At 34.9% G+C, this 72,089-nt stretch overlaps 1 protein-coding gene and 1 long non-coding RNA gene across 2 annotated transcripts; one reads left to right on the forward strand and one right to left on the reverse strand.

Moving 5' to 3' along the window:
- Nucleotides 1–2,100: 2,100 nt before the first annotated feature.
- Nucleotides 2,101–26,250, reverse strand: ZSWIM2 (zinc finger SWIM-type containing 2). The gene is made up of 9 exons (XM_082466845.1): nt 26,070–26,250; nt 24,858–24,934; nt 23,243–23,283; nt 17,062–17,272; nt 15,746–15,997; nt 12,756–12,840; nt 11,916–12,025; nt 9,687–9,840; nt 2,101–8,758 (listed from the first exon to the last, which is right to left on the reverse strand). Exons 1-9 carry the CDS (start codon nt 26,232–26,234, stop codon nt 7,946–7,948), a joined length of 1,908 nt encoding a protein of 635 aa, XP_082322971.1. The 5' UTR covers nt 26,235–26,250; the 3' UTR covers nt 2,101–7,945.
- Nucleotides 26,251–28,260: 2,010 nt separating this feature from the next.
- Nucleotides 28,261–33,206, forward strand: LOC309663232. Its single transcript, XR_014265162.1, has 3 exons — nt 28,261–28,350; nt 28,670–28,779; nt 28,815–33,206. It is a non-coding gene; the product is annotated as an uncharacterized lncRNA (long non-coding RNA).
- Nucleotides 33,207–72,089: the final 38,883 nt, after the last annotated feature.

Genomic DNA, 72,089 nt, shown 5'->3' on the forward strand with positions numbered 1-72,089 from the left:
CACAAGAAACAGAGAAGATTTATGGAATAACATAAAACATGCCAACATTCACAATATAGGGGTTCCAGAAGGAGAATACAGAGAGAAGGGAATCAAAAATATTTTTGAAGAAATTGTGGCTGAAAACTTCCCAAACCTAAAGAAGGAAAGAGATATCTAGGTACTGGAAGTACACAGGGTCCCAAACAAGATGAACCCAAACAGACCCACACCAAGACATGTAATTAAAATGGCAAAAGTTAAAGATAAAGGAAGCAAGAGAAAAACAAAGAGTTATATACAAGGGAACCCCGTAAGGCTATCAGCAGATTTCTCTGTAGAAAGTTTGAAGGCCAGAAGGGAGTGACATGATATATTCAAAGTCCTGAAAGGGAAAACCCTGCAACCTAGAATATTTTACCCAACAAAATTATCATTTAGAATAGAAGGAATGATAAAGAATTTCTCAGAGAAGCAAAAACTAAAATAACTCGGCAATACTAAGCCTATGCTAAAAGAAATGTTGAAGAGTCTTCTCTAAATGGAAAAGAAGTAAGAATCTACAGGAAAGGGAAAAATCCTAATAGGAAAGGCAAATACATAGTAAGGATTGAGGTCACTTAAATAAGCCAGTACATAGATTAAAAAAAATAGCAAAGCAACTATAACTAAACAGTAAAGGGATAAGCATGAAAATGTAAGATACATCAAAAACACAAAATGTGCTGGAGGGGAGTAAAACAGGTAGATCTTTTAGAATGTGTTTGAACTTAAATGATTATCAGTTTAAAGCAAGTTGATATAATTATGGGTTAGCATATGTGAACAACATGGTAACCACCAATCAAAAACCTATGGAAACAACAAAATAAAGCAGGGGTAGCAATACTCATATCAGACAAAATAGACTTTAAAACAAAAGCTATAACAAAAGACAAAGAAGGGCATTCTACAATGATAAAGGGATCAATATAAGAAGAGGATACTATACTCATTAACATACACACACTCAACACAGGAGCACCTAAATATATGAAGCAAATACTAACAGACATAAAGGGAGAAACTGACAATAACACAATAAGAGTGGTGGGAGACTTAATTTAATGCTCCACTGACATCAATAATAGATCATCCAGACAGAAAATCAGAAAGAGAACAGTGTTCTTAGATGACACAATAGACCAGTTCAACTTAATAGATATCTACAGGACATTACATCCACACAAACAAACAAACAAGCAAACAAAAAACTAGGATACACATTCTTTTCAAGTGCACATGGAATGTTCTGCAGGATAAACCACATTCTAGATCACGAAACCATCCTCAACAAACTTAAGAGGATAGAAATTATATCAAGCATTTTTCTTAACTACAACTGTATGAACTAGAAATCAACTACAGAAAGAAAAACGGGAAAAGAACAGAAAAGTGGAGACTAAACATCATGCTACTAGAAAATCAATGGATCAACAATGAAATCAAAAAGGGAATCAGAAAATACCTCAAGAGAAATAAAAATGAAAACACAACTTTCCAAAATCTATGGGATGCAGCGAAAGCATAGAAGAGGGAAGTTCATAGTGATACTCAAGAAACAAGAAAAATATCAAATAAACAACCTACCCTACCACCTAAAATAATTGGAAAAAGAAGAACAAACAAAGCCCAAAGTCAGCAGAAGGAAGGAAATAATAAAGATGAGAGAGGTAATAAATAAAATAGAGATAAAAAACATAGAAAAGATCAATGAAACCAAAAGCTGTTTTTTAAAAAAGATAAAATTGATAAACTTTTTTTTTTTTTTAATTCTTTTTTTTTTTTTTAAATTAATTAATTAATTTATTTATGGCTGTGTTGGGTCTTCGTTTCTGTACGTGGGCTTTCTCTAGTTGCGGTGAGCGGGGGCCACTCTTCATCGCGGTGCGCGGGCCTCTCACCGTCGCGGCCTCTCTTGTTGCGGAGCACAAGCTCCAGATGCGCAGGCTCAGTAGTTGTGGCTCACGGGCCCAGTTGCTCCGTGGCATGTGGGATCTTCCCAGACCAGGGCTCGAACCCGTGTCCCCTGCATTGGCAGGCAGATTCTCAACCACTGCGCCACCAGGGAAGCCCTGATAAACTTTTAACCAGGTTTATGAAGAAGAAAAGACAGAGGACCCAAATAAACAAAATAAGAAATGAAAGATAATAATAACTGATACCACAGAGATATAAAAAAATCATAAGAATACTATGAACAGTTATATGCCAATGAATGGAACAACCTAGAAGAAATAGCCAAATTTCTAGGAAAAGACAGCCTGCCAAGACTGAGTCTAGAAGAAAAGACGATTTGAACAGACCAATCACTAGAAGTGAAATTGAATTTGTAATTTAAAAAAATCCCAGAAAACGAAAGTCCAGGACTGGACAGCTCCACAGGGGGATTTGACCAAACATATAAAGAATAGCTTATACCTATCCTTCTCAAACTATTCCAAAAAACTGTAGAGGGGGGAATACTCCCAGATTCATTCTACAAGACCACCAGTACCCTGATACCAGACAAAGACACTACAAAAAAAGAAAATTACAGGCCAATGTCTCTGATGAATATGGATGCAAAAATCTTCAACAAACTATAAGTAAACTTAATTCAACTATAGGATCATACACCAGGATCAACTTGGATTTATTCCAGTGTCACAAGGATGATTCAACATATTCAAATCAATCAAAATGGACACACCACATTAACAAAAGAAAGCATAAAAGTCACATGATCATCTCAATAGATGAAGAAAAAGCATTTGACAAAATTCAAATCCATTTATGATAAAAACTCTCATCAAAGTGGGTATAGAGGGAACATATCTCAACATAATAAAGACCATTTGTGACAAATCCACAGCCAACATAATGCTCAATGGTGAGAAGCTGAAAACCTTCCCACTAAATTTAGGAATAAGACAAGGCTGCCCACTCTCACCACTTCTATTTAGCATAGTACTGGAAGTCCTAGTCACAGCAATCAGACAAGAAAAAGAAATAAAAGGTATCCAAATTGGAAAGAAGTAAAACTGTCACTATTTGCAGATGACATGATACTCTATATAGAGAATCCTAAATTCTCCAACCCCAAACTATTAGAATAAATGAATTCAGCAAGGTTGCAGGATACAAGAAATCTGTTGCATCTCTATACACTAATAATGAAATATCAGGAAGTAAAAAAAAATACTATTTAAAATCATATAAAAGAAACCTTTGAATAAACTTAACCAAGAAGGTGGAAGACCTATACTCTGAAAACTATAAAACATTGATGAAGGAAATTGAAAATGATTCAAAGAAATGGAAAGATATCCCATACTCCTGGATTGGAAGTATTAATATTATTAAAATGGCCATACTATCCAAAGCCATCTACAGATTTAATGTAATCCCAATCAAAATACCCATGACATTTTTCACAGAACTAGAACAAGTAATCCTAAAATTTATATGGAACCACAAAAGACCCCAAATTGCCAAAGCAATCCTGAGGGGGAAAAAAAAACAAAGCTGGAGGCATAACCCTCCCAGACTTAAGACTATACTACAAAGCTAGAGCAATCAAAACAGCATGATATTGGCATAAAAACAGACACACAGATCATTGGAACAGAATGGAGAGCCCATAAATATATCCATGCATCTACAGTCAATTAATCTATGATAAAGGGGGCAAGAATATACAGTGGAGAAAAGACAGTTTCTTGAACAAGTCATGCTGGGAAAACTGGACAGCTACATGTAAAACAATGAGATTAGAATATTTCCTCACACCATATACAAAAATAAGCTCAAAATGGTTTAAAGTCCTAAATTTAAGACGTGAAACCATAAAACTCCTAGAAGAGAGCATAGGTGGAACATTCTTTGACATACATTGTAGCAATATTTTCTTGGATCAGTCTCCTAAGGCAAAAGAAATAAAAGCAAAAACAAACAAATTGGTTGTGTTTGGATTCCTTTTTCTTTTTTTGGTGTGTATTTATTGTAGATTTTCAGTTTGCAGTTACCATGAGGTTTTGATATAGCAGTCTATAGATATACAAGATTGTTTTAAGTTGCTGGTCTTTTAATTTCAAATGCATTTCTAATATTCTGCATTTGTACTCTCCTCTTCTAACGATTGCTAGGTTTGATATCATATTTGTGTGTGGATGATTTCCTACCTTTACTGTATGGTTGCTTTTACTGGTGAGCTTTCACATTTGTAATTTTTTTGTTTCTAGCTGTGGGCTTTTCTTTTCTGCCTAGAGAAATTCCTTTAGCATTTGTTGTAAAGCTGGTTTGGTGGTGCTGAATTCTCTTAGCTTTTGCTTGTCTTTAAAGCTTTTGATTTCTCTGTTGAACTTGAACAAGAGCCTTGCTGGGTAGAGTATTCTTGGTTGTAGGTTTTTCCCTTTCATCACTTTAAATATATTGCGCCACTCCCTTCTGGCCTACAGAGTTTCTGCTGAAAAATCAGCTGATAACGTTATGGGGATTTCCTTTTATGTTATTTGTTGCTTTTCCCTTATTGCTTTTAATATTTTCTCTTTGTCTTTTTTTTTTAAAATGTTTTGATTGGCATTTAAAAATTTTTATTCATTTATTTATTTATTTTTTGGCTGCATTGGGTCTTTGTTGCTGTGTGTGGGCTTTCTCTAGTTGCAGTGAGCAGAGGCTGCTCTTTGTTGTGGTGTGTGGGTTTCTTATTGCAGTGGCTTCTCTTGTTGTGGAGCATGGGCTCTAGGCATGCAGGCTTCAGTAGTTGTGGCATGCGGGCTCAGTAGTTATGGCTCGTGGGCTCTAGAGCGCAAGCTCAGTAGCTGTGGTGCACGGGCTTAGTTGCTCCGCGGCATGTGGGATCTTCTTGGACCAGGATCGAACCCATGTCCCCTGCATTGGCAGGCAGACTCTTAACCACTGCACCACCAGGGAAGTCCTTACTCTTTGTCTTTAATTTTTGTCAGTTTGATTACTATGTGTCTCACCGTGTTCCTCCTTGGGTTTATCCTGTATGGGACTCTCTGCACTTCCTAGACTTGAGTGACTGTTTCCTTTCCCATGTTAGGGAGGTTTTCAGCTATTATCTCTTTGAATATTTTCTCAGGCCCTTTCTCTCTCTCTTCTCCTTCTGGAACCCTTATAATGTGAATGTTGGTGTGTTTAATGTTGTCCCAGAGGTCTCTTAAACGGTCCTCATTTCTTTTTATTCTTTTTTCTTTATTCTGTTCCACAGCAGTCATTTCTACCATTCTGTCTTCCAGCTCCTCTTGTTATAGCTCCTCTTGCTTCTGGTATCTGTCCCCTTGTGGGTGGAGCTGGGTCTTATCCCTCTGGTGGGCAGGGCCGTGTCAAGGGGTGTGTTTAGAGATGGCTGTGGACTCCGGAAGATTTTAGGCAGCCTGTCTGCTGAAGGGTGGGGCTCTTTTCCCACCCTATTGGTTGTTTGGCCTGAGGTGTCCCAGCACTGGAGCCTACAGGCTATTGGTTGGGGCCAGGTCTTGGTGTCAAAATGGTGGCCCCCAGGAGAGCTCATGCCAATGAGTACTCCCCAGTACCTCCACCACCAGTGTCCTTGTCCCCATAGTGAGCCATAGCTGCCCCCGCCTCCCCAGGAGACCCTCCAAGAGCAGCAGGTGGGTCTGGCCCAGGCTCCTATGAAGTCACTGCTTTTTCTCTGGGTCCCAGTGCACACAGACCTTGTGTGCACACTCCAGGAGTGGCGTTCCTTTGATCAAGCTCCACTTGCCTTCAAAGCCCAATGCTCTGGAGTCTCCTCCTCCCAATGCCAGCCCCCCAGGCTGGGGAGCCTGATGTGGGGCTCAGAACTCTTACTCCTATGGGAGAAACTCTGCAATATAATTATTTTCCAGTTTGTACGTTGCCAACCCGGCAGGTATGGGATTTGATCTTATTGCAAATGGGCCTCTCCTACTGTCTCGTTGTAGCTTCTTCTTTGTCTTTGGATGTAGAACATCTTTTTTGGCAGGTTCCAGTCATTTTTATTGATGGTTGTTCAGCAGTTAGTTGTGATTTTGTTGTTTTCACGGAAGGAGGTGAGCTCAAGTGCTTCTACTCCACCATCTTACATTAAAAGAAAACTCGACAAATACATGTTGAACAAAAAGCAAATGCTCTCAAAGGAAAGGTTTTTACTCCAACAAAATAAAATTCAATTCATCAATCCAAAAAAACCAACAACAAACAAACGTGACCCAACTAAAAGCTTTTGCACGGCAAAGAAAACTACTGACTGAACGATAAGACAACCTAAGGAATGGGAGAAAATATTTGCAAATGATATGACCAACAAGGGGTTAATATCCAAATACATAAACAGCTCATACAACTCAGTATCAAAAAACCAATAATTCAATCAGAAAATTTGCAGAAGACTTGAATAGACATTTTTTCCAAAGAAGACATACAGATGGATAACAGGCACATGACAAGATGCTCAACATTGCTAATTATTAGAGAAATACAAATCAAAACCACAATTAGGTATCACCTCAGACCTGTCAGAATGGCTGTCATCAAAAAGTCTACAAACAACAAATGTTGGAGACGATGTGGAGAAAAGGGAACCCTTGTACACTTGGTGGAATGTAAATTGGTGCTGCCACTGTGGAAGAGATTCCTTAAAAAACTAAAAATAGAACTACCATATGATCCAGCAATCCCACTCCTAGGTATATATCCAGAAAAAATTAAAATACTAATTTGAAAAGATACATGCTTCCCAATGTTCAGAGTAGCACTATGTACAATAGCTAAGACATGGAAGCAGTCTAAGTGTCCATCAACAGATGACTGGATAAATAAGAGGTGGTATGTGTGTGTGTGTGTGTGTCTGTATGTGTATATATATATATATATATATATATATATATATATATAATGCAATATTACTCAGCCATAAAAAAGAATGAAATACTGCCATTTGCAGCAATGTGGATGGACCTAGAGAATATTATGCTTAGTGAAATAAGTTAGATAGAGAAGAGAAATACTACATGATATCACTTATATGTGGAACCTAAAAACTAATAAAATGAATATATATATATAAATAGAAACAGATATAGAAAACAAACTGTGGTGACCAAAGGGGGGAGGAAGCAGGGAGGGACAAATCAGGGATATGGGATTAACAGATACAAATTACTATATATAAAATAGATAAGCAACAAGGCTATACTTGGGAGTTATACCCATTATCTTGTAATAATCTATAATGGAATAGCACAGGGAATTATACTCATTATCTTATAGCAACCTATTCTGGAATATAATCTGAAAAAATACTGAATCACTATGCCATACATCTGAAACTAACACAATATTATAAATCAACTATACTTCAATAAAAAAGGGGGAATTTGGTAGTATTTATATATTTCTTGATGAAAAAAAACCCCAGTAAAACCACTATAAATGTGGCATAGCTTATAGCATTATAAGGATATTTTATTTCACTTCTTATACAAGAAACCTCCTTTAAGGAATAAAGTAAAAAATAAAACCACTATCTGGATTTTCCTATAGGTTTCTGGTGATTATTAGTGCAAGAAACTGTAAAAATACCTGGAGAGAATCCCTGTATGTTACATGTCATCAAGTGAAATGTTTGAAAATAATGACTCAGGGCAAGGAAAATCTATTTCCTTAATTAAAAACAATTATTTTAATCAGTGTAAAGTCACATGTGAAAGTTCTAAAAATTATTTATAATTCATAACGTACTGAACATACTCATTAAGATACCTAATTCTTTAAGTCTTATAAGGAATGAGGCCATTTCCTTTAGCTGTAGGTCATTATTCATAGACAAGTAGGCAAAATAACAACAGAGAATATTTGTCAAGAGTATATAGTGTTTTTATGTTCTACAAAAAACTTTTATGTTCAATATTCAAATATTTTCTGATTTTAATAAAATACGTTTTTATAACTGAAGTCCTTCCAATATTAAAGATAGCTCAGTACTTTTTGTACTTAAAGGGTGAGATATAGGCCTTCTGGATAAATGACTACATTTTGGTCTAATTTTCCCTGTACAATTATTACACCTCTTAGACAAACTAAGCTTAGTTGTACCCCGATTGACAATAAGATTTAAATCTTCTGGAAGCAAAGTATTTGGTCTCGTGTTGTCCTCTCTTATTTTATTACCAAGAGTCTTCTTTGAATTGTGGTTAACACGTTTACAGTCTTTGTTTATCTTCTGGCTTTGACTGGCATGGTGATTTTTACTGATACATGGGTTTTCCAATCCAGCTGGATATATAATACTCTTGTGATCAATAGAAGGAAAAAATGTTTGAGATGATATTTTTCCAAAGGATCCAGTGGGTAAATCTTGGAGGTAGCTGGGGAAATGTTGGCTAATTTTATATTCATAGATTGATTTTCTTGAATTTGAATCATCTACTTTGACAGAATACAGATCATCTATTGTTATATTCTGATAAGTATCTATTGGACTTTGAGGTGTATTCAACTTTTCAGAATTACGCTGAGGTACGATAGGTAAAATTCCAAGTCCATTTTGTTTTAAGACTAATCCAGTACCAGGAATAAAAAGTTCTGGTTCTTCCTGTTTTGACAGATGAGTGATGTTTGTGTTTGAAACAGACTGATGTGCATGTCCATTCACTGCTCTATCTTTCCAGATTAAAGGGTTATATATAACTTGTCCATCAATAGGGCATGAATTGCACTTGTGGAGTAACCAACTGTCAATACATTTCCTATGAAACTTAAAAAAAAGTTATAAGTTAATCAGAGATATATTATCTTGTTTATAATGTATACTATCCATGTAAAATTTCCCCACTTTCATTATTGTGTTACTTTTAACACTGTTTCATAATATTGGAAGGTAATAAAATTCATCAAGTTTTATGGAAATATTTTGAAGTTCTCTTAAAAATGTAATTGGTTAGAGACTGATCTTCATTTTCCACATTAAAATGAAAAGCCTTCTATGGATGCCATTTTTGCAATTTCATTAAAAACTCACTACTTATTCAAGCCATTAATTTCACTGTTGCTTTCTAATGAATGAAAATTATTAAGCAATAAAAATGTCATAGCCAACTAGAGTTGAAAATTGATATGATGATGGTAAGACATAACGTGACAAATCACCTTCTAGGGAAGAAAACGAATTACCAGTCATTATAAGTAAGGGTGACTCTAAAGCTATAAAAGTTTATTTATTAAAACAACTTTAACTCAGAAAAAACCTGGTTACCACTACATAGTGATTCAGCAACTTTAGACTTTGATTCCAGTAAGTTCATTTGAAATAATAATAAACTATGTCAAATTAAGCATTTCTGTTTCATCTAAAGAATCATAAAAATAACATTAAAAAGTTAGTATTCTATAAGCCTTTTCCTTTTACAGGTAACTAAAGTAGATAAAAGAATCTAACTTAAAGTGCCATTTTATCTTTCCTCAATAGTTTTTACAGAAATGAATCCTAATTAATAGGAATCCATCCTTGGGGGGCAGAGCTGCCTTCTCAATAGTCTCCGCTCTAGCTTTCTGCACACACTGTTCAATTTGAACATCTCTGCTCATAATTCAACTAAAAAGTAAAAGGAGAGACTTAAATTGCCACTTCATTTGTGAAAACTGGCCCTACAGGGAAAGTCAAACTAAAATGATGTGACTTCTACCTTGTGAGTACATGGTAGCAATCTTGTATGCTGACCAGGACGAAATGCCTTCAAACAAAGTCGACACTGGTAGCCTGGAGCAAGCAGTTTACTATTCTTTGTGATCAGTAAGAGAGGCAGTGACCTTACCACGAGTTTTGGTGTGTAAACTTGGCTAAATGAGAATAAACAGAGAGACATAAATGGTCATATGTGATTGTAGATAAGGAAGTAATCAATAGTACAGGTAATAACCTCCAAATAAATAATGTAAATGAACCCAGTGCTTTCTAGAACTGAAGATAATAAATCTCGTACATTATAAAGTTACAAAATCTATTGTATTGATCTTGAACAAGATGGATCCAACTTCAACATCAACTTCATAAGGAACAAAATTTAATTAAGTCATTTCAAATAAAAATACTAACCTGAAATTTTTTGATTTGCACTTTTTAACATCAGTGAAACCGAACATAATTTTGGTGAGAACCATGTACTCAAATTATTTCAGTCTGAGCCAACACACAGGCTTGTGTTTAGAAAAATACAACCCAATTCACTCTGTCATCTGGTAGGAAGTAAGATGCATGGTAAACCATATTAAATATTCCAGGCTACTATTATAAACTGGTAGGTCATAATCTATGAGGAGACTTTTTTCACTTGGGGTATATGCTTATTACTTCTGTATTGTTAGACCATGCTAATGAACTCTAAAGATACCAACCCCATTTTTGTACCAAAAGTACCAACAAACATAACTAAGATTACACAATGTAAATGTGATGCCACTAGCAACTGATAAAACAGATAAAACAAATATGTAAAAACAAAATCTTGGTTAAAAGGTTAGATGCATTCTTATTATTCAAAAGTCATTCAGAATAAAGTTCAAACATATTCTTTAGAAAACTTTATACTTCTCATTACTCTTCGGATAAACTTTCATCATGCTACAAAAATTGCTTTTACCAACGTCACTTAATTGTCAACTAAAAAAAAATCTGTGTGTTTCTATTATTTCAGGTTGTTAATCACTTTTTTTAAAAATCTTGAAAGTCTCTCCTTTTATTTATTCCATTTTCTCTGCCTAGAATGTCCTTCTACCCCTAATATTCTCTTGTCTCCCCCCACAATATCTCCTAAACCATTAGTTATACAATTTATCATTCTAAGAGGTTGAAGTGTGATACCCAGCCAGGGCCAAGGGAAATGGAGATGGAGAGCCTTTGTATAGGCTCCTTTCATACCCACAAAGCATTTTATGCTCCACAAGAGTTCTGGTCTCTGAAGTGTGTGGAGTACCCACAGGGCATGGGCTAGATATCCACTGGGTTGGATAGAAATCTATCTATCTATCTATCTATCTATCTATCTATCTATCTATCTATCTATCTATCTATCTACTATATATATGTGGGATAGAAATACATATATACACACATATATATGTATAAACAAGCACAATTTTTGTTTGGTTAATTCATTGAAATTGTCCTTTAAAAAATATTTCAATTTTATCCCATCCTATTAAAATGAGCTTTGTATATATTTTATAGTGTACCTAATATGTTAATTATACACAGTATGTTTAATTTTCTTTAATTGATACGAAGTATGGCAAAAGGTCTGGATGACTGTCCACTAGTCAGGGTTTTGAAATACAACCAATCCCCTTAGCACTCTCCTTCCCTGGGGGTGGAATAGAGGGCAATAAGGAAAGAAAGACTTCCTTCCCGTAGAGGCCATTTACTTCAAGCAAATCTCAAAGCTTCCTGTATTTTTTCTTTACATAACATATATCAGTTTTAATTTTACATTTATTTAGATGATCACTTAATTGCTGAGGAAACTAGATATCCCTAATACCTAGTACAATCTCTGGTAGAATTAATAATAATAATAGACAGCATTATTTGAATATTTACTGTGTGTATTAATTCATTTCACATGCACAAAATTCCTATGAGACTGGTTTTATAATTATCCCCATTTTAAAGATAAAAATGTGGGAAGGAGAAGTGAAGTAACTAGCCCAACAGTTGCATAGCCAACTTATGGTTGTACTAGGATTGGATTTAAGCATTCTGACTCCAGAGCCTTGCTCTTCATTTGAATACTATGTCACCTAGTTTATATAATAAGTACTCAATACATATTTATTGAATAAAGAAATGAATAAAACTTATCCAAACTGAAAAATTATTTAAATATCCCAAGAAATATAAATTTCACTGAGAATCTCACCCTTGCTTTTCTTGAAAATGTGGCATCTTTTCTACCTCATTTTTAATATCTATATATTTTACAGTTTCATCTGATCTTTTTTCCAACGATCTCCATTTTTGATTTCTCTTCTGTAATAGGTAAAAGGTGAATGTTACTTTGCAAATTGTGGAAGCTTTTATCTTGTGCATTAAATCAGTAGGCTGTGTATCAATAACATAATAATGTAAATAAATAAAGACTCATCATTTTAAACACTTTTTAACACTTTAGCTTTTTAACACTTTAAAGAATTAACACTTTAAAGAATTTTCAAATTATTAGTGAGTCTAATATACTGTTGCACAGCTACTATAACATTACTTTTTAAGGTAAAAATATTTATCTATTAATCAATAATGGTAATTGTGGATGTTTAATCTTGTGTAGTAAGTAGAAGGTAGCATTATTATTCAGCATCAGGAGATACTTATTTACTTGTTAGATTCAAATGATAGCAATAAAATTCCATGATGTAAGAAATTTTAAAACCGTAAATGGTTGAAACATTATAAGTCATTTTGTAGTGTTGAGATCTTTTTTAAAAATGAATTTTCAAGCTTGATGGCTGTAATTTCTGTCCTTAAGATTTATGTATGATATCATTACATATTTGTTATTGTGTTGGATTTTATAAATTACCAATGTAAGAACTGATTGCCTATAAATCCTTATGAAAAAGAGTTCTCCAAAAATTATTGTCTTTGGTTTTTATTCAAACACAGTCAGCTCTACTCCAGAGGGTTACCTATTCTTAGATTTTACTTAGATTTACAATAGGAAAATACAAACACTATATGAAATTCAAGATGGATACTGTACCTCACGAAATGTAAATGAGTGAGAAAGATGGCAGCAGCTATCAAAACAATCCTGGCATAAGTGATATTCTATACATTTGGTACACCTAAAAATGCAAAACACCAAAACATACAAGAAAAAATCCAATTATTTTGATTGTATTTGGTGAAAAATTCTGGCCAAGATTTCCTGGGAACTATGCAGATATGACAAGGCCCATCTTAAATCTCACCCCATATTAGCTTCCTGTTGCTACTGAAACAAATTACAACAAATTTAGCAGCTTAAACAACACTTTATTATCTCACGGTTTTGTAGGTCAGAAGTCTGACATGGGTCTCAATGGGTTTAAAAGCAAGGTGTCCACAGAATGGCATTTCTTTTTGGAGACTATAGAGATCTGTTTTTTTGCCCTTTCTTCTAGAGGCTGCCCACCTTCCTTAGCTTAGCTTGTGGCACTTTCCTCCATCTTCAAAGCAAGCAATGCAGCATCTCTCTGTGCCTTTCTTCCATAGTCACATATCCCTTTGACTCTCTTCTTTGTTGCCCTCTTCCACTTTTAAGAACTCTTGTGATTATACACTGAACCCAGGCAATCCAAGATAACCTCCTTATTTCAAGGTCAGATGATTAGCAACCTGAATTTCATCTGCAACCTTAATCCCCCTACAACATGTAACCTAACATACAGGTTCTGGGCATGAGGATGTGGATATATTTGGGAGGGCATTATTCTGCCTACCACATATCCCTACCATGATGTCTTCCTGGAATGCTTTATCTTTCATATATCTCTTTTTCTAAGTTCCTTTAGGATGTACAGCCTATTGGACATTCTATCATTTGATTACCCAGTGTTTGCCTATTATTTCATGAATTGTAGAGTTATACTTAGCAGAATACTTCTTGAAAATAGGAATTGTACTATATTCCTTCTCTGTCCTCACAAAATAGAAAAAGGTATATGTATAAAAAGTTTGCAATAAAAATCATTGATATACTAAAAAACTTCATTTTCCACAAAGCTTAATCTAAACATGTATCACTTATAAAAATTTTGCCACAAGCAGAGAATTTTAATTTACTTTCAGCAATATTCACCAAAAATAACATTTCAAGCAAATAAAGTTATTTTCTTACTCAAGTTATCAAAGAATTAGAAGACTATTTCCAGGAGAAATCTGGGAAAATATATCCTTCAGACATCTTAGAAGCAGCAAGTATTAACTTATCCATTATTCTTGTTTATACATACAGGGAAGATTCTTAATAATTAACATCAACCAATCAAAGCAATGGTGCGGTTTATTCAATACATCAAATTATGCTGGGCTACAAAAAGTTAAATATCTCTATATTTTAATATATATATATATGATAGTTTTGGAATTAACTTCTTAAAAGGTAAGTAGCTATATTATGAAACTTTAATGAAGAGAAACTGAAAAGCTTTCTAGTTTACCTTATCTTCTACCCAAACCACTACTAAAACTACCATAAATAGTTTTTTTCAGGCTAACGGCTGAAATGTTAGCATTTGAGGGAGTGGAAGGAGATATGGATGTGAATAATTGTGAGCCAAATGCGTAGAGAAGTTCTTCTGAAAGGAGAGTGCAGGGCAGTAGGCAGAGAGCAGAACAGTGGAAAATGCCTGTACTGAGGGGTAGTAGGAAGAATCACCCTTGGGGACAGAAAGAGCAGTCAGAGGGACAGAGGAGAGCATTGTCATTAACAAAATACTTAAAAGCAAGATTTGAGATAATTTACCAAAGCCACCCATGCATTAACAATTTGAGGAATACATCACTATAAAAACGGAAAATTTTACACTGTGGCTTTCACCTGTCCTTGTCACCCCCAGCTGTTCCTCCCAACCCACCTTTCCACACGTTACCTTAGCCCCTTATTGTTCCTACCCACCCCTCTTGAAAAAATTCAGATTGCCCCAAAAATGGCTGCTAGTGCCAAATATCAAGTCTTTCCTTTTTCTAGAATTCTCTTTAACCAACATTCCTGAAACTAGCTGAACACCTCCTGCTAAACCTTATAAAAATTCTGCCATTCTTTCTCAAGTGAGCTTTCTCAGGCTTGCTGTTTTCAATAAAGACTTCTGCTAATGGTGCTCTGGTTGATTTACTTCTATGTGACACATTGAGAAAACAAAGGACTGAAACAGTTTAAAGGAGAAAGGTATCATTCACCATTGGGGGTGATTAAAAACAGTTTTATGGTTTTATGAGAGGGTGTTAAAAATATTAGTTAGACTTATCATAATGTAATTCCAGGAAGACTGAAAAGTAAAGTGATGCATTTTAGAAAAAATTTTAACAAAGACTGAAGCAAAATATTTTCTTCTTAACATACAGTGAAGATTTCAATTAAGAAAGCACAATATCCCAAGCATAGCAATTAATTGATGTTTTATTGTGGAATTGTGGGAAAGTTTGAGGAATACTCAAAAAGTAATGAAAATTTCTTTCTCTAATAAGTGTCTTGTTGTTGTTAAGGTATAAGATGTGAAAGAAAACAAAACATGCATCATTGCAGTTTGGAGTTGGGGAACTCGAGTTCAGTTGATCTAGTCAATGTCCCTCTGGCTCAGTCCTAGGAGTTTTTGGCAATGACCTCATTGGTGGTTCAAAGAAAGTTACAGGGGGTGAGAGGTCTATCTAGCAGGGCTGTGAGCTTGGAAACTCATTTAGGCCAAACTACAAAGCCTGTGTTCAGAGCTTCCAAGAAAGGATGCTACTTCAGACTCTCAATCTAGACTGGAATGCAAAGCCAATACTCTGTGTGAGTAAAGAAAATAAAACAACTGAAATTCTTAAGGTACTGGGCTGACACAGATCACTAGTCTGAAAATCCTAAATAAGTAGCCATCTTTAAGGCAAACACACTATATAAAGGAGGAAAAGAAGAAGGCTAAATGACTAGTACTCTAATGTTCAAAGTTTCCTAAAATTAAAAAAAAGTTAGACTACAAATTTATAATATTACTGATTGATACTTACTTATAACACTTCCCCTCAACTGGAAATTGTTGACAGTTATTACAGGGAATTCCAAGGTGTTTGTCTAGTCGCTCTTTCTCAGCTGTAGTCACAAGTTTGCTAGAGTTTTTGAATTCCTCTAAAATAAGTTTTAATGGTGCAAAGTCTTTCCTACACAAGGGACATTTCAACATGGAAGTGTGTGATATCTTATCCTGATAATTAGCTAAGATCTTCATGCATTTTATATGAACACTATTGCCACAGCCAAACCTGTTAGAAATAAAATCCAAGTTTACCATTTGTATACAGCAAAGTTATATATATATATATAAAAGTTTTCTGTGCTACCATCTTTATTTCCTATAAAAATAGATTCTGAACTGATTATCCAGATATAGCTTGATTACACACATAAACACTATTTTATCTATCTAATCTAATCTATCATATTTAATTTAGTACATCAGAATTCCAAACAAAATCTTTCCCATTTCAATGAAATGGTGGTAAAAGATTTTGCATCATTATAATATTTTTCATTTTTAAAGTGAGAATGCATATAGTCTTAACAAAAAGGAAAATTATAACAATGATTATTATTTTTAAATAAAAACATCACTGAGAGCAGGGGTGTCACCTTAATTTTCTAGAAATCACACAATATGAATGTGGTTGTACCCAATAAATATCTGCTGAGAGAAATAATATTTTGGGAAATAGTAATTTTAAAATATGCAAAAGAAGCAGCTATGTGAAAAAAATACAATGTGGATGAAAATTTTGGTAAATAATCAGGAAAAAAAAAGAATTGAAAATTTCAATACCAAATGGTTGCCCAAATTTTGCAAGTCCAAATTTACAGTGCCTTTGAAGAATAGTTAAGTACAATACTCTCAATAAACATTTATGTATAAGTGATATTTTGAATTATTTAGTTTTAAAGATAAAATTCAGAAAAGCTGAAGAGAATTTTTATCATTTTAAAGTAAAATAATCTTCACTTTCAGAAAAACTGTTTGTAACTACTCTAAGCTGTGGCATTTATTCATGTGTATAAAACAGAAACATGAAAATTATCTACTTTAATAACTTAAAGTGAAAAAGTAAATAAAATGGAGTTATTTTTTAACTTTCACCCTTTAAAATGTAGCCCAGAAATATTTAGAGTTAGAATAGGACCTCTCACGACATGTTAGGAAATAAAAGAAGGCCAATTAAGTATAATTGTTTAAATATGTATTATTTTTCTATCAACATGTTTCATAACATATTACAAATATATTAAATTAGAATTTTTTCATAAGTTTCTAGAATCCAAAGAAAAATCATGTCACCTGCAAAAGGTGACAGGAAGCTTTTTCTCTAAAAGTACTTCTTGACAAATAGAGCAGATATCATCTGAACTAATTTCCTTCTGTTTAATGTAACCATCTTCTTCAATCTGTGCATTTTCATTGTTCGTTCCTTGTTGGGGAGTTTGAACTCGATGTATCCCTCGAAGCAAGTCACTGATTTCTCTTTCCACAAGACCTAATTGCAAAGCAGCTAACGATAAATTCCAAAGTATTAAAATTCAGTGGCAAATTGGAGACAAAGAAACAACTTAGGCGGAAAGTTAGCATTTTTTCCCCAAATATCAGAAAGATTGGTTGAATTATTACACTGACATTTACCACTTTTCGTATTCCTTTCAGAGCCAAAAGGTCAGAAAAGAGTCATTTATAAAAAGAATAGACGTTATCTCTTGTTTTCCTGTTACTGAAAAGAGTCAGTGTAACCAGTGCATTATAAAGGTTTCAGATGAATTGTATGACAGTGCTCCTCCTTGGATTGGTGCTATACTCATCTCTTACATTTTGATCTGTTCTCTTGTTCATAAACAAATATTTATCATCATACAGGAGTATTAAAAGAAATGGGCACAAATACAGAAAGGAGAAGAGAGATTCGAGTAGTTAGTGTAATTAACATTTGTTAGATGAATAAATTAGTAAATAGATAATGAGAGAGCAAGACACAGTTGCACCTATTTTCCTTAGTTTTACGTCCCTACAAGTGTCTCGGTAGACACATTCTTCATAGATTTGGTCAGTATTCCTCAGGACAATCTGTTAGGAACTATATTGCCTATACATTTGGGATACACAGTCTTTGAATTCTGAATTTTCTCCATCCTGCTGTCCTTCTAAGAAATGGTGTACTAAGTTCATATAGTTTTGATCAAGGCATCCTAGATTCCCTTTTTCTCTGGTCCATTCCCATGCCCCTCCTCTTTCCCTCTTCTTAACATGCCATAATTTAAATGCCAGTTGTTATTGGTCCCCTTGAGTTCTATTCATTTTATATATTCTTTAATATATAGAGATTAAAAAATCATTTGCAAGATAATGAAAAGCTCCATTTTCCCTAAAAAGATTACCAATTAAACACTAACAATACTGAAAACATCACAGTTACATTTCAATACAGAAATCTCTGTTCCTTGTCTGAGGTGGCGTGGCAGGTGGAATGTGGGAGGATATCATACTTTAATTAACCATTACTTTGGAGGATGAGGGCTATTTGTCACAGAGACACAGCACCATCTGCTCCCTAAAAAAATGAGGAGGAAAATGAAGAACAAAAGATTGTGCTTTGGGGGATAAAGATTCTCTAGAGCAGCAGAAATACTGAAACATAAAATTTCGTAAGAGGAGCTGGCTACAAACTGTTCTATGTGGTATAACATGAATTGGAGAATAAAAGGGAGAAACAAACTCTTCTGAAATTAATTTGGAAAAATTAATGTATGCGACTATAAAAGAATATTCTTTTATAAAGGAGAGCAAGACAGCTAACCTTATCAGATATCACAATGTATTATAAAAAAACAAAACTCACTGTAAAAATTACGAAACAAGGATGAAAAGAAGCACTATTTAATAGCTGTTTTTGAGATAACTAGGTAGAAATATGGAGAAAATTTAATTACTTCAAACCAAATACCAACCTCCAATTTATATCAATACAACTACACATGGATGCTATAAAGAAGAATAAAAATAAAATAGAAAAGCTAGCAGAAAAAAAAATCTCTAAAATATTATGGAAGAAAGACAACTTTCAAAGTATCAAAACAATATACAGGAAAAGTAAAAATGGTCAGATTTAGCAACACACAAAAATCCATATACATATATATAAAACAAAATTTAATGAAACCATATAAAAAAGAATTATGAAATTAGGAAAACATTTGCAAAGAGGGGTAATCCCTATATTTAGGAGAAGTGTGTAGTTTTATCCCAATAAATAAATAGCCAAAGTTTAATTTACACATGGAGTACAAATATTAAAGTCAACAGATGTTCAATTTTATTAATATCAAAAGAAAAGTGAGTTAAAATCAAAATGAAGTGCAGACACAGCATAAAATCTAAATAAAAGGTAATAAATAAATAGAATGTTACATCTTGTTTGCCTTATGTTATTTTCTCTTTTTATTTGAAAAAGTTATTTCAGAGCATTTTGGATTCTAAGGGTATGTTAGATGTATGGAAGAATGAAAACTATTTTCTTACTTAATTTACTAGGAATGAATAGATTATTATGAACTTTGTATCTGTTATTTTTTCCCACTTTGTGTGACTTAGTCTTTTTTTCTAATATTATAGAATACTATTAGCTTTTCAAAATATTTCCATGTATCTTTATTTTCTTTGGAGACTTAAATATGCTGTTAATATCTTCCATTTTATGCTTAAGTAATATGGTTAAATATGCCTAAAACATGAATCCAAAAAGCAAAGCTAGCAGAAAATTGATATACTGCTGAAATCATAAATCAGCAAAAGTATTGCTATAAAGCAATACCTATGCGTGACAGACATAAAAATATTAATACTTAAAAAAAGGAAAAAACCCTCGAACTCACAGATACAGAGAACAGATTGATGTTTGCCAGATGTTGGGCCAGGGGACGGCTAGGAGGTAGGAGAAATGGCTGAAGGTGGTCAAAAGGTACAGACTTCCACTTATAAAATATATAAGTCATGGGGACATAATGTACAGCATGGTGACTATAGTTAATAGTACTCTGTTGCATATTTGAAAGTTGCTAAGAAAATAAATCTTAAAAATTCTCATCTCAAGAAAAAAAAATTGTAACTATGTGTGGTAATGGATGTTAACTGGATTAACTGTGGTGATCATTTTGCAATATTTACTTACATTGAATCATTATGTTGTACACCCAAAACTAATATAATGTTATATGTCAATTATATCTCAGTAAAAAAATAATACTTTTACTGCAAGATCCAGTTAATGAGACTTCAGGCTACAGAAATAATTTAGAGAAGAAAAAGTTTCATTTACAAAGAATATAACAGGTAGTCAGAAGTAAATTAAATGCCTAAAATGGAAGAATGTTAAATAAATTATGATATACCATACACTAACATGGTATATTATAATTTATTTAACATTCACTGATGACTTGAATGAGAGAGACTACATAGCACTGAAAATATTTATAAAGTAACAGTGTGTGACAAAAGCAGAACACAGAATTCCCACAGACTTTTAGGTATACATAAATACAAGGTCAAAAAAGAAAATAGAAAATAAAAAGTTTATTATATCTTTGTGGTGGGGATTTAAAAAATTTTCCTAAAATGCAGTTTTTATTTTATCCATAAATATTTAATTGAAAAAAGGACAAGATGGCATTTACTAGATGTTGTATTTAGGAAAAACCATTAGGTAATAAAGTTAGGTTTTACTGGGAAGCATTTGTTGGGTGATGGGAGATAATATTCAGTGTTCAAAAACTGATATCTTTATAAAAACTTCCTATGTAATCATCTTTATAGGTCTTCAAAAATAAAAGAGAGTCTCAGGTTTCCTGTATGCAACACTAGGGCACAAATAATTGTTTCCAGATTTGTTTTAGAAAAGAATCTATGAATGAGGTTCAAAGCGCTTCTGCTTCACTACCTTCTTCTCCACACTTATGTACATACTTTACATAATATTATTGAATAATTGTTTATAGCTTTCTTTGAATTACTTTAATTTTCAAACTTTCATTTAAATGATAAATTTCAACATTATTGAGACTTATACTTTCTTTGAATATTTGTGCACAAAGGATTTTCTCAATGTTGAGTAGCTAAAAAGTCTTTTAAATATGAGGTAAAAAAATATTTTATTTTAGTAGGAAATATAATTTTTCAAAATTAATATATAGGATCAAATTTAAATATTTAAAAATTTTCCTACTATAGGGATATTTATAAAAAGAATAAGACGTGGTTTCTGCCTTCAAGAGCACAAAGGATAATATGATATAAAGTATTAGATTGATCCATATGAAATTGCTATTTTTGTAGATGAAAAAATATTGGCAATTCATATGATTCAATTTATTAAAAAAATCACCTAGTAGAGGTCCTGACTAATATGCAGTACAATAAATATTTGTTGAATGTAATTGGGTAGAGCTGCACTGTTCAATATGGTAGCCATTAGCCATATGTGGCTACTGAGCACCTGAAATGTGGATAGTGTGACTGAAAATTGAATTTTAAATTTTGTCTTATTTAAATTTAAATGGAAAACTGATAATCTATAGTTTCTGGAAAATTTATGTTTATAACAATTTGGGTATTATATGAATTTTTCAACTGAATATTTTATGATGTCTAAATGCAGATCAAGCATTTCCAATGAAAATATAGTGTCTGAGGTGAGATGCATTGTAAATGTAAAATACACACTAGATTCTGAAGGCAGTATGAAAAAACATTAAAATATCATAATTTTTATATTGATTACATGCTGACATGATATTTTGATGTATTGGGTTAAATTAAAATATGTTATTAAAACTAATTTTCCTGTTTATTTTTACTTTCTATAATATGTTACCAGAAAATTACATATGTGGTTCACATTATATTTCTGTTGGGTAGCCCTAGTATAGAAGCTTGTGAAAATGGTATGGAAAATAGTGTAGATAATAACTAAGACTTTGGAGAGGATGTGAACATTTAACTTCAGGTGTATACAATGGAGAAATAGAGAAGAAAACAATATCCATGAACTCATCCAACCTAATTATTGTGTATGAAGGGATTGGGAGAGAGGATGAAGTACAGAGTAAGTGACATTTCAGAAAGAACCTTTTGTCTACAATGTGAAGGAGAAAGCAACAAAGTGCAGGTGCTGGAAACAGGGAGGCTACAAAGAACACTACTAAGTAAGGGCTGATGAAGGTTGAACAAAGGTAAGAATGAGGATGGGGAAGTAAAATCACTGTTGAGAAGTAGGTAGGATGTAACATAAACAGGATTTGTTTATGAGAGAAGAGGATGAGAAAGGAAAAACAAGGTGAATGCCAAGGTTTCTAGCTTTGGAGACTAAAGAAAAAGGAAAGCCAATATGTGAGGTAGGGAATACAACAGGAGAGCACATATGGGGGGAATTTACTATTCAAAATGCCTGTGGGACCTCCAAAATTGTGGTGCTCAGAAGGCAGCTGGAAATACTGGTCTGCTGATAAGATGTGGAAATCACTGTTACAGAGGTAACAGGTGGAGACAGAAAATATGAGATGTTTCTAAGAAAATGGGTAGAGAGAAGAATACAAAAGAAAAATCCCTGTGAAACACTAATATTAATTTATTATCTAGTAGGACTTTTAAATGTCAACTGTGCTTGTACTTATATAATAGTTGGGGGGAATGAACTTGCCTAAATAGAACCAATACCCTGAATTGAAAAAAAATTGAAAACTGATTATCACTTTAATTCTTTATGAATATTATAAACATTTATTAATAAATGTTAAATGCCTTTGCAGTTCTTAGATGAATCTAGTATAGGTTAAATAAATCTTTGCAGGAAACATTTCCATAATGACAGCGTCTTTATTATAAAATGTATAAATCTAAATAACCTGTGATAGAATTATTTTTCTTTCTCTTTTATTTTTGAGGACTCTAGAATTTAATTTTAAATTAAATTTCAAATTGAAAATTATAAAAAATTTCATATGCCTGACTTTAAACTCAATGCAGGTACGGACATAAAAACTATTTAACTGTAAAATACATATATTTTTTGCATAAAAACTTGTCAGTAAACATTTTTAAATGAAATTATGTACCATGTCAACTATTTCTGGGACGTGAAAAATTACATGTGTCATTTTTCTCATAATTAAAACAAATTTAGATACAGAAACTACTGTAAATCCTTGCTTAGAATTCATGAGGGAAAGTTTTTCTACTGAAAACCTGGCCATTATTTCACCTCATTTTTCATTAAGTGCTTTTTAATGTGAAATGGCATATAAAGTTACATTTTTTGTTAAATAGGAAGAAAAAAGTTCCAACTGTCTTAAATGTAACAAACTGTGTTACAGGTTTCAGATTGTCTGGACAATAACTGTCTAAATTTAGAATATGTCTAAATAAACAATTATTAAATTCGTTAACTTCAAATTAGTAAAAACACACAAACACAACTTACATTCATGATTCCTTGGAAGCCTGAATTTTTTCAACAAGACCCTAATATTCAAAAGTAGAAAAACAAAATAAAACATTTATTTCTGACATAACCTCAAAAGGTATTATTAATTTTAGAATAGGAATGGCATTACAGAATTTATATTGCTGAAAGTGTTAGGGATAAACTTAAAATTCTCATCAGTTTTCTGTTACAAGAGTCGTTAAATTTTTGTTTTAAAATAAGCATATGTGAAAAAAGTATGATACATGGAAACAAAAGACATTTGCAGTAAAGAGATTTGTCGGAGAGAGTCCATGTATTTCTTTATGACATAGGGTAGCTCACAAAGAGAGGTTAGTGAGGGAATCTAAGTATTCACAGCACTCTTTTTAAACTTCCCTGGAAGTTTCTTACTCCTGGAAATGGAGGAATTTTCTGGATAGAATAATAAATGACTGTTTTCCTATACATACCACTTAAACGTATGACAGAATGCTTTCAAATATCACAAATTAAAATGGAATATGACTTTTTTTAAAAAGTGGGAAATATATATTAAATTCTTACTTAAATATATTAAATATACTTTAGTATGTTAAATACTTGGATTATATTTCCATTAAGTTTATGGTAAATATACTGTAAAAAATAAGTTACATTACATAAAAATCAGAACAGAATGCCCTTGCTCTGAGGAAGCTGGCATAAAATAAAAATGGAAAAAACCTATTTTATGTATAATAATAAAACCAAATTGCAAATTTTGAAGGGACCATATTTTATATTTTTATGCTAACTAGAGCAAATAACTTGTGTTAGTAGATGCTCAATAAAAACTGATCAAAACAACAAAAAACTTGGTAAATAAAAGCATTAAAAATAACAGCCGTATGTATATATACTGTTTTCTAACCTATAAAGAAAAGCATTAGAAATATGAGATACACACTTTTCTTAATTTCTTGTTTGATTTTTTTCTCTTAAAATATCAATTACAAATTTTCTATAATAATATAATTAGTGATTTGTTGGTATAAGTATAGTAGGTAAACAAATGAGTTGATGTGGGTTTAAATTACATGGAAGGAATTTTTTTGTTTTTCATTTCTGGGATCACCTACAAACAGGTTCTGACTCTAGAGGAAAAATTTTAGATTTGACAGAAGTAATCTTCAGCAGAGTCCTACTTCAATCTTAAAAGATTCATAGACAAATGCTTATTGAAAAGGAAAATAGTAAAATTTAAAAATATAATAATGAACCATGCAATTATCATCAGTGATGTGAACTGGGGAGATTTTTTATTTTATTGTTAGATTTCACCTTTGTACATAATGAAAATCTAAACACTGATTTTTTCTTATTAAAAACAATAACATTCCAAACATGTAGAGGTGGTAGTATGCTTACCTCACTTTAATTTTTAAACCTCACTTAATTTTTAAACCTCACTTAATTTTTGGGATGAAATAAAATATCCAAAACGATATTGACAAGCTACAACCATTTTACCTTTAAGTTCTCCCAACACCAAATTTCTTTAATCTTGCAGTACTCAAGCCATGAAAAAGGCAAAACATGTAATATACCAAGATGTTCCTTTGCGGAAGATCTTCATCACAATGTCACTTACCAGCATATATGCTTACAAAGTTCCCCTCCTTTCAGAAATATGGAACAATTACAAACATGAGGATTTCCTAGAGAAACCTTCAAAAGAAAAATGCATACTTAAAAAAAAGTTCCAGTCAGTTTTTAGAGTTATAGAGTAAAATTAATAGATAATTGGATTAAAAGAGATTTCAAGAGATATTTTAGTTTAGGTGACTCCAAAAGGTTGAACATAGTCTACTGGAACATCTTAATTCTTGACACAAGTCTAATTTTTCACTTCCTTATTCTTTGCCTTGTTCAACAAATTGCATCGTCAGCTAAGACTGTTTTTAAGAGACCTACATTCAGGCAAGTGAAAAGAAATCTAATTTTAAAAACTTGAAAAAAAATCTATAAATTTTTAACTGAAAGGAAATTCTACTTTGCAATGGAGCTAAAGACCTTTTGTAAAGTAGTTCTTCTGGGATTTTTGTTTTGTGCATTTCAATTGGTGAGTTTACTTTATTTAATTTTATTCAAGAAAACTAATTTTATTCACCAAGTCTATACTGGCTTAAACTATTTATTAAATGCCCTAAGGGTTATAGTGAAAAAGTGAAAAAAGGACGTCTGAGATAAGCATCATGACACTAAATTAAAAAATTTCAAGTCAACTCCTGGGAGGTAGAGTGGTGGCTGATTTTTGAGTGGTGAGAGTAGGATATGCGAATATGAAATATCTGTGGTCTTTCAGCAAAATGAAAAATAATTTTTATTCATTAAGACATTTCCAGGGAATCACCATTTAAGCCATACTTTAAAAGGGTCTTGTTATAGCTTCAGACTGACTAAAAAGTAAAGAAAACCCTGTTTTATTTATTTAGCAAATATATACGGCTTGTAAACAGATTGTACGATTTTCATTTCGTTTGAGTTACAGGGTTATTGACTGCTAACGGATCTGAGAATGCACATAAATGCAAACCATATATTCAGATAAAATGTCTCCCTTTTTTAAGCCCAGAGATCAAAGGCCATCATCTTAGAAGAGTTGGATGCAATTTGGAGTCCTAACCTCCAATAATGGAACTTTTCTAACAAATACTATTTCGCTCTGCAATGTGCACATCTTTAGAGTCTGGAACACTCGCGGGTGGGGTTCGGCAGCGAGTGGCTACATACAAGGTGGGCCTGGGGGGACCGCGCGGGTCGGCCTGGCAGGGAGCCGAGGAGGGTTGGGGGCGGTAGTTACTCGGAAATCCCTGTTTTCCGGCTCTTCCTCTCTCAGTAGAAAGGAGGTGGGGCCCATCTCTCGTAGGAGGTAGATGCTGCTGCTCAGCGCCTGGTCTTGTTGCCAGCTGAGGCGGTCGCTAAAGTGTCTTCGCCTTTCAGAGGCCTTACAGCCTCCGCGAAGCATCTTGCCTGGGTAGGGGCGATGGCAGCCCCTTCGCAAGGCTTTCAGAGTCTCCCGCCGGTCTCCATGACAACCGCGTGCCCGCCGGTTGCCTTGGAGACGGCGGTTGAGTCGCAGTGTCCCAGAGTGCCTTGCGCGGAGGTTTGCTTCCGCAGCTCACACTCGCCTCCATTCCTTCCTGAAGCGACACTCCTGACTGTAGAGTGTTTCTAATACCCAACTGGCTGATTTAAAAGCTGGTGGCCAAAGTCATCGCTGTCAAATCTCTCGCGTTCCTTCTGCTGGTTCCTCGCAGGCGGGGGCTTGTGAATTCTGTGTTAGGATAGTCGCACAACCCGGTTACAGTTTGGGCTCTGGATGCTGAAATTATCCTGTGATGATTCATCATTTTTATCCAAAAGCCCAGAGTGACTGTTGACATTCAACAGTGTTCCACAAACATTTTCCGATTGCTTACTAGGTGCATAATCTGAATGAAGCGCTAGGGTAAGATCAATGATGTGGAAGACAGGATCTTAACCTGGGAAATTAGATTCTTAAGTAGGGATGTCTGTGTTGGTGGGGGGATGGTCTTTAAACGAGGGGAGCATCTTTAAATTACATGTTTGTGTAGGGATGGGTGTTTGGGGTGGGGTGCGGAATCCATTGCCTCTATGCCCTCTAAATTTACAAATCCCAATTTAAGGAATAAGCTATGCAATGTTGACTCAATAGTTCAAATTGTCTATGAGCTTTGTTACTACATTCTAGGGGGAGAGCTGTAATACAGTATGAGTCAAGTAAAGAAGCCATATTACTGGAATATTTCTTTAAGAAATTGAAATCAGGAAATAGCCAGTTGGTGGCACAAACATAAAGATGGGGGATATTTGTCTCATTTTATCATGGGAGGAACTTACAACTAGATTATGTCAAGAGCAGGAAGGAGAAAATGGCCAAAGGCCCCAGTATGAAAGAAGATGATGGAAATGGCAGCTTTCACATGTGAGACATCTGGATAAAGAGCATCCAATCCTAGGTCTAAGGTTTTAACTTAACTAAATTTTATCTCTACCCTCCTATTTTTACTAATAACAACTAATGTACGTACTACCATACTGCCAACTTTACCATCAATTTAATTAATGGTACTAGATTTTAAACATTATGCATTAAGAAAAAACTTCATATTGAAACCAAAAGAACTTATAAATTGAATTAACTTAGTTTATTTATTAATACTTATAATTAAAAAAACTCCAAATAAATGACAATCTACACTTTCTAAATGATAAGGTGAGTAAGGTTTCAGAGTGAAGGCACTTTATTCAACCACCATTTCCCTCTCTCTCCATATACACACATACATACATAATATATCTCCATATATATTACATATATTATGTATATAGTCATTTAAGAATTACCTTGAAGGGAACTTTAAGAAACAAACAATAGCAAATAATTGTTCAAATTATTTTTGTAAATAAATAAGTAAATTGTTTTACTTATTATAATTAGGTAATAATACTTGCTACACGTGTAACTGATAAACACCATTCTCAAAAGAGCACATCTTTAAGACACAATTGTCATTATGTCAACTGAATATAGGTTCATAAATTCTATTTTGGGAAATGATAAAAGTAACAGTATTCATACTTTTATGGAAATTAAAAAGAGAAAGCACAGGTTGCTAGACAGAACTTTAGCTATAAGACATTTGTTTTTGTATCTGTCTGTTAAGACTTTAAAAACATTTTTATAGCCAGGTGACTATCCCATATGTTTGCTTCATCTCTTAAGAGTGTGTGACAGGGGTAATATTTTGCAAATATTTAAGGGAATTTTTCCCCTCCAAGGTCCATTTTGAAGCATAATGCCCTAGGAAAGAGGGAAGTGGTTAGTGCTAGAAAGTCATTGATCAGCTTTGAATTACATGAACTAAGTTTTAGGCCCTTTAGCAATATAATTTGGTTATAAAAGACAGGAATTAAAAATTATTATAGCTACAGATTAAGATATAAAAAACTGGGCTTAGAGTATTAGGCCTGGGAATTGTATGAAAGAGAATGCCCTGAGGGGTTGGGAAGAAGAATAACAGAAGTCAGTGGAAAAAGTCAGCTGCCGGGCTTCCCTGGTGGCGCAGTGGTTGAGAATCTGCCTGCTAATGCAGGGAACACGGGTTCGAGCCCTGGTCTGGGAAGATCCCACATGCCATGGAGCAACTGGGCCCGTGAGCCACAACTACTGAGCCTGCGCGTCTGGAGCCTGTGCTCCGCAACGTGGGGTGGGCCGCGATGGTGGGGGGCCTGCGCGCCGTGGTGGGGAGTGGCCCCCGCTTGCCGCAACTGGAGAAGGCCCTCGCACAGAAGCGAAAACCCAACACAGCCAAAAATAAATAAAATAAATAAATTAAAAAAAAAAAAGAAAAAAAAGTCAGCTGCCAATCTCAACAGGGGTGGGTATGTGTGTGTTGGGGTAAGAGTGAGAGTAGGTGGAGGGATGGATTGAAACAATGAGCTGGGTTTGGGAAGACTGAGAACATCTAGGGTGTGTGTGTGTGTGTGTGTGTGTGTGTGTGTGTGTGTGTGTGTGTAGTAGTAGTAGTAGTAGTATGCTTACTTCTGAAATAGTGTTAGGGAGGTACAGGCTAGTAGGAAACTTGAGTTTCTAGCTTAGTGCCCTAAAACACGATAAGTAATATGCAGAGGTGCCAGTGGAAGACAGGTAAATGAACTGGAGGTAATGCCCTGGTTCTCAAGGGGTAAAGATATATAATGAATATAGGAATTTGTGTTTACCCTTAGAGAATGGTCACAAAAGAAAGGCAGAATACTAGTGGATACAAAGAGGGTGCAGAATCAATGACTTCAAGACTGGAAGCAAATAGAACCAAGGACTCTAGTGGGAGGGACCAACATGATACCTTCCATTAAAAAAAAATCCAATAGGTCCAGCACAACTCAGTGATTACCAACAGGTGATCAACAGTGGCCACACTACAGAAGTGACCAGCAAGAATCCAGGGGACATTGTATTGATTCAAGGTCTCCATCTTTTGTCATCAGACACAAGGTTACATAAGCTTCACTTTCCTCAAACACTCATATACATTTGTGGAGAGAAATAGGTGATGGGTAGAAAACTGAAATGCTAAACATTTTATCCTTAATAGTGACCAAAGTAGCCTTAACATTCCTCTCACCTTGACTAGACTTCAGACAGATTTCTGCTGGACTTTAAGTCCCTGACCTCCCTTTTTTTAGAGCATTTACTTCAGAAAACTTTCATTTGTAAATTCTTTCACTGCCCCTTTGAGATGCAAATTTTCTCACAGAATCTTGCCAGTTTTACAACCTAGTAATATCTTTCTCAAGAACCTGCTAGCCATCCCTTTGAAATAGAATCAAGAAAGATATTGCTCCTATCTCCCAGTTTTTGTGGCAGCTGGTGCCTAACTTTGATAATCACTAAATAGTAAACATAAATGGTCTAATTGCAGTGACCAATCTTATCCTTAAGGTCCTCCAGTACTTTCCAACTAGCTTACCAAAGGATTCAAAACTCCCACCTTTTGTTCCAGTATAGTTGAGGTCACTCTCTCTCCCCTGCTGTAATGTCTTGAATAGACTTCTTTGCCTGTTTACTCTGCCAGTGCAATTTTTCTTTGGCGATATATACCATTTATCTAAAAAGACTTTATTAAATCAGACTAAGTGAGTTTATGAAGGTATGCTTCCGCCCCCCCCCCCCCCCCCCCCCACGCCGCCGTGATTAGGGGAGTAGTGGCTAGCAAGTGACTGGATCATTTATAGAGAGAACATACTTCAATATTTTGCACATCCAAGTCTAATATAAATTTGCAACCAACTATGAGTGTGATTGATACTATTGTTTAAGATGCAAAACTGCGTAGTTAATGTCAGATCCTTTTCAATCTGAAGAGCTTATGAAAATAATAAAAAAAATTAAAAAGGTTTCAACCTCTGATATTAAAGTGAACTAGAGAGGGCTGAGATAGGCAGAGTTTTAAGAATGACCCCAATGACCTTTGCCCTTGCATAATTCCCTCTCTTGTGAATATGTCATGTTATATGGCAAAAGAGATTTTGCACATGTAATTAACGTTACTAATCAGTTGACTGGGTTAATAAAAAGGAGATAATTTGGGTCATCCTAATCTAATCTCACAAGTCCTTTAAAAGCATAGTTTTCTTTGTCTGGTGGCAGAAGGAGAGGCCAGGGTTAAAACGTGATTCTCTTGCTGGCCTTGAAGATGGAGGGGGCCATGTGATAAAGCAGTGGTGGTGGTGGTGGTGGGGGCTCTGGAAGAAGACAGCAGCCTCTGACTAATAGCCAGAAAGGAAATGGGGACCTTAGACGTACAGCAACAAAGAACTGGATTTTGCCAGCAACCTTAATGAGTTTGAAATCAGATTCTTCCCCAGAGCTTCCAGATAAAACTACAGCCTAGCTGATACCTTGATTTTGGCCTTGTAATATCCTGAGCAGAGAACCTAGTCAGGTCTGCCTCAGCTTCTGACCTATAGACCTGTAAACTAATAAATGGGTGGTGTTTTAAGCCACTAAGTTTGTGGTCATTTTTTACACAGTAATAGAAAATGAATTGGCAAATTTCAACAAACTACCAGGAGTATATGGATGGAAAGTACTGACTGGTGAAAAGGGGGATAAGTGAAGGTATAAACATGGAACAGTTTACTCCTTGTTATCTGCCAGCATTGGGTTGGACAATAGAATCACTCTGGCTGATTCTAAGTATAAAGAAATTTATTATAGCATATAAGTTAGCTTAAAGAATATTTAGAAAGGCCACAGAATCAAGGTTTGATCCCACTCTAAAGTGAGGCACTCAGGAAAACTGTTCACTCCATGAGATTTTTCCTTTGGAAATCCCTCCCAGTCACTCTAGAAGCTAAGGATTAGATATCAGTACCTCCACTATTATTGCTACAGAAAAACCAAAGGACTTTTAAACTGTGATTGCTAGTTGGGCTGGGTGGTCTCAAAAGCTTCACTTCTGCCTTTCAAGTCTTGGCAGAAGCTAGTCATGGGTTTACAATCTAGAGGCCAAAAGAAAAAAAAAATCTCAGAAATATGGAAAGGGGGTATTAACAAATTGGAAAGCTACCAAAATGGGTAAGAGGAGAGAGGTAAAATGGTTTGGCCAGTCAAAAGTAACATTCGGAGAATAAGAAAGAGCTTTTCAGTATTAAAAATGATTGTCAAATAAAAAGTTCAATAGAAGTTTTGAAAGATGAAGTCAATAATCCAGAATATAAAGCAGAAAGGAAGCAAGATGATGAATATTAAAAAGAAAGAAAGAAAGAGGGTTAATCTAAGATGGACAAATTCAGACTATTAAGATTTCCAAAGGGCAGAATGAAGGTGAGGAAATTATCAAAGATTTACTAAAAGATATTTCCTAAAACAAAGGGGGAGAACTTACCTTCACGTGGAAAGACCTTATCAAGTGCTGAGTAAAGATGAATGAATAATGATTTATATCATACCTAGATATTTGGCTAATAAATTTCAGAACATTGAAGAGAATGAGAAAAACCTAACTGTTTACACTATGGGAAAAATAGGTACAAAAAGGCAAAAATCAGATAAGCATCCAATTTTTCATTTACATCAGGGGATGCTAAAAGACAGGGAGGGGTTCTGAGGGAAAATGACACCAACACTAGAAATTTATATCTAGCTAAGTTATCATACAAATATAAGGACACATAGGATTTAGAAAGCTTACCTCCCATGCATGATTAATGAATAAGGCACTAGAGGATGTCTACCAGATAAACCAGGGTTGTTTAAATTTGTATTTATGTATTATTATTTTTTATTGTTTAATTTTATGCTTAAATGGTTTCTATTAATCAACGCCTGTCCTTTTATATCCCAGCTTATTGTGTGATTCACCAACTACTTGGTACAATAAACCCTCTTGTCTTAATTAGCTTGAGTGAGTCTCTGCTTTTTTGTTACCAAATGAGGTAACTTTTTTGTAAGTAAAATGAGGCTCTTCATGAACTTAGTGGTTGTCGAGATATAGAAGAAAGAATGGGTCTCAAGCATAGAATCAAAATGCCTTAGAAACCAATGAGATATGGATGATAGCAAGAGGGAAGAGTCAAAGATGAGTCTCAAACCCTTGGGAGAGGTAACACAGAAGAAAGAATAGAGTTGAGCAGAAAGATCTTGAGTCCAGATTTAAACATGTCAAGTACAGGTTTAAACATGTTAAGACTGTAGTGCCTGTGGGACATTCAATGAAGATGCATATTAAAAAGTTGGATACATTAGTTTGGACTCATCTTAATGCAATATTCTTTTTTCCCCCAGAAATAAGACTTAATTGTCATGAAACATTTTTATGTTGAATTATTTATAACTAAGGATTTTGACAGTGATTTGATCGGCAAATTGACATAGTAAGAGTACATCCAACTAATATAGCAACATACCATTATTAATTAAGCTTTCATTCTTTTAAAATAATCATATTATTTTAATACATACTATTTGACCTTCTGAACTTTGAGCACAGAATTGTAATTCATAAAACTTGAATATTTTATTCATTTGATAGTATATTTCTTACTATAAGTCAATAAATTATAATACTTTTTTATACAGGAGTCCTTTGTGAAATTTTTTGTTAGTGTGAGCTAGTTGCCAAAGGACTGAGCAATTCTGAGCCACCAATTAAATTATGTTTCTAGAGGCACAATCTTGAGGAATCAGTCATGAGCTTATGATGCCTCCAAGGTGATTCAGGTGTGGACGTGGACAGCTGGACTCTGTAAATATCATCTTTAGTTCTGTTGCACTGAAACACTTATAAACTGATATCTGTAATATATTTTGGCTTTCCTTCTCAGGGCCCTAAGTGGCAAAAAAAAAAAAAAAAATCTACTAGCTGAATAGAATACAAGGTTGCTGCTTGATAAATGAAACATATGACTCTCACTAAGCTACCTTCCAAAACCCCAGTAACGTTATAGTAAAGGAATGTTTTAAAAGGGATGAACCCACAAGTACAAAAGGATGAGAGTGGACACAACAGCAACATAATTTTGGAAAATGGTAGCTGTCATAGCCAGCTGGTGATAGCTGTATATTGAACCTGTGTTGCAAAATGTGAGAACCAGTCCAGTTTACCTTGAAGAATTCCAAAAGAGCCTAAGGATTAATGGGATCAACTACCTCTGGCAGTTGGAAGATGCAGTGGGATGATATTCTAAAATAAGAAAAATTGATTAAAAGCTGCTTAGGAAGGAGTTATATCCCCAGTTCCCCTTCCTCATTCTGAACATTTAGACAACTTCCTCCACCCAGGTAAATCAGCAGAGATTTATTCTCTGCAGGAGGTAAAACAGAAGGGATCTACATTGGGGGACCCCAAGAATAATCAAGGGTGGTGCTATCATACTGAAAAGAGAGGTATTAAGTAAGCATATATGTCTTAGAGGCTGAATCCCAGTCCCTTACTCTATCCACAACTAGATTACTGTGGTCAGATATTTACTTTCCAAGAAGAAGGAAGGAAGAGTCTTCTCTAGGGAATCTTCCCCAAGATGAAAGATCTAAACATTGACCACCGGGGCTCCCCAGTGACAATGACATGGCCCAGCCAGATCACTTGCAGTACTGATTACAGTCAGCAAGCCCCACCTGCACACTCAGAGTTTCAAACTGGGATTTTCCATCACCCGTTCTTAAATATGAGCTGGTAACTAAGGATTAGAAACCTAAGGGAGACCTTTAACATAAAAGATAGAGATCAAATAGCTAAAAGCAAAAAACTTTGAAAAGAAACCGAGACTCAGCAGGGAGAAGAAAACATGAAAAGTTTTGCATCATCTTTTCAGAGAGATAAGCCTATCGAAACCTTACAAAAAAGAACAAAATGCTATCATTAAGAAAATTTAAGAAAACAAAAAAATAGCTTTTAGCAATTTAAAATATGACACAAGAAAGCTCAAGAGGATTGTAAGAACTGAGGAAATCTACCCCCCAGAGAAAACAAACAAAACAACAACAACAACAAAACCCAACTAACCACCACCACAACCACCAAAAAACGAAGAGAATTTAAGTGAGAAAATAATACTGTAAGACAGTACAAGAGGTGTAATACCTCATAAATAGAAATTCCAGAAAAAGACCAAAGAAAAGAAAGAAGAAAACATTAAACGATACAAAACATTTGCTGGAACTGAAAGGCATGAATTAACTGATTGAAAAGGGCTTATAAAGTGGAAAAGCACATCTGCTGAGGTGGGTAGATAGGTTGGGCATTGAATCACCCTAAGGGGGCACCCTATATGCATAAGTGGAGCTGTGCAATGCTGATGTGTGTGCTGCATGTGGTGGCCCTGATGCCTAGTACCAAGGCCCATGAATGTAAAATTTCATAATCATGGAATCAGAGAGAAGATTTTACACTGTGTGTGTGTGAGAGAGAGAGAGAGAGAGGAGAGACTGAGAGAGAGAGAGAGTGCATCTGACTAAAGGATCTGGAATCAGAATTTTACTTTTCATCAACAACACTGAAACTATAAGACATGGACTTCAAAATTCTAAAGAAAAGTGATTTAAAACCTAGCGATCAGGGCTTCCCTGGTGGCGCACTGGTTAAGAATCCACCAGCCAATGCAGAGGACACGGGTTCGAGCCCTGGTCTGGGAAGATCCCACATGCCGCGGAGCAACTAAGCCCATGCACCACAACTACTGAGGCTGCACTCTAGAGCCCACGAGCCACAACTACTGAAGCCTGTGCAGCTACAGCCTGTGCTCCGCAACAAGAGAAGCCACCGCAATGAGAAGCCCATGCACCACAACGAAGAGTAGCCCCCGCTCACTGCAACTAGAGGAAGCCTGTGCACAGCAATGAAGACCCAAAGCAGCCAAAAATAAAATTAAATAAATAAATTTATTAAAAAACCCCCCAAAACCAAAACCTAGAGATCTATAACTAGCCATATCTAGTATTGTGCAGATGGGATAAAAACATTTTCAGACATGCAAGATTTTGGAATGTTTACCTTCCATCAATTTTTTTCCCCCTCAGGAAGCTACTGGAGCATATACTCCAGCAAAACACAGAAGTAAACTAATAAAGAGAAAGACACACACTATTGGACATAGGAATTCTAACAGAAGATATACATAGAGGGAATACCCAGGATAATAACTGCACAAGGAGTAGAAGAAAAACCGTCTAGACTGGAGCAGTTGAGGAAACACCAGGAGATTTTTTTCAAAAAGATAAAATTGATAGAATATGTCATAGAATATGTGATGTGTCTAAAAGTTTTGAGAGGATTTTTTGATATGATTTTCAGAGTTTCTGGTTAAATCAGTGATAGGAACAGAAAATTAAGGAGTAAACTTTATCAGACCACTTATGTGCCACCTCAGGTTATCTTGGTCACAATTCTTTTGGTGGTTTTTGGGTAACTGTTTCCTTATGTGGGTCCAATCTGACAGCACCTCATCTCCAGCCTTGGATTCCTCAGTCTGACCTATTGCTGTTAGGTATGAGATGTCCTTCAGGTGACCAACTGTCCTGGTTTGCCCAGATCTGAGAGGGGTGCCCAGGAAGCAGGACTTTCAACTCTAAACTGGGTAAAACCATGGGCAAGCCAGTATGACTGGGGCTTGGAAATGCTGGGAATTTAACATCCCTGGGGAGACTAATGGGAGACAGGAACTGGTGGATAAGTTGTTTCCCTGCCCTGGCTCCATACTCTCCTGAAATACAGACTCTGAAGATGGTCCTGCAAGATGGAGCAATCAGCTGTGCTTGATATCCAGCAGAGATCAGTTTCAATAATTCATTCCCTCATATTTGCTTATACTATTTTCCTGCCCCTCTCTCCTTTCCTTTATTCCTGTGTTTCTGGGTTTTCACCCCCCCAGTAAAATACTGGCATACAAGTTTCACCTTAGGCTTGGTTTTCTAGGGAACCAGGCTTAGCGGCAAACCAACCAACCAGCCAACCAACCAACCAACCAACCAACCAACCAACCAACCAACCAACCAACACTTCTTCAACAAATACTAGTTCTAAGAGTAAAAATATTGTACAGAAATGCAAAACATATTTGTAGTTTACTACATGCCTTTACTCTGATTAGTATTTACACATTCATGACACAGTATTTTAACACATTGAATAATGACCTAAATAAAAGTATGCTGGAACTCTTTCGTGAGAATGAGAGGATGGGAAGGGTAAATGTGTGTGGTAGTGTAGGAGTGAGAAAAAGCTAAACCTTTAACTTCCATTGTGGGAAGTAAATGGAAAAATTAAAAAGTCATTTGAAGATACAGACATAAAAATAAAAAGAATCAACTAGTAAAATAACTTAAAATATTTGCCTCTGGAGAAGGAGAAATGGGATGTAGACGGGGCAGAGGCTAATTTTTGTCTTAATAAACATTGATTCTTATAAATATATTCATTTAAACTTTGGTTAAAATAAAAATAAAGAAAATTCATGGCTACTTTTAAATAAATATAATTTTCACAGGATTTGGTAAGGTATTATTATTTGAGATCCAATAGCATCTGTTTTTAATTACTTTCTTATTAAATTGGCCCCAAGGCCATATTGTCTTTCGGCATATGTTATATGTGTATTGGATGTGTGTGTGTGTGTTATTTACTGCATAGGTTAAAGTGTGAAAAGCTTAAAAACAGGTTTCTTGGCAGCCCTGGACTCCTGTTTTTATTCCACTAGGTGTCAGCATAGCACTGTGAATCTGAATGTTGCTGGGTGAACAATTATTAAATCATTGCTTGTTCATAAACATGTTTTTATTCATCTTTCTGAGAATGATGATATGAAATGTAGATGTAATAATGTAATCAGTTTGTGTGGTTATAATAATTACTGTCTACCCAAATGTTCATTTTTGTTTTTCCTATTCAAATTAATGTCAGCTGCTGGGGTGGTAATCTACATCAAGGGAATAGTAAAAGAAAGCAATCACACACAGGAATGACAGTCATGAGTATGTTTCCTGCATCTGTATTTTGGGTTTTGTCAGTGGCTTTTTCCTTCAGTAGGTTATGAAAGACATTTGACCAATAGAGAAGATCAAAAATATGACATTTCCCCCTTCTGTTATCTAGTTTTTAAATATGCTTTAAAGGATATGAGCAATAATTGACTAGCTTAGTGTCATGCTGACTGGTAAACTTTCTTGTTAAGAGGATGTGTTGGGTAATTTATGAGTTAGATATTTTTAACTTATTTTTTCCCCCTATGACTACCCAATGTAGCATCTCTGGTTTTGGCTTTTTGTTGACTTCACTTTAATTCATCTGAACATCAGTTTCATCTCATGTTAAATAGTGAAGATGTGCCTTAGGTCATATCTTCAAAGACCAGAAATAGCTTTGTATTTGTGAAAGTTATTTCATATTGAGTTGTTTTCCTTAGTATGCAAAAACTTTGTCATTTTGCTTAATACAACTGTTACTACATTTTAGAGGAAAAAAATGACATGCTGAATTATTTTTCAAATAACAGTACATAGAAATGCATTAAAGTGCACCATTTTGGGCACTTGTTTTTAATGTGGTCAACATTGTAATAAGTTTTAAGCCACAGAAGGTAGGGGGGGATCCTGTGGCAATGTATTCTGATTTTAATAAAGTATTATAAATCTCAATTAGTTAATTTTGGGTTATAATCTTGTCATTTTTCTTTGAAAATTTTCCTTGAAATTCACAGGAAATTCCACTCCTTCATGCTAGTTTTTCATAGTAAAAGACTTATTTTCAGTGTTAATTTACTCACAATGTTAATCAATTACATAATAAAAAGCCAAAATCAAACAATGTAAACTATATAAATTTTAGGATATTAACTTATTCCATACTGTAGGGAAAGAGTATAGAGAAATGTTAGGTAAACTGATATCTCTAAAGGCCTTCCTTTTTGGCAAAACAATCTTTTAAAAATTTAAGTTGAATAAATATTATGATACAACTCTAAGATGGAGGGTATATATACACACATACATATGCATATACATATATATACACACATTTAGAAATACAAGGAACATGTCGATATTTATCTTCTGTTAATTATGATTAGAATAGTACCTGGAATATAACAGGTACATAATAAATATCTGTTAAAAGGATAAATTAACAGACATGAATAGAGAAGATACATGTGTGATTTAATCAATAAAACTTGGTCACGTATGGAAGCAGAAGGTTGAGAAATTGAGAAAGACTATTGGGGTTTTCTAATTTAGAAGCCTTTGTAATGGCATTCATTAAAATTTGAGACTCTAGGAAGAGGCACAAGTTTGGCAGGAAAGATGATGAGTTCAGATTTTGCCATTTTGAGGCAGTCGTACTGTTTACAGTATGACTGAGGAATATGTGAAAAGTGAGTAAGTGGAGATAGTGAATATATACTGTAAACTACATTTTGATGGAATACAGATATTCAAAGAAAGGGAGAGAGAAAACATGGCACTCAATGTTGCTAAAGCCAGCTGACTTACAGGTGGGATTTAACGGGGTAGTGGACCAGCAGTCTTCAAACTGAGATATGTGTACTTCTTAAAGTCCACGAAGACTTTACAGAGTACATGGGCTTAGAATAATTTTAAGAGATTCAATGTGCTGATCCCATATCCCATATCCACTCTTTCCTAATATTAATCGGCCTGAGAACTTGAGTTAAAACATCACGCTTTGTCTTCCTTTTCCACTTCCTTTGCAATCATACTTCTCTCACTTTAGAAAACGAAATCATATCTTAGATCCAATCTGGTGTTCATCACCCCAGGGTGTGAAAATCACTGGGACACCAAACAAAAGGAAAATTTGTATTGATGGTAAGAAAATGAATGTCTCTAATGGCTCAGAAACAAATCTTTTTGAAAGCTAAGGCATTTCTAGCTGTCACTTTCAAAACAATTAAAGGAGCTAATTGATCATTAAAATACACTTTTTGATAATAAATCACTGTGATAGTTGGCAAATAACTTGAAAGGAGTTCAACAGTTGAGTTATATTGCTAATACCAAAATTTTCATTCCCTTCTGTCTCATCCCACGTTGTTATGCAAACAATTTTGCTCAGTATTTATAAAAACAACAAAATAGGAATTAAATCCATATTTAACACTGCCTTCTACAGAAGTGATATTTATTCATTGTTACAAAAACTAATTAGAAAACAACAAAACAATGAAAAATAATTCTAGGACATATTACACAAAGGAAAGTGTTGGGAAAGAGAAGAGCATTGGCAGTGAGGGTTGAAGAAGCGTTGAGTGGTCCAGGAATGAGAGCATATGAAAGGAAAGTTCAGTAAGGGGTCTGAATTTTGTGCTGAACAGGATAAACAGCCATAGAATGGGATTAATTCTGCCAGGTTTGAAGGTTCTAAGTAGATGTAGACAGAAGCCTTAGGTGATGTCAGCTGTCCAATGAGGCCAACTATCTGTGACTTTAGTTTCTCCTCAGGATTCATGACTTTTAGAAATGTATTCAAGACAACAATGACTGTAATTGGATGGATCCTGAAGAGAACCTCTCATCAGGTGGTATGAGGGGATTCAAAACCTCTAAGAAAACTCACCTCTGATGGAATAAGAGCTTGACTGTTTTCTTCAATACAGTATTCTCAATGCTTAGAACCCTGCTTGCCAGGGTGCTCAAGTATTTTCTGTTGAATGAGTTGGCAGTGATTGGAAGTACCCAAGACTCCTGAGTCTTAACTTAGTGGAACTAATTTGAATTGCCAATCTGTAATAATGCCTATTTGAATTTATGAATTATTTGTTCACGCCATATAGAATGGAACAAAAAGAGGTTCCAGTTATATACTTTTGCTTATATAATTCAGTTTGAAAGTTCTCTTGCAAATAAATCTTATATCTCTTTCATTACCTAAAATAAAGGATGGTGATGCTACAAAATAGCAGAAAAAAGTTTAATTCAAATGATAATGTTATTAAATTACATTCTATATACCATACTTGAATTATTTGTTTATGGCATCATGTGTTAAAGAGTATTTATGTGTTTGGATTATGGTAGAGAAGTAATAGCCTAAAACTGCTGATCAGACTTGGTGTCATGGAGTTAAAAATGTCACAGATTTAGTTTTTAATAAGCCAGAATGATCATGTAAAATAAGAATCTCCAACTGACATTCTTGGGAACATGGGGATGACTTTGAAGTTAAGAAGTATTTTTAGATTAGAAGTCTTGATATTTTCTGTCAATTAAAATGACTAATTAACAGCTATTTTAGTCAAGAGTTATTTAATTGCAAATTATAGAAATCCAACTTTAATTAGTTCTAACAAAAGTGGGAAATTATTGGCTCAGAAAAGTGGGAAGCCCAGGATGCATGTAGCTTTACCACAGCTGGATGCAGGAGCTTAAATAATATCATCAAGACCTTTTCTTTCTTCTTCTCTCAGCTATGTTTTCTTTTGTGCTGCATTTGAACTTCTAGGTGGATGTTCCCCACTTGGTGGCCAAGAGAGCCTCAAGAATCCAAGCTTGCTTGCCTTTAAGTTCTGAAGGAGATGGATCTTTTTGCTGACATTTTAAACTAAAAAAGCTGGGAAGGCTTTTATGGGCCTGGCACGGGCCATGTTTCCAGCCATAAAACATTCATGATGGTCAGCATGTTGCAATACTGTGAGTGACCAGATCTGGGTTCTCTGTATCCTTGTTGAAAAGGCTGGTGATAAAGGCATCCCTACCTGAATTACGTGGATTGAAAATACCCCCAAATAGATTGTCAGACAAAATAATATGATATCGTTCACATATTTTATTTGTACTGATTAAAAACTGATGCATCGAATAGGCTAAGCAGCTGTAACAAAGAAAATTAAATATACAGTGGTTCAGTTCCTCTAAGAACATTCCAGAGATAAGTAAGCAGTTTAGGTAATGTAGTGGCTCTTCTTCTTAAGGTCAATCAGAATTTGAAGTTCCTTCTATTATACTGTTTCTTGTTTCCTAGTGCCAAAGCTAGCTCATTGGCAACAGCCCACAGAGGGGAAAAGAGGACACAGAGGAAGAAGGAAAAAAAAAAAAAAAGAAAAAGCGACTTCTGTTTAAGGAAATGATCCAGAAGTGGCATACATCACTTCTGTTCATAAGCTATTGGCCAAAATATAGTCATATGACCATCTCTGGTGGCAAAGGAAGCTGAGAAGCATGGCATCTACCTGGGTTATGATGTGTTCAGGAGGATTGTATTACTAAAAGAAAAAAGGTGAGAATGCATAATGGGAAAAGTAGTTGCCTTTGCAACACTTACTTCTTTTAATTTTTAGATGTACAAACTTAAATAGAGTAAATTTTTAAAATTACTCTTACTATGGAAAACATTGCTAAAATGTGTCTTTATTTATATGGAAAAAGAGAAAAGGGGATTTCTGCTTCTATATTAAAAGAAAAAGTTGCAGTGTAAGTGTTTAGAACATTTTAAAAGTCCTTCACACATGGTAGTACTCCTGAGGGATGCTTTAATTTCTGATATTACTATGCACATTTTAGAAATAATAATTGCACATATTTTTCATTAAAAATGGATATTGATACTCTCAAAAGGATTATAAATATTCTGGTCTTGAACTTTTTATGTCATCAGCCAGTATATCTACATTTTTAGAAAGCATGGAGTTTACTATCTTGCTTTTGTAAAGAATCAAATTGCTGTAGTATTTACTGTAAAAGAGTAGATTACGATTCAAATCAAATGGAATTGCAAGATTTTATCTCTTTCTAATGCTAAAAACTTACTGAGCTGGAAAAAGTATAATTTAGCATCTCACCCACTTGCCAAAAAAAAAAAAAAAAGAAAAAAAAAAGATGCCTGGCTTGGATTTCATCCAGGAAGACATCTGTTTGCCTGGAACTAATAATAGTACAACCCTAATTATGTGCCAAACAAGTGATTTTAATAGAAATGCTTTGTTTTGAGAGGTTAACTTTGGTTACTCAGCAGAAGTGATGTGTTTATAAGGGGATTATGCGTGAATCTTTAACTAACAAGCTTGGGAAGTTTGGTGGTGCTGCTGCACCTTGTAAAGCTAACCCAACAGAGTACTCTTGACCTCTAACTGACCTCTCAAGTTAACCACATTAAGATAATGGGCGCAAGGTAGTAGCAAATCACCATTCAAATTTTAGAACAGATATTGGAGACTGTCCATTGTTTCAAAGAGCACAAATATTTATTCAAGTGCCTATCAACTGTTTCACAAAATTCACTCGAAAATAAAAATTTTACTTGGTTCATTTTGGTTCCACAATTTCTCACTCCTTATTTTCCTCTACATTATCAAAACTTTTTTTTTTTTTTTTTCTGAGACTCACCCTCTTTAAATACTAATGGAATCTCAAATTTACTTGTGCAGACTCAAAAGTGGTATGAGCCAAGCACGGCAATCACATTTTCCTTAGCCAAGTAGCTCCTTTCCCATAATTCTTTGCACCCAAGAATGAGCATATGAAACTGTTCAGACAAATGAGAAGAAAGGAGAAGTCTGTTAGAGAACATTTAGGTAAGATTTTTCCCTCTCTTATAAAAAGGAGGGAGGAATACAAATTTATCATACTCTAGTCCCATTGGTTTCTCCCTTCCAGAATTCTGCTTTAGACAAATGATGTCTGGAACTATGGCAGCTATCTTGCAAGCATGAAGGAAAGGTCAAAAGAACTGTAGAGATAAAATTCCAGAACCTTTTCATCATTAGCTTGTCAACAAACCTTGAAATTGCCCACCTTCAAATTTCTTACTTTGTGAGATAACAATGTCTGTTATTTAAGCCATTTTATTATGTTATTTGCAGTCATTGACATTCCTTGCTCAGAAAGTATCATCTAGTCTAGAAATCAGTTCAGGGTGGAATTGGGGCTCACAGTTTCAGAATTCTGATTACTATAGTTTGAAAATGTCCACTACTACTTTCTACAGTAACTTCATGCTGTACATAAAATGGATTGGCACCTAAACACTTTCCTGGAGAATTCTTAAACCTATCAGTTCACTTAAACAATTACAATTGTACACCACTATGATTTGTCATGAGATCTTACTAGGCTTGCTCCAATATTTTCTGGATTGGTTGCAGAATTGTGAAAAATATATTGTTCACTGATTATGATACTGCAATTCTCTTCTAGAGTCAAATTTAAGCATAATTTTCAGATTATTCTCTAAAAAGAGGAGAGAATTAACCAGAAAATATAATGAGTCTTGATAGGAATGTACTGGCCATGCTACCCATTATTATAGTCTTATAATGGTTAATATAAAGTTGCTCAACTGATACATTTTGTTATCTTGAATTAGGCATATATAATATTAAAATAAAGAATAGAATATACCTTTTTTGTTTTTTTAGTTAATTTTTATTGGAGTATGGTTGCTAGAATGTATCATTTACTTTGGAGAATTGAAGGAATATAAGTTAATGTCTTTAAGACAAAATAGAAAATGAATAAAAATTATTTTAGTAGGTAGACCCACATTTTTGTCTGGGGTCTGTCAAATATATGCTATTATTACTTACTATTAAATACTTGGTTCAAAGTTATTCCAAACCAAGATCCTTGCAATTTTGTAGCCACTGAACAGGAAATCCTGTGCTTAAAGAACTGTTCTCTCTGCCATTAATGTAGGGATGTGCCCACTGGGAATAGCCTGACAGGGCAATTGGTCCTGTAGAAATATTGGAATAAGATAATATAAAACTATGAAATGCTCTTGTTAATAAAACATCCTAATACTTTAGAAGGAAGATAATTTTAGATTTGTCTATTTTCTGTCAAACTCTTTTGCAAAGAGGGCCAAAGTTTTTGACTGAAGGAAGTGCCCATATTCAACAATAACCCCAAAATATACTTGAAAGATATTAGAAATGAATTCTTTTGTATATAAGATACTCAATGAATTATTTCTTTTTAAAAAAAATTTATTTATTTATTTTTGGTTGTGTCGGGTCTTCATTGCTGCATGCGGGCTTTCTCTAGTTGCAGCTAGTGGGAGCTACTCTTTGTTGCAGTGCACGGGCTTCTCATTGCGGTGGCTTCTCTTGTTGAGGAGCACGGGCTCTAGGCGCGTGGGCTTCAGTAGTTGTGGCACATGGGCTTAGTTGCTCCAAGGCATGTGGGATCTTACTGGACCAGGGCTCGAACCCATGTCCCCTGCAATGGCAGGTGGATTCTTAACCACTACACCACCAGGGAAGTCCCATGAATTATTTCTTGAGATAGTGCTAAGAATAATAAAGTCACCTGTGTTTGGGATTGAATAGTAAACTCCATATATCTTTGTCAATATTTCATAAAATAATTCTGCAAATGTTAATAGATAAGAATAATTTTGTGATTTTATTAGCCATTCAACCAGTCTAAGGAACAACCACTTTCCTTTGTTTCCAGTACATATAAAACACTTATTCTTGAGAATGCTTACCCAAATCTTTGTTCATTTAAAATAGTAAGGCTACTAGATTATTGGAGAAATGCAGCAACTTTATGCTACTTTAGATTACTGAAAGGAACTTCTTTGAATTTTTCTTGAGCTGTCTTAGAACTCTTAGAATGGAAGAGGTTTTAGAGGTTATCTAGTTATGTTATTTTAAGTGCCCTGATTTACCCACCAATATGCATATATTTTTTGAGTTGTAGGAAAAGGGGTAAAATTACAGAGAAAGTACCAGGAATTTCTCCTAACCTATTGTCCATCTCATCTGTTCAAGAATGTTGTGCCTGTGAGCTGCCATCTGCCATGGCTGCATAGAGATAGAGTTTGAGAAACACTGATCTATATAAATTACTATATATGGGAATTCCCTGGCGGTCCAGTGGTTAGGACTCGGCACTTTCACTGCTATGGCCTGGGTTCAGTCCCTGGTCGGGGAACTAGCATCCTGCAAGGCGTGTGGCGTGGCCAAAAAAAAAAAAATCACATTATATAGTTGAGAAATTCAGTGATCAGAGAAGTGCGATAACTTGCTTAGTATAAAATAGCTATTTAGAGGTATAGGGTAGAGGAAAATACCTTCAGGTAGAAATCAGTACACTTTGGATCTGGCCCTATAAGTGCCACCAATTTGTTGGGAACAGCAACAGAAAAATGACTGTAACTATGACCAATAACTTACCTAGAGTATGTAGTTTACAGACTCAGGACACAGTGTCCAAGACCCATTGCCATGTGAATTCAGCATGCTCACATCTCCTAGACAGGGCTACCCTTCACGCCTCAAAAGCCTAGCTGTGGGCAACAATTATTTAAGCAATAGAGGACAGTTGACCCAATATTAACCATATCATTGTGTTGCATTGCTCAAATAGGATGATGAATCAGTTGGGGAGAAGGACCAGGTGGTTGTGATTGTAGAGTTTGGGCAGCAGCCATGTTGAACTTGAGTGATTCAGTGTACACAAAGAAAGAAGCAGAGATAATAATATGAGAACTTACACTTATGGAGCACTTATTACATAACTACAAGTATTATTCTAAGAAATTTACATCTCTAATGTCACCATATCTTTATTAGAGAGGTACTTTTTTGTTCCCATTTTTTAGATGGGGAAAATAAGGCTTAGATATAATAAATAGTTAATCTAAAGTCATATAGCTAGAAAATGGTGGAACAAGATTTTAGACTTAGGTAGTCTGACTCAAGGCCCACGTTCCTAAGCAATGAGAAAAGCAGAGATATGGAGAACAACCTTATGTTAATAACTTTCCAGTTTCTAGGTTTGGCTTTCCATAAATCTATGTATTCTTCATGCTTTGGGGATTTGTGAGATTCATCATATACCTTATTTTCTACTTTTTTTTTAAAGATGAGTTTATTTTTTAATTAATTAATTAATTTAAAATTAATTAATTAATTAGTTAAATTTTGGCTGCGTTGGGTCTTTGTTGCTGCGAGTGGACTTTCTCTAGTTGCGGGAAGTAGGAGCTACTCTTCATGGTGGTGCGTGGGCTTCTCATTGCGGTGGCTTCTCTTGTTGCAGAGCACAGGCTCTAGGCGCATGGGCTTCAGCAATTGTGATTCGCAGGCTCTAGAGCACAGGGTCAGTAGTTGTGGTGCACGGGCTTAGTTGCTCTGCGGCATGTGGGATCTTCCCAGACCAGGGATCAAACCCGTGTCCCCTGTCTTGGCAGGCAGATTCTTAACCACTGCACCATCAGGGAAGTTCTTTTTCTACCTTTTTACATGAGCTGTTTGTTCATTAAACAAACAAACAAACAAACAAAATCCTTTACTAAATGTTGGGAAAACAGAGGCTGAGAGTAGACTATACAGAGAGTTTTACCAACAGGACATTGAAGTTACTTATATAAAATGTAAAATACAGACAGGGTAACATTTTAACAAAGCCATCTCTACCTGGAGGTAAGAGATCTGGATTACAGAAACAGTGCAAGGGTGGACAGAATAGGATCTATAAATAACCAGATCATGTTGCAAATCTAGAAATTCTTAGAATGGATGTGTGCCAGATTTGGGCTCAGAATTTTAAAGTGTTCTGGAATTTAAGAGCAGGGAGTGGAGTGATGTGTCAATTGTAGGAGCTTTCCAATAAAAAAGGGCTGTGCTATTATTTGACACTTGTAAGATGGTCAAAATTTGTTGAGTACTATACATTACATGACACAGAGGATATTTTACCTGAGTAATTCTTATGAAAAAATTGAACAAACTGATACAAATGCTATTCCGATGATTATTTCTTGAATGACATCTTTGGATTGCAACCATATCATTAAGCAAAATGATCTGTGTTCTACCCAAGTACAGTATTTTTTTACAATCTTAAAAATTTAAGTCTACAGTATAGTAATGCTAACTATAAGCACAATATTGAACAGAAGATCTCTAAAACTTTTTCATCTTGTAAAATTGAAAATTTATACCCATCAAATAACAACTCCACATTTTCTCCCTCCCCCCAGCTCCTGGAAACCACCATTCTACTCTGTGCTTTGATGAGTTTGACTACTTAGATACCTCATGTAAGTCGAATTATATAGTATTTGTTCTTCTGTGACTGGCTTATTTCACTTAGCGTAATGTCCTTAAAGTTTATCCGTGTTGTAGCATATGACAGGATTGCCTTCTTTTTTTATGGCTGAATAATTTTCCATTGTATGCATATACTACATTTTCTTTATTCATTAATCTATTTATGGGCATTTAGCTTGTTTCCACTTTAGGTACTGTGAGCAATGCTGTAATGAATATAGACGTACAGATGCCTCTTTGAGATCCTGATTTCAGATCTTTTGGATAAATACTGTACACAGAAGTAGGATTGCTGGAGCATATGGTAATTCTATTTTTAATTTTTTGAGGAACTTTCAAATTGTCCTCCATAGGCTACACCATTTTACATTTCTACCAACAGTGCACAAATCTTTCACTCTCCACATCCTCATCAACATTTATTATTTTCTGCTCTCTGGGTTTCTTTTCTTTTCTTTCCTTTTTTTTTTTGATAATAGCCATTGTGTCAAATGTGAGGTGATTTGTGGTTTTGATTTGCATTTCCCTGATGATAAGTGATATTGAGCACCTTTTCATATACTTGTTGATCATTTGTATGTCTTCTTTGGAGAAATATCTATTCAAATCTTTTGCCCATTTTTAAAATCAGGTTACTAATTTTATTTTATTTTTTGCTATCGGGTTGTAGAAGTTCCTTATGTAGTTTAGCAATTAACCCTTTATAAGATAGATGGTTTGCAAACATTTTTTCCCATTTCATAGGTTGTATTTTCATTTTGTTGATTGTTTCCTTTGTTGTGAAGAAGCTTTTTAGTTTGATGTAGTCCCACTTGTGTATTTTTGCTTTTGTTGCTTGTGCTTTTGGTGTCATATTCAAGAAATCATTGCCAAGACCAATGTCACAAAGATTTTTCCCTATTTTTTCTTCTAGGAGTTTTACAGGTTTAGGTCTTATGTTTAAGTCTTTAATCCATTTGGAGTTGATTTTTGTGTATTGTGTAAGATAAGGGTCCAATTTTATTTTTTCACATATGGATATCTAATTTTCCCAACACCTATTGTTGAAAACTATTTATTCCTCATTGTATATTCTTGGCACCTTTGTTGAAGATCAGTTGACTGTATATGCATGAGTTTATTTCTGGGCTCTCTATTCTGTTCTATTGATCTATATGTCTGTCTTTATGCCAGTACCATGCTATTTGATTACTGTAGCTTTGCAATATGTTTTGAAATCAGGAAGTTGGAAGCATCTGATTTGTTCTTTCTCAAAATTATTCTGGTTACTTGGGATCCTTTGTGGTTCCATATGAATTTGAGGATTGTTTTTTCTATTTCTATAAAAATGCCATTGGGATTTTGATGGGTATTGAATTGATTCTGTAGATAATTTGGGGTAGGATGGAAAGTTTAGCAATGTATGTCTTCTGATCCATGAACATGGGATCTTTTTCTATTTATCTGTGTCTACTTTAATTTCTTTCGGCAATGTTCTGTAGTTTTAAGTATACAGGTTTTTTGCCTCCTTGGTTAAGTTTATTCCTAAGTGTTTTATTCTTTTTTGATACTATTATAAATAGGATTGTTTTCTTAATTGCCTTTCAGACTGCTTGTTGTTAGTAGAAAGAAACACAATTGATTTTTGTATGTTGATTTTCTGTCTTGCAAATTTGCTGACTTTGTTTACTAGGACTAACAATTTTCTTGTGTATGTGAAGATGGAAATGGGGAGGGGGCGAGGAGATTTGAATGTGCAACCATCAATATTCTGCCTAGTAGAATAGCCTGAGAGACTAAATAAACTTAGTTGGGAATAAACCAACTGCAACTTAAATATAAGTAAAATTATACATTTGTATTTTATAAACAAGTTTATAAAAATTTTCCTTAGGTTTTACTTTTTAAACACAGTGGATTTCAGACTCAATTTCCAATAGTCATAGTGAGTTAATTCTTTTGGTAAAGAGCATTTGCCATAGTGATTGCAAGAGGAAAATTTATTGCCTGTTATGCTTTTCTTGTTACCTTCTTCAGTTTATCTTGGTATGGTTTCGTTGTCTACAAGGACTGAAATTTGTAGATGTAATTTTCTAGTGCCCAAACAAAAAAGATTAGCAGTGACAGTTTTCTAAAATATATGTTTCCTAACAGAGGCAACCTTCATAGCCCATTTCCTTTAATGATATCTGGGGAGGATCTGATAAGCCTTATTCTACTCTGCACAGGTTAAAGGGCATTGTCTTCCCTTTCACTCCAGCAGCCAACAACAAAGCCAGGCATATGTTATCACCATCACACAGGAAGCTTCGGGCTTGCTTGTGTTAAACAGAGCACAAATACAGGAAAAGTGTCAGGCAGGTTACAAGCTGGTAAAGCTGTGCTAAGAGAATATTATGCTAATAATATTACAGACAGAACTGGAGATATCTAATAATATTATAGACAGAACTGGAGATATGGGATTAGCCTTCAGCATAAAATGCTTAGAAATCCTTAAACGTTAAGAACTCTATAAACGTAGCCATTTTATCTTCTTCACTTTGGACTGATGATCCCCATTTTATAAAAATGGGAAAATAATGGTTAAATTAAAAAGTTATGTCAGGAAATAACACAATTTCTCAAAACATACAATTAAACATTTCTTAATAATTTAAAAATTGTTCCCATCTGCAATGTATGTTAAAAATTCCAATTGTATTCTCTTATTTCAGAAGAAAAGGGAATTTCCATTTTGTGGCTAAACTTTTGTCATAAATAAAGAATTTGTACCTTTTGTTAACTAAAAAACTCATTTCATTTAGGGATTTTATTTTGTATATTTTAATTGGGGTATACATCTGTTGTTAAAGAGTTACTTGAATCATGGTGGATATATTCTAGAGATATCTACCAATGTGATAAAACCTATTGTATGAGCCATATTGGATTTGTTAAAAAATAATTTGAGAAGTTTTTCACAATGGTTTCCACAGTCTTTCTTTTCAAAAAGGTTAAAAAAATGAATTATCAAAACTTCTGGAGAGAACAAAAATAATAGTATATAGTCTTCAACATTGACATAGCCACTGCGAACATTTTGATTTGTTTTCTCTCCCTGTATATTTTTCAATATATTTTCAAGACTGCAATCAAATGTGTATATACACACACATACACAATGCACATATATATGTACTTTTAATTTTGAATATAACCTTTTCTTAAAAATTGGTATTATAGAATATATATTTTCATGGTTTTTGTATATTTTATAATCTTCATTTTCAGTGACTGCATAAGGTTTCATTGATTGAACAAGTCATAATTTATTTATTAGTAAACAACTGTATGGGATGCACAAATATCTTTATTGGACTCCTTTAAATCTTCTGGTTACCTTAGAGACAGTGTCTCCCTATATCTTGTATCTTCTTATGACCATGATCAGGAAGACCCATGTCATGTAGATCAACTACTGGATTTAGTGAATCTATTATAAAGCACATGCCCTTAGCATAAAGAAATTAAATGTTAAAATATTAAGCTAACTGTTTCCAGGGAAAAGTTAATTGTGTTACACAGGAAGTGTCATGGTTCTATATAAATACAAGAGCCATTTCCGGTTTGGATTCAAGCAGGCAGAGGCTGTAGATTGCTGAAGAAGCTTAAAATATCTATCATCCAGGCATCCATTAGAGGAGAATTAAGCTGGTTCCCTGCCAAAGTGCAGACAGAGAAAACTCATGTTTAAGATAATACCAGGGTTAATAAGTAAAAATTGTACTGGAAAATCAGTGTCTTAAAGTGCATTTTTGTATTATAAACCACACTACGGCCATATGTGACATTTTTTGAAAAAAAAATTTATTTATTTATTTATTTTTGGCCATGCCACGTGACTTGTGGGATCTTAGTTCCCTGATCAGGGATTGAACCTGGGCCCTCGGCAGTGAAAGCACTGAGTCCTAACCACTGGACCACCAGGGAATTCCCATATGTGATATTTATATACCTATTTGTGCTGGAAAAAACTATGTTGGTTGCGAATTTTTGCTCTTAGGACCCCAGGACAATTCTGATAGTCATACGTTGATTGTCTTCTCTATTGCTTATGAAGAACCAAACACAAAAGTCCTAAAGCTCACCATACTTTATCAAAGTGCTTGTCATCATCCCAGGAGCTTCTCTGCAAGCCCTCTGATACTAAAGAAAGGAAATCTTATTATGGCTTTACACCTTCTTTCTTCATTTTCTTTTTCTCCCTTTTTTCTTTTTTTTGGTTCTTTTCTCTCCCCCATGGCTACTCTCTTTGTTTAGAGAAGAGGACTTGACAACCAGATTAAAAAAAAATAAATCAAATATATTGAAGCTATTAAGTATCTTTTGCTATAGAGAGTATAACATAGAATAAAGGGTCATTTTTATCTTCATGGGAACAATGATGTTTTTAATAATTCTGTTTCTACCTCTAACTTTCTGTTGATCTTATCAGGTTTTACCATTGAAGAATTCCATTTTTAAAATTTATGGCCATTTTTTTCAACTAGTTTACCACTGAATAAGTATATTTAATGTTTTCTTGTGAGAAATTTTTCTTAAAAAGTTTTTCTTAAGAAAAGCACAATATAAAGAAAAGGGAGCCTAGTACTACAACTTGATTAAAAAACCAACTCTGCCCTATTTTTATTTAGGATAATCACACATGGAAGTATCAAAAGGCAGACAGAATATTATTTAGCTAGTTTAGTTTTGTTCTGTGCTGATGTTGGACACAACAAAAAAGAGAAAAATCTTTCTCTGCTGTAGCCCAGATGTTACGAGGCTGTTGAACTTGGGTCTGAGTGACCCAGGAGAATCAGTTGGCTGCTACAGCGGCCTTGCTTCTGGCTTTGTGGAGATCAAGGAAAGCCCTTTCAGCATGTCTGAGAGCCAGATCCAGGGTGTCTCAGGCAAGCTGGGGAGCACTCTGGCAAAAATCTCCTGAATTGTGCAATCTCTGACTCTGTTTTTTCCCAACGTTTCCCTCTCAAAATCACATGCTTAAATTGGGCCATGCAGCTGTTTGTGGGTGGAGTGCTTATACTCAGAGCTCTTAGGTCTGATGGTGCCTAGTCAGTGGTACACTATTTCTTACTCCGCCCCTACCCTGAGAAACTTCAAAAGTAATCCCTCAAGGTAAGTTGGTAACCTGATCTGTTCACCCTAAATGTTAAAATAGGGCTTGCCTCTTCTTGGTATTATACATGTGTAGTTTGTAGTTGTCAGGCAGTTTCAAAATGTTTCACTTGCTTTTAGAAATCTATTAACAAATGATATATATCAGTAGTTTTATATCAAAGAAGAATCTCAAACTTAGTATCAGTTTAAAGAAGTCTACATTTCTGCAATATTAATTTTTAAATTTAAAGTTTTACAGATGCTATATTATAGTACTGACTATTGTAATTGTAAAAAACACCCCTCATATTTTATTTAAAAATACATTTTGAAGCACTCCTAATTTTACTTGCCACTGACTTTCTTTGAATTATGGAGCAGATATTTCAGCATACATAAAGAAGGACTTGGTCCTTAGGACAAAGTTAATCTTGCAAGTTCAAAGAATAATTTGTTAGTGAGTAGTTATCATGGTCCCTAGGAATATTACTCTGTGTCCTCTTGGATCCAAAGATATTACATTTTATTATTGCTGAGTCTACTAGCTGCCTCTGCCTTCACCTCCTCATCTTCCTCATCCTCTTTGCCTCCTCATCCTCTGGCCCCCTTCCCAGTTAAGGAAGAGACTTGATAATTAGGTTAAAAATTTCACGTGCAATGATGCTATTGAATTTCCAAGGTCTTTTGCCAGGAAGAATAGAATATAGCAATAAGAATAATAAAAAAAGTTAAAGGAATATCATTGATCTTTATGAAACTATTGTAGTGGATATGAGTTTATCTAATAGAATTCTAATTTTATAAATACAAGCCAAGCTTTAGGAGAGTGACTTCACCAAGATGACGACATAGGTTGTTTCTGACTTTGCTCCCCTCACAAGAGGAACAACTAACAATTTTTCAAGAACAATACACCACTGAGAGAATCCTAGAAAACAGGGGTGAGACTGAAGCACCCCCTGCACCACAGAGATGAAGACAGACTGCATTAGAAGGGTAAGAGAAGCAGCCATAAGTTGACCGCATTGCCCCTTCTCCAGGCCAGCACAGCACCATAAGCAGAGGTCTCCCTGAGCCTCTGTTCCTCCAGTGGGAAAAGAGAACCCAGAGGAACAACTAGTCACCTCCCCACAGCATTGTGGGCCTTTTTGTGGGAACCCCTACTCTGATCTCATCCCACAGGGATTGTAGTCGAATCTGCAGGGGCTCAACCACTGGTAATCTGACTGCAATGGAGAAGGGGGGAGGGGCATGCTACTACCAGCACACGAATCTTGGCAGACTGAGTTCATACCTGCAGTGCCCAAGCAGTAATCCCAACCAGTGGCTTTGCTCATCTGCAGAATGGTGCACTCTGACCAGAGGATTTGGTGGGGTGTAGACCTACCTGATTTGGATTCTCAAAAGAGCCTGATTTGCCTAAGCCCAGGCAAGGAGCTGAGTCATAGCCTCCCCTGCTCTGGAGAGTGTCTCCTGGCCTCACATGACCAGAGGGACTGTTAAGAACCCTTGGAAGCTGTATAGCCCAGCAACCAGAAGCACTCAGTACTGAAGTAGGACCTCCAGGACTGAGAGGAGGGAGGATATCGGGAAAGAGGCAGATAAGAATATAAAAAAGCATTAAAGGGACAAGGTTCTTGCTGACTGTATCAGGACTTCAGTCACTTTGTGGCTTCTTGTGCATGTGTGTGAGTGCAGTGGCAAAAGCAAGTCTGGTAAATGGAATGCTGTTAGAAGAAAAGAACAGGATCTGGGGGTAAGGATGAAACTAGAAATATGAGCTGTGTATAGTATTACCTAATTGAAAGCCCAGAAGGCAGAGAAAACCTCAGATATAACAGCACCAATGAATAGTCTGAAGGCAATTACCCAATCTGAAGGCAATTAGTAAAGATTTAAGGAGGTGTCTGATGCTTCAAATGCAAAAGCAACAATGAAAAACTATAATGAAAACGAAAAATCAAGGCAATACGTCATCACAAAAAGATAATAATTCCCCATTAACTGAACCCAAAGGCACAGAATTTTGAGATCTAACTGATAAAGAATTCAAAATAGCTGTTTTGAAGAAATTCAGTGAGCTACAAGAAAACTCGGAAGGACAATTCAATAAAATCAGGGGAAAAATACATGAACAAAATGAGATATTTACCAAAGAGATAGAGATAATAAACCAAGCAGAAATTCTGGAGCTGAAGAGTTCAATAAATGAAATGAAAAATTCAATAGAGAGCATCTGCATCAGAGTACAGCAAATGGAAGACAGAATAAGTGAGCTGGAAGGCAGGAATTTTGAAATAACTCAGAGCAGAACAAAGTAAAAAGATGAAGAAACCTAATAGCCCACATGATGTATAGGACTCCATTAACAAAATATTAGAATAATTGGAGTTCCAGAAAGAGAAGAGAGGGAGAAAGGGGCTGAAATTTTATTTAAAGAAATAATAGCTGAAACCATTTAAAATCTGGGGAAAGATTTGGAGATCCCAGTTCATGAAGCTAACAGATCACCCTATTATCTCAACACAAAAAGACCTTCTCCAAGACACATTATAATGAAAACATCAAAAATAAAAGATAAATAGCGAATCCTAAAAGCAGCCAGAGAAAAATTATTAAAACCTACAAAGGCTCTCCCATTAGGCTATCTGTGGATTTCTCAGCAGAAACCCTGTATGCTAGGAGAGAGTAGAATGACATACTCAAAATGTTGAAAGAAACATTGCCAGCCAAGAATATCATTCTGGCAAAATTTTTCTTCAGATATAAAGGAGAAATAAGGATTTCCCCAGACTGAAAAAAAAAGAAAAAAAGAAAAAAAACTGAGGGAGTTCATCACCCCTAGACCTGCCTTGCAAGAATTGTTGAAGGGAGTTCTTCAAGCTGAAATGAAAAGATGCTAACCAGTGTCATGAAAACATGCAAAAGTATACAATATGCTCATAAAGGTAAAGATACAGTCAGACTTAGAAAACTCTAATTCTGTAATAAGATGGTGTGTTAACCATAGTTAAATATGTACAGGCTATGTCAATACACTGTAAAAAGTGCAGATTCTGATTCAGTAGATTTGGGGTGGGGCCAAGAGTCTGCATTTTTAATGAGCTCCCAGGTGCTGCTGCTGTGGCTGCTGTTTCCATACCATATCTTGAGTGGCAAAGCTCTGAGTCTTAATTTTGTCACATACATATCATTTGAGTATGCAATAGATTCATATGGCTGGTACCATATTGGATAGCACAGACAGAATATTTCCATCATTGAAGGAAGTTCTATTGGGTGTCAGTAGTCAAGATTCTTGAATACATTGGTAACCATTAATCTTGTCATACCTATTAATTATCTCCCAACTATGACTTGTCTTAGTGTCCACTCTCTCAGGCTGAATGCCTTCCCCTCATAAAGTGTTGCTGGAATCCCATTCTGTATATTGATTACATTTCATTTCATCATATTCTTCATTCTGACTTGCATTAGAGTTGGAATAAAGTTAAAAGACTAGAAAGTTCAACTAGAGGCAGATGTTAGTTCAATTTAAGGAGGAGCTTCCTAACAATTTAGGCCTATCTAAAAATCTCACTTTCCAGCAGACTCCTTCACCATCCAGAACATTCATGTTTCAGGGTTCCTGTGGCTGTACTCAGGACCGCGCACAGGTTTGAGGAAGTTCCAGTGTGGCTTCTACAACTAAGAGGCATGGCCTGAGGTAAATCAGAACTTCTCTAGGCATAACTTTCTTCTCTAAAGTGAGGGGGTTGAACGAGGTTATTATTTCTTCTGATTCTCACATTCCATATTCTTCTGCTTATTTCAGAGTAAAGATAGCATGAAGCTAGAAAGAACTTTAGCTTCTTAGCACTGGATAAGGAGTGGGTCTGACTATGTGTCCAAAGTGATTAAGAAAGTTTTTGGCCCTTTACAGAAAGCTTGACAACCCCTGGTATAAACTCTACAAAGACTGGCACTGACTAACATAAGAGGCTACTTTGAACAATTATATTTGAACAAATTGGACAACTGAGAAGAAATGGATAAATTCCTAGATACATACAACATAACAAGACGGAATCAGGAAGAAATAGAATATCTGAACAGATAAATAATGTATAAGGTTAGATTAAAACAGTAATGAAACACCTCCCAACACAGAAAACCCCAGGACCAAATGGCTTCAGAGGTGAATTCTACCAAACATTTAAAAAAGAATCAATGCCAATTCTTCTCAAAATCTTCCAAAGAATTGAAGAGGACACAATACTTTCAAACTCATTTTATGAGGCCATTGTTACCTTGGTACCAAAACCAGATAAAGACACAATAAGAAAAGAAAACTATAGACCAATATCCCTGAAGAATATAGATATAAAAACTCTCAACAAAATATTAGAAAACTGAATTCAAAAACATAGTAAAAGAATTATACACATTAATCATTTGGGATTTATCCCTGGTGTGCAAGAATGGTTCAACACATGCAAATCAATGAATGTGATATACCACATTAATAGAATAGAAGATGAATTTTATATGATCATCTCAATAGAAGCAGAAAAAGTATTTGACAAAGTTCTTGCAAACATTCTTTGATGAATAAAAACCCTCAACAAATTAAGCACAGAAGGAACATACCTCAGTATAATAAAAGCAATATAGGACAAGCCGACAACTAACATTACACTTAAGGATGAAAAATTGAAAGTTTTACTTCTAAGTTTCGAAACAAGGCAAGGGTCTCAATCTCACCACTCTTACTCATTATAATACTGGAAATCCTCGCTAGAGTAATTAGTCAATATAAAGAAGTAAAAAGGATCCAAATCAGAAAGGAAGAAATAAAATTGTTATTTGCAGATGATATAATATTAAATATAGAAAATCTTAAAGACTCAACAAAAAAACTGTTAGAACTAATTAATGAATTCAGTAAACTTGTAAGATACAAAATCAATATACAAAATTCAGTTGCATTTCTATACACGAGCAATGAAACATCTGAAAAAGAAATGAAGAAAACTATCCCACTCACAATAGCATCAAAAATAATAGGTTCCAAATCAAGATGGCAATGTAGGATGTTCCAGAACTCACCTCCTCCCATGGACACACTGAATCTGCAGTTATATTCGGAACAATTTTCTCTGAAGGAAATCCAGAAACTAGCTGAATGACACCTACACAGCAGGTGAACAAGAAAAACTCATTGAAATGCGTAGGAGAGGTTGAGAATCAATCTCACCATAAACCCCACCCCTGGTAAGGTGACATGCAACTGGGAGGAAACTCTGGGGTGTGAAGGGTTTGCACCCCACATATGGCACCCCAACATTTAAGTCTTTCACCTGAGAGATGGGCCCCAAAATATCTAGATTTGAAAGCCAACAGGGCTTGCATCCATAGGCTATAGTGATCCCCTAGGCTATAGTGATCTGAGAATCAGTTCTTAAAGGGCTCATGAACTCACCCACCCCAGGCACCACCACAGAGGCAGCAAACTGAAACATGCCCAGTCTTTCCATGAAGGAGGTCTGTTTGCTTATGTTAAAAGCTTTGGCCTGAAGGGAAGGCTTCTAATTTAACATATATCTATGGGCCAACTGCAATACTCTCCAGAGACTATGGAGGCCAGCAGTTGCCATCTTCATGTTCACCCTCTACCTCACCCCAGGTTGCTGGTATCTCCTGGAAAGGAGCCTGCGCACATCTCTGGTGCCCTGGTCTTTGTGGCTGCCACCAAGGGGACACCCCTAGATAGCCTGGTTCTGGTGACCAGTGGGGCTTGCACTCAAGGGTCACACAGAACTATAGTGACAGAAACAGTTCTTGGCTGGCTATACACTCAGGGCATAGTGCAGAGGCAACAGATAGAAATACCCAGTGTTTCCATAAAAGAGGCCTACTTGCTTATTTTAATAGCTGAGGACTTAGGGCTTCTAACTTAATACACTCTGAGCCAACTGCCAAACATTACAGAGTCTGGGAGGCCATTGGAAACCATGTTTGTGTTCTCCCTCTGCGCTGCCGCTGGTCTGCAGTGTCTCTGAGAAATAAACTTGTGTATATGTCTGGAGCCCAACTTTTGTGCCTCCTGTCCAGAGGACACATCCTTTGATAGCCTGGCTCTGGTGGTCAGTGGGACTTGTGTTTATGGGTTCAAGGGTATCAAACAAAGAAACAGTTCTTGACTGGCTATCATCCTGGGGCTCAGTACAGAGGGATCAGAGAGAAACACCTATCTGCCAGTCTTCCCCTGAAAGAGTGTATTTGCACACTTTAAAAGCTGCTGCCTAAACCTAGGTACTGACAGACACACCCCTTTGGAACACTGACAGGTCTTAGCACACCCTCAACTACTACTGGGAGTCATAAGGATAAAGTAGGCTGCTTGGACAATCACAAAGGTTTGACACACAAACAGAGATAGGACAGAGTTGAACAATAAGGCTCATCTCATACACTAGGCTGTTAAACCAACACAAAGAGTAAAGGGAAAAGAAGAAACAGAGGAATAAATTCCAACTGAAAGAACAATACCTCAGAAAAAGACCTTAATGAAACAGAGATAAGTGATTTACACGATTAAAAGTTCAAAATAATGGTCATGAAGATGCTCACCAAGCTCAGGAGAAGAATGGATAAACAAAGTAAGAATTTCAACAAAGACATAGAAAATATGAGAAAGTACCAAATCAAAGTCACAGAGCTGTAGAATATAATAATTGAACTGAAAAATATAACAGAGGGGTTCAATAGCAGACTAAATGAATTCTTGTCTTTGAGTTCATCTAGAGACTCAAAGACAAGGTGGGAACTCAATCAAAGCAATGAAAGAAAAAAGAATGAAAAAGAGTGGAGATAGCTTAAGGGACTTATGGGACAATATCAAGCAGACCAACACTTGCATTATAGGGGTCCCAGAAGGAGAAGAAAGAGAGAAAGGGGCAGGAAACTTATTTGAAGAAATAATGGCTAAAACTTTCCTAACCTGGGGAAGGAAACACATCCAGATCCAGGAAGCCCAGAGAATTCCAATAAGAGGAACCCAAAGAGACTCACATCAAGACACATTATAAATAAATTGTCAAAGTTAAAGACAAGTAGAGAATTTTAAAAGCAGCATGAGAAAAACAACTTGTTACATATAAGACAACTTCTATAAGACTATCAGTAGATTTTGTGCAGAAACTTTGCAGGCCAGAAGGGAATAGCATAGTACATGCAAAGTGTTGAAAGAAAAGAACTGCCAACCATGAATACTCTACCTGGCAACTGTCTTTCAGAATTAAAAGAGATATAGAGTTTTCCAGATAAGCAAAAACTGAAGGAGTTTAGCACCACTAGACTGGACTTATAAAAAATGTTAGAGGAAATTTTTAAAGTTGAAATGTAAGAGTGCTAAATAGTAATAAGAAAACATATGAATGTATGAGTCTCACTAATAAAGTTAAATATATAGTTAAATTCAGAACAAACTAATGTTGTGATGGTGGTTGATTAATCACTTATAAATCTAGTATGTAATTTAAAAGACAAAAGGAGTAAAAATAATTAAAACTACAATAATTTGTTAATGGATACACAAGAGAAAAAAATGTAAATTGTGACATCAAAAACATAAAACATGGTGTGGGGGGAAGAGAGTAAAAATGTAGAGCTCTAGAATGCATTTGAACTTAAAATAGATGGTTGTAACTCTAAGATGTTTTATGTAAGCTTCATACAATCACAAAGCAAAAACCTATAGTAGATACACAAATGATAAAGAGCAAGGAATCTAAATATACTACTATAGAAAATCATCAAATCACAAAGGAGGAGCAAGAGAAGAAGAAAAGAACAAAAGTATTATAATACAGTAAAACAAAAATTAACAAAATGTCAAGAAGTCCATACTTATCAATAATTACTTTAAGTGTAAATAGACTAAATTCTATAAACAAAAGACTCAAGTATATGGGTAAAAATGGGTAAAAACAAAAAAACAAAACAGACCCAAGCATAAGTTTCCTATAAGATAATTCAGCTTTAAGAACCCACACAGACTCAAAGTGAAGGGATGGAAAACATATTCCTTGCAAATGGAAACCAAAGGAAAGCTGGGGTGGTTATAGTTAAAGCAGACAAATTAGACTTTAGGATAAAGAATGTCATAAGAGACATAAAAGGTCATTATATAATGATAAAGGAGTCAACCTAACAAGAGCATATAACATTTGTAAATCTTTATACACCCAATGTAGGCGTGCCTAAATATATAAAGCAAATACAATATTAGGAGGGGGCTTTAATACCCCACTTTCATCAATGGATAGATTATCCAGACAGAAAATCCATAAGGAAGCATTGGACCTCAATCGCACATTAGGCCAGATGGACTTAACAGACATTTACAGAACCGTCCATCTAACAACAGCAGAATATATGTTCTTCTCAAGCACTCATGGCACATTCTCCAGGATAGATCGTATGTTAGGCCACAAAACAAGTCTTAATAAATTTAAGTGGATTGAAATCATACCAAGCATGACTGACTACTGTGGCATGAACTAGAAATCAATTATAAGAAGAAAACTGGAAAATTCACAGAGATTTGTGTGGAGATTTGTGTTCAGTACCATGCTACTGAACAACTGATGGCCAATAATAAATCAAAAGAGAAATTAAAAATATATTGGGACAAATGAAAATGGAAATATAACATACCAAAACTTATGGGATGTAGCAAAAGCAGTTTTAAGAGAGAAGTTCTTAGAAATGTGTACTTTAATAGGTGAGAAATTTCTCAAATAAGCAACCTAACTTTACACCTCAAGGAATTAGAAAAAGAAAAATAAACTAAGCCAAACATTAATACAGGGAAGGGAATAACAAAGATCAGAGCAGAGAAAAAGAAAATAGAGACTAAAAAGACAATAGAAAAGATCAATGAAAGAGTTGGTTTTCTGAAAAGATGAACAAAATAGACAAACTTTTAGCCAGACTCATCAAGAAAAGAGAGAGAACGCAAATAAATAAAATCAGAAATGAAAGAGGAGGCCTTACAAATGATATCACAGAAATGTAAAAGGTTATGAGACTACCATGAACAATTATACACAAAGAAATTGGACAACCGAGAAGAAATGGATAAATTCCTAGAAACATACAACCTACCAAGACTGAATCATGAAGAAATAGAAAACCTGAATAGATTCATTACAAGTAAGTAGATTGGATCAGTAATCAAAACCTCCCAACAAATAAAGTCCAAACAAGATGGCTTCACTGGTGAATTCTATCAAACATTTAAAGAATAATTAGTACCAACCCTTTTCAAACTCTTCTAAAAAGTAGAAGAGGAAGGAACACTTCCAAACTTATTTTATCAGGCCAGTATCAACCTAATACCAAAACCAGGCAAGAACTCTTGAAAAGAAAATTACAGGCCAATATTTCTGAGGGATATATATTTAAAAATCTTCAACAAAATATTGGCAAACATAATTCAATAATACTTTAAAAAGATCTTTGTTGTGGGGCCTGTAGCTGATGTGTTAAATTAAGGATATGTTTATTATGATCTGCTGAATGAGGAGGCACAAGCCACCCTCACAGTGTTGGCAGGTAGCTCTCTCAGCATCTGAGCTCCCACTCTGGGGAAGAGAAAACCCCAGGCCGTTTTCATTGAAGTTGCAGTTTCAGTATACTCATACAAAGGAATCCAATTCACAATATTTTATTACTTACGGATCCCAGAAACGGGGTGGGTGCAATGAGCTGGGGGAAGGGTGGTCCTCCATCCCAGGTCATGAGCGAGCAGAAGATAGAGCAGAGTATTGAGCACCTGTTACTTATAAGGTGTTTTGGGTGGCAGTCACTAACTTTTCTTGAGCTTAACTTTAAGTAGTCTTTTTAAAAGGTGCCCTGGGAAAAGCAAAGTGAGAATTTGTGGTAGGAATCCTAAGCTTGGATCCTTATCTAAATGTCCAGACTCTAGGTGTGAGCAGGACTGTCATACTAGAAAATGCCTAGGCAGGAACACAAAATAACTGTTTTCTCATCACAGGATCATACACCATGATCAACTAGGATTTATTCTAAGGATGTAAGGATTGTTCAACATCCACAAAGCAATCAATGTGATACACCAATTAACAATATGAGGGACAAAAATCATATGATAATCTCAATAGATGCAGGAAAAGCATTTGACAAAATTCAACATCATTTATGATAAAAATTCCCAACAAAGTGGGTATAGAGAGAATATACCTCAACACAATACAGGCCAGCCATATATGACAAGCCTACAGCTAACATCACATTAAATGGTGAAAAGCTGAAAGCTTTTCCTCTAAGATCAGGAAAAAGGCGAGGATGCCCACTCTTGCTACTTTTATTCAACATAGTATTGGACATCCTAGCCAGGGCAACTAGGCCACAAAGAAAGCATCCAAAGTGAAAAGAAAGAAGTAAACTATAAAACTACCACTATTTGCAGATGACATGATGTTACATATAGAGAACTCTACACACTCCACCAAAAAACTGTTAGAACTAATAAATGCATTCAGTAAAGTTGCAGGATACAAAATCAATGTACAAAAATCTGTTGCAGTTCTATACACTAAAAATGAACTATTGGAAGGAGAACTTAAGAAAACAATCCCATTTACAATGCACCAAAAAGAAAAAGATACTTAGGAATAAATTTAACCAAGGAGGTGAAAGACCTGTATGCTGAAAACTATAAGACATTGATGAAAGAAAGTGAAGAAGACACAAATAAATGGAAAGATATTCTGTTCTCATGGATTGGAAGAACTGACACTATCAAATATCCAAACTATCCAAAGTAGTCTACAGATTCAGTGCAATCCCTATAAAAATTCTAACGGCATTTTTCACAGAAATAGAACAAACAATCCTAAAATTTGTATGGAACCATAAAACCCCAAATAGCAAAGCAATCTTCAAACAGAAGAAAAAAGCTGGTGGCCTCATGCTTCCTGATTTCACACTATATTACCAAGCTATAGTTTTCAAAATAATATGGTGTTGGTATAAAAACAGACACATTGATCAATGGAACAGAATAAGGGACTAGAATAAACTCACATATATATGATCAAATAATACACATAATAGACAAAGGCACCAAGAATATACAATAAGGAAAGGATAGTCTCTTTAATAAAGACTGGTGCTGGGAAAACTGGACCACTATGTGTAAAAGAATGAAGCTGGACAACTGTTTTACATCATACACACAGATCAATTCAAATGTATTAAAGACTTATACATAAGACATGAAACCATAAAATTTCTAATACAGATGGCCAAGAGGCACATGAAAAGATGCTCAACATCACTAATTATTAGAGAAATGCAAATCAAAATTACAATGAGGTATCACCTCACACTGATTAGAATGGCCATCATCAAAAAATCTACAAACAATAAATGCTGGAGAGGGTAAGGAGAAAAGGGAATCCTCCTACACTGTTGGTGGGAATGTAAATTGGTACAGCCACTATGGAGAACTGTATTGAGATTCCTTAAAAAACTAAAAATAGAGCTACCATATGATCCAGCAATCCCACTCCTGGGCAAACATCTGGAGAAAACCATAATTCGAAAGGATACATGCACCCCAATGTTCACTGAAGCACTATTTCCCATAGCCAGGACATGGACGCAACCTAAATGTCTATCAACAGAGGAATGGATAAAGAAGATGTAGTATGTACATACAATGGAATATTACTCAGCCATAAAAAAGAATAAAATAATGCCATTTGCAGTGACATGGATGGACCTAGAGTTTGTCATACTGAGTGAAGTAAGTCAGGCAAAGACAAATATATGATATCACTTATATGTGGAATCTAAAAAAATAGTACAAATGAACCTATTTCCAAAATAGAAATTGAGTCACAGATATAGAAAACAAACTTATGGTTACCAAGGGGGAAAGGAGGGGAGGGATAAATTGGGAGATTGGGATTGACATATACATACTACTATATATAAAATAGATAACTAATAAGAACCTACTGTATAGCACAGGGAGCTCTATTCGGTACTCTGTAATGAGCTATATGGGAACAGAATCTAAAAAAGAGTGGAGATATATATATCTAGATATGTCAGACTGAACTGACTCACTTTACTGTACAGCAGAAACTAACATGACATTGTAAATCAACTATACTCCAATAAAAATTTAATTAAAAAAATAAAAATTAGGGCTTCCCTGGTGGTGCAGTGGTTAAGAATCTGCCTGCCAATGCGGGGGACACGGGTTCGAGCCCTGGTCTGGGAAGTTCCCACATGCCTTGGAGCAACTAAGCCTATGCGCCACAACTACTGAGCCTGTGCTCTAGAGTCCGTGAACCACAACTACTGAAGCCTGTGCGCCTACAGCCCGTGCTCTGCAACAAGAGAAGCCACCACAATGAGAAGCCCACGCACTGCAATGAAGAGTAGCCCCCGCTCACTGCAACTAGAGAAAGTCCACGCACAGCAATGAGACCCATCGCAGCCAAAAATAAATAAATAAAAATAAATAAACAAAAAAATTAAAAAATAAAATAATATGGTAAGCTTCTTTATGGAAGTGCAACAATGATTTTTTGGATATGACACCAAAAATAAAAAGCAACAAAAGCAAAAATCAACAAGTGGGACTACATCAAACTAAAAAGCTTCTATACAGCAAAGGAAGCAATAAACAAAAAAAGACAACCTACTGAATGAGAGAAACTATTTGCAAATCATATATCTATTAACAGGTTAATATCAAAATATATAAAGTACTCATACAACTCAATAGCAAACAACCAAATAATCCAATTAAAAAATGGGTAGAGAATCTGAATAGATCTTTTTCCAACAAAGACATACAAATGGCCAACGGGTTTATGAAAAGGTGTTCTACATCACTAATCACCAGGGAAATGCAAATGAAAACCACAATGAGATATCCCTATATCTATTAAAATGGCAATTATAAAAAAGATAGGAAATAACAAGCATTTGTGAGCATATGGAGAAAAGGGGACACTTTTACACTGCTGGCGGAATTGTAAATTGGTGCAGTCACTATGGAAAAAAGTATAGAGGTTCCTCAAAAAATTAAAAATAGAGCTACTATATGATCAAGCAATTCCACTTCTTTGGGTACTTATCTCAAAGAAAACCAGATAACATATCACTTATCTTTTTTTTTTTAATTTTTTAAAATTTATCATTTATTTATTATTTTTATTTTTGGCTGTGTTGGGTCTTCGTTTCTGTGTGAGGGCTTTCTCCAGTTGCGGCGAGTGGGGGCCACTCTTCATCGCGGTGCACGGGCCTCTCACTATCGCGGCCTCTCTCGTTGTGGAGCACAGGCTCCAGACGCTCAGGCTCAGCAGTTGTGGCTCACGGGCCCAGTTGCTCCGCAGCATGTGGGATCCTCCCAGACCAGGGCTCGAACCCGTGTCCCCTGCATTGGCAGGCAGACTCTCAACCACTGCGCCACCAGGGAAGCCCCCATATCACTTATCTTGAAAAGATATCTGCAACCCTCATGTTCATTGCAGCATTATTTACAATAGCCAAGATATGGAAAAAACCTGTGTCCATTGACAGATAAATGAATAAAGAAAATCTGGTGTATATATGTAAAGTAGTCATAAAAACAAAGGTAACCGTGCCATTTGCAACAACATGGATGGACCTTGAGGACATGGTGCTAAATGAAATAAGTCAGACAGAGGAAGACAAATACTGTATAATATAATTTACATGAGGAATAAAAAACCCCCAAACTCATAGATATAGAGGTGGTTGCCAGAGGTGGGGCATGAGGAATGGGCAAAATAGGTGAATGTGGTCAAAAGTTACAAACGTCCAGTTAGAAGATTAATGAGTCCTGGATATAAAGTACAACATGGTGGCTATAGTTAACAATAGCATACTGTATATTTGAAAGTTGCTAGGAGCATAAATCTTAAAAATTCTCATCACAAGAAAAAAAATGTAACTATGTATGGTTTATACATACATAAACCATAACCATAACCATACATACATAAACCATATCACAATAAGTTTGGAAACTTATATATTATATAATATAATATATGTATATATTAATTCTATAATATATACATATATCAAATCATTAAGTTGTACACCTAAAACTAATACAGTGTTATATGTCAATTATATCTCATTTCAACAAAAACAAAAAAGCAATAAGATACTTAGAAATAAATTTAATCAAGAAAGTGAGAGATGTGTACAATGAAAACTACGAGACCTTGATGAAAGAAATTGAAGAAGACACAATTTAAAAGATATTCCATGTTCCTTGATTGGAAGAATTAATATTATAAAAATGTCCATAATACTATAGATTTCATGCAATCTCTATCAAAATTCCAATAGAATTTTTCACAGAAATAGAGAAAACAATCCTAAAGTTTATATGAAACCACAAAATACTCTGAATAGCCAAAGAAATCAAGAGTAAGAATAATAAAGTTGGATGCATCACACTTTTTGATTTCAAACTATACTATAAAGCTATAGTAATTAAAACAGTATGGTACTGGCATAAAAATAGACACATAGACAAATGGAACAGAATAGAGAGCCCAGCAATAAACCCACATATATATGCTCAACTAATATTTCACAAGGGAGCCAAGAATACCAGTGGGCAAAGAATAGTCTCATCAACAAATTGTCCTAGGAAAACTGAATAACCACATACAGAAAAATGAAATTTGCCTCCTATCTTACACTACTCACAAAAATTACCTTGAAATGGATTGAGGACTTAAACATAAGACCTAAATAAAGCATAATATTGTAAAACTCCTGCAAGTAAAAATATGGAAGAAGCTCCTTGACACTGGTCTGGGCAATGATTTTTTGGATAATGCACCAAAAGCTCAAGCAACAAAAGCAAAAATCAACAAGAGGGACTACATCAAATAAAAAGCACAGCAAAAGAAACAATCAACAAAATAAAAAGGCAATGTATGGAATGGGAGAAAATATTTGCAAACCATATATTGGATAAATGGTTAATATCTAGAATATGTAAAGAAGTCATACAACTCATTCATATGGCCAACAGGTATATGAAAAGATCTCAGTATCACTAATCATCAGGGAAATGCAAATTAAAACCACAATGAGATATCACCTCTCACCTGTTAGAATAGCCAATCATGGAGAAGACAAGAGTTAACAAGTGTTGGTAAGGGGGTGGAGAAAAGAGAGCACCTGTACACTGTTGGTGGGAATGTAAATTGGTTCAGCCAATTTACATGGGAAACAGTATGGAGGCTCCTCAAAAATTAAAAGTAGAACTACCATATTATCCAGCAATTCCACTTCTGGGAACATATCCAAAGGAAATGAAAATACGATATTGAAGAGGTAAATGCACTCCCACATTTATTACAGCATTTTTCACAATAGCCAAATATGAAAACAACATAAGTGCCTGTCAACAGATGAATGGATAAAAGATGTGATGTATATATATACCATAATGGAATATTATTCCATCATGAGAAAGAAGGAAATTCTGCCATTTGCAACAACATGGACGGACCTTGAGGGCATTATGTTAAGTGAAATAAATCAGACAGAGAAGGACAAATACTGTAATGATATCACTTATATGTGGAATCCTAAAAAGCCAACCTCATAAAAACAGAGTAGAACAGTGTTTACCAGGGGATGGGGGATGGGGGAATTGGGGATATGTTATTTAGGGGTACAAACTTGCAACTTGTAGATAAATAAGTCCTGGAGATCTAACGCACAGCATAGTGATTATAGATAACAATACTGTGTTATAAACTTCAAAGTTGCCAAGAGACTAGATCTTAATTATTCCCACCATAAAAAAAGAAGTGATAATTATCTGCTGTGATAAAGGTGTTAGCTTATGCTACTGTGGTAATCATATTGCAATATATAAATGTATCAAATCGATATTTTGTACACCTTAAACTTATACAATGTTATGTGTCGATTATATCTCAATAAAAATAAATTAATGCCACTTGCAGCAACTTGGATGGACCTAGAGATTATCATACTAAGTGAAGTAAATCAGACAGAGAAAAACAAATATCACATGATTTCACTTACATGTGTAACTTAATTAAAAAAAAAAAACAAATGAACTTATTTACAAAACAGAAACAGACTTACAGATATCCAAAACAAACTTATGGTTACCAAAGGGGAGATGTGGGGGGAGGGCTATATCAGGAGCTTGGGATGAACATACACACACTACTATATATAAGATAGATAACCAACAAGGACCTACTGTACAGCACAGGGAACTCTACTCAATATTCTGTGATAACCTATATGAGAAAAGAATCTAAAAAAGAATGAATATACGTATATGTATAGCTGAATCGCTTTGCTGTACACCTGAAACTAACACAACACTGTAAATCAACTATACTCCAATAAAATTAAAATATTAAAAAATTATATCTCAATAAAATTAAATTTAAAAAAGAAAATGGAATTAGATAAAATTTAATTGTGAATTGAGGTTTACTCAAGTTTAATCACATAGTGACCTTCTGCACTGCTGTCTTAAAAACAAGCTGCTAAGGACATACATTAGTAAGAGAGTATGAATTTCACTATTTACTGTCTACCAAGAGCCTTTGGCAGAACAATTTTTCATTTCACAATTCCATGATGAAATAATCTGATGCTATGCAACCTTTGGCATGACTCTAAATCCCAGGGGATGGAGATGTTGAATAAAATTAATTTTTAGAAAATAAAAAAAAGCTAGATATATATTTTCCTGACAGGGAAATAAATTATCTGAAGACTAAGAATATTTATCTAAACTCATTTCATATGTTGAACACATATTTAGTATGTCTAGATTGATCCTAAATGAATGTTCTTAGAAACTCTTAAGTAGTGATAGAAATGCATGTATGTGAGAAAACAATTTAGTCCTCAGATAATTAAAAATGAATTTCTTATTATTTTGTTTGATTTTGGTAGTAAGTCATAGAAATAAAATTATTCTTAAGTGAAATATTTTAAAGCTCTTTTTAGTATAGATGAAAATGCTAAATAAATTACCAATTGTAACAAATCGGAGGGATCTGGTACTTTATCTTTTAAACTCTACTTTAAACAAAGTATGTATGGCCTGCAACAAATATCTCATAATATTTAAAAATAACCATCATTTATTGAGTAGCTACTCTGTGCCAGTAACCATTTTTAGTCATTTGTTTAATCTTCATAAAATCCCTAATAGAAATTGCTATCAGCATTTCACAAATTAGAAACTGAGGATTATATAGAAACCGTAAAGCTAATTAAGGATGAACTGATAATGAACTCAGGATTATCTGACATCAAAGCCTACGGTTTTTCCATTTACACTGGAGCCTCGAGGGAATTTTCAGCTCACCTACTCTGTGCCAGCCCTGCCTCTACATCCTCCCTTGACCACCCAGCACCTTTGACCATTCTTTACTCTCACACCCTATTTGGCCACAATTCAGTGGGAAAGTTTCCTGCACTTTAAAAGACACTACTCTAGACTCTGCTCTTTCTTGTTTTCCATTTTATAAAGTTGTATAGTAATGGTGCCCTGGGCCAATTCCTCCCTTTCTCAATTTTCTTTATCCATACAGCTAACCAGAAAGTGGTTAAGATTCCAAACTTTATATTCAGGTTCATTTCTGTGAGTGAAGATGGAGGCTGAAAATGATGGTAGTGAATATAAATAGATTGTTGATGGCTTCTCGCTGGTCTTATTCCTGACCTTATGAGTAGAGCACAGCATTGAGGATGCTGTGCTTGCTCTGATATTAACAAAGTATCCTTTGATTCATTCTCCTCTTGGTCCATTGTTTTGATTCCCCTGTTCCCCTGCCTCCCAACCAAGGGAGGAAGGACACTGTGCAATGCAGGGTTTGTTTGTTCCTGGATATATGCCATAATACCATTAAAATATCTTAAAAAAATCTTAAAAAATATTAAAATATCTTAACAAACTTTGTTTCAAATACTCTACATCATCTCTACTTTTCTTCATCATGATCGAAATACTTTCATTTTTAGAAAACACAGTACTTGTTTATTATAAAAGCATTGCTACAATAAAAAATCAATATGTAATTATGGTAATTTCTTTTGTTTTTTTCTGTGTAAATGAATCATGGAAGGAGAAAGTCTTGATGTAATTATTCAATTATATTGTTCATACATAGATCACAATGAGACACTTTGATTGACAGAAGGAGAGCCTATCTATTATTTGTGTTGTATTTAATCTCTTATAAACAAAGAACTTCATTGTGAAGGTTTGGAAGTGTTGAGGTTGGGAAAGCCAGCTGGTCAAATTTCAAGAGGCCAAAGGTGACAAAAAGTAGAATTACAACACTGGTGATTTCACTCTGGTCCAGCTTAACAGATTGAGAGACTCAATCTTGTCAATACCCTACAATTAGTCATATGTGTTGGATGACTCACACTGACTAAACTCACGAGAGACTGAAGTATATAAATCAGAAAGCCAGTGTGTTATTTGACAATAAGAAATATAACAGCCAACATAACCCAACACTCCTGTCTTTTAGCCAGAGTGTTCTTTTTTACAAATAATCAGAAATGTGCTTGGTGCACATGGGAACATCATAAGTGACAAATATGATCTGAGGTTTTAACAGAATTTCTACAATAGAAATAAGTTCTACTCAACACTGCTTAGGTGGGCCAGTGCCAGCATTTGTCTTTCAGGTCTTATTGCTGATATACTCCTCACAATTTATATATTTGTTTTCCTTTGTATTTTTTAAAAATACATTTACTCCTGTTATGATCTGGTCTACTCTTGTGCTTCTTTAAATGATATTCTAAATTATGGTGAATATAAAAACGAAAGTTGTATTTGACCACTGTAGGGGAAGATTTGTATTGATATAGTTCTTAACAACTATATTTACTCAGTGAAAGCATATGTGGGAAATTAGATTCTCCAAATGTTGTCAATGATATGCTCCTAGCTAGTCAAGTCTATGGGCTGTCAGTGAATATACAGATGTATCACAATTGACAAAACTACCAAAAAATTCTAAAGAGAAGGAAAAAATGTTCATGTTATGTCAGAAAACAAATGTCACGTATAGTTTAGAAAACAAAGCAGAGATTACGCATCTACTATAATTCCAAAGTGTACACGACTTTAAAATTTAAAGAGAAAACTCCAAAATTATGTCAACCACATAAATATTTGTGTAAGATAAATCAGTCTTAAGCCACAACCAAAGGAATTTATTTACTTAAATGCCTAATAAAGGAGCTCATTGTGATCATCTTGCCGAAAGGAAGAACCACATAGTTACACTCTAACCTAACTATGAGCAGCTGCTATTGTAACACTGTCAAATAATATCTATTGTTATATTTTTTTCTCCTTTGGACCAACTGGTGGAAACTAGGAGAATATATTTTGGAACCAGGTAAAAATTGCTAGAAATTTTCTGCCTTCCCCACTGCTAACCTTGACAAGCGGCTTGAGTAGGTACACATTAGGGAAGAGAAACAGTTTCTTACTAGGTGAATATAAGCTCTGAAAAAAGGGTAGGATTCATTTATTCATGTTAAAATTCACACCCATAAA

This window comes from Balaenoptera physalus (genome assembly GCF_965194825.1).
Source record: "Balaenoptera physalus genome assembly, chromosome: 6".
Taxonomy (NCBI): Eukaryota; Metazoa; Chordata; class Mammalia; order Artiodactyla; family Balaenopteridae; genus Balaenoptera; species Balaenoptera physalus.

Coding starts and splice junctions, on each gene's coding strand:
- ZSWIM2 (XM_082466845.1), bottom strand. CDS start 26,234: ATGCTTCGCGGAGGCTGTAAGGCCTCTGAAAGGCGAAGACACTTTAGC. Junction 15,998..17,061: donor CTTCCTGTCACCTTTTGCAG/GTGACATGATTT, acceptor TATTTCTAACAG/GTTTGGCTGTGGCAATAGTG. Junction 12,026..12,755: donor ACTCATTTACATTTCGTGAG/GTACAGTATCCA, acceptor TACCTATTACAG/AAGAGAAATCAAAAATGGAG.